At 40.3% G+C, this 72,089-nt stretch overlaps 3 protein-coding genes and 1 long non-coding RNA gene across 8 annotated transcripts in view; 2 read left to right on the forward strand and 2 right to left on the reverse strand.

The window, feature by feature from the left end:
* Nucleotides 1-2,543: 2,543 nt before the first annotated feature.
* On the reverse strand, nucleotides 2,544-21,709 carry kcnip3a (Kv channel interacting protein 3a, calsenilin). Of its 3 annotated transcripts, none has more exons than XM_017466848.3 (8): nucleotides 19,991-21,709; nucleotides 10,643-10,767; nucleotides 9,331-9,400; nucleotides 9,138-9,208; nucleotides 6,354-6,461; nucleotides 4,468-4,572; nucleotides 4,296-4,358; nucleotides 2,544-3,599 (listed from the first exon to the last, which is right to left on the reverse strand). In XM_017466848.3, the coding sequence occupies exons 1-8, from the start codon at nucleotides 20,091-20,093 to the stop codon at nucleotides 3,552-3,554; spliced, it is 693 nt and encodes a 230-aa protein (XP_017322337.1). In that variant the 5' UTR covers nucleotides 20,094-21,709; the 3' UTR covers nucleotides 2,544-3,551. The 3 variants fall into 3 exon arrangements, with proteins under 3 accessions (XP_017322337.1, XP_017322334.1, XP_053536060.1); XM_017466845.2 differs by having other exon boundaries at nucleotides 10,643-11,863; nucleotides 19,991-21,708; XM_053680085.1 differs by lacking the exon at nucleotides 19,991-21,709 and adding an exon at nucleotides 12,102-12,213.
* On the forward strand, nucleotides 21,131-30,564 carry LOC124628169 (uncharacterized). The gene is made up of 5 exons (XR_008396405.1): nucleotides 21,131-21,254; nucleotides 23,083-23,152; nucleotides 27,509-27,695; nucleotides 28,390-28,623; nucleotides 28,706-30,564. It is a non-coding gene; the product is annotated as an uncharacterized LOC124628169 (long non-coding RNA).
* Nucleotides 23,085-26,880, reverse strand: LOC128632830 (golgin subfamily A member 6-like protein 7). Its single transcript, XM_053680086.1, has one exon. The coding sequence runs from the start codon at nucleotides 25,530-25,532 to the stop codon at nucleotides 24,828-24,830; it is 705 nt and encodes a 234-aa protein (XP_053536061.1). The 5' UTR covers nucleotides 25,533-26,880; the 3' UTR covers nucleotides 23,085-24,827.
* Nucleotides 30,565-70,981: 40,417 nt separating the features above from the next.
* fhip2b (FHF complex subunit HOOK interacting protein 2B) overlaps nucleotides 70,982-72,089 on the forward strand; it is a 10,971-nt gene continuing 9,863 nt past the window's right edge. For all 3 annotated transcript variants that reach the window (XR_008396406.1, XM_017468638.3, XM_017468639.3), the window contains exon 1: nucleotides 70,982-71,169. Coding sequence is in view for 2 of the 3 variants with exons in the window: in XM_017468638.3 (XP_017324127.1) it covers nucleotides 71,119-71,169 (51 nt within the window). In the remaining variant the exon portion in view is untranslated. The remainder of the gene's footprint in view (nucleotides 71,170-72,089) is intronic.

Consider the following 72,089-nt stretch of genomic DNA (forward strand, 5'->3'; position numbering starts at 1 on the left):
AGGTGAAGAATGAAAAAAAAGTGTTTTATTCCTCTTACACCATGGCAGTTTTCAAACAATCACATTTTTTTATTCGTCACCCGTCAAGATGTCCCCTCTTTTGCAACAATTTTGGATCGTAATTCTTTATTTTCGAATCAAATCCCCACACATATTGATGTAACTCATAGCACGAGGATTTATTTGACCCTGCAGTGAATTGTGAGAGCCGTGACGTCTCGTCCTCCGAGCAGCTGTATCCTCTGTTGACCTGTAAGGGAGATGAAGATAGGACGGAGAGCAGCCGAGGAACATGTGGAAACGGACAGACTGGAGGAAGGATGGATGAGAGAAGTGCTGAGTGAGACGGAGAAAAAAAGACAAACAAGGTGGGGTTAAATGCTCCGGCTACGGTAAACACACAGGCTCGGCACAACAGCACCGGTGCATCAGCAAAACTGTGGTTGTCGATATGGAGCACTCAAACACCCTAAACACGGCAGCCTTATAATTACACGGCGCGATAATACTTCAAAAGCAGTGCTGGTAATGTCTGCGTGATGTAATGAGTATGTGCAGAATGAGAACTATACACTACACACTAAGCACAATCTGTAAATGTGGGAATGTGACTCACTGCATGGTCTACTGTATTTAATATCTAAGCGGTCATGACTACAGCAGAAGGGGCAGCGGTGTTGCCGAGTGTGAAAAAGATTCGGTCTAAATATGAAGATGCAAGAATGTTGTAAAATGACACAAAGAAAGAAGCAGTGGTTAGCTAGGTTTACAATACTCTAGCTAACAAAGAAAAGTGGGGAAAGTGGAAGTGCTTGAGTGAATCACTGATGGATAAGTGAATGAAGTAGTGAGTGAATCAGTGAATGAATCAGTAAACAAATCAGTGAATGAATCAGCGAAGGAATCGTTAATCGAATCTGTAATCGAGTCTTTTTTAGCTACTGAAGGAATCGGTGAATGAATCGGTGACGGATAAGTGAATGAATTAGTAAGTCAATCAGTGAGTGGATCAGTGAACGAATCAGTAAGCAAATCAGTGAATGAATCTTTAACCGAATCAGTAATCAAACCTTTGTTAGCTACTGAAGGAACCAGCGAATGAATCAGTGACAGATAAGTGAATGGATCAGTGAATGAATCAGTAAACAATTCAGTGAATGAATCAGTGAATGGATCAGTAAATTAATCATAGGAAAATCAGTAATCAAATCTTTTTTATCTACTGAAGGAATCAATGAATGAATCGTTAACCATATCAGTAATCAAATCTTTTTTTTAGCTACTTAAGGAATCAGTGAATGAATCAGTGACGGATAAGTGAATGGATCAGTGAATGAATCAGTAAACAATTCAGTGAATGAATCAGTGAATGGATCAGTAAATTAATCATAGGAAAATCAGTAATCAAATCTTTTTTAGCTACTGAAGGAATCAATGAATGAATCGTTAACCATATCAGTAATCAAATCTTTTTTTTAGCTACTTAAGGAATCAGTGAATGAATCAGTGACGGATAAGTGAATGGATCAGTGAATGAATCAGTAAACAATTCAGTGAATTAATCAGTGAATGGATCAGTAAATTAATCATAGGAAAATCAGTAATCAAATCTTTTTTATCTACTGAAGGAATCAATGAATGAATCGTTAACCATATCAGTAATCAAATCTTTTTTTTAGCTACTTAAGGAATCAGTGAATGAATCAGTGATGGATAAGTGAATGTATCAGTGAATAAATCAGTAAACAATTCAGTGAATGAATCAGTGATTGGATCAGTAAATGAATCATTAAGCAAATCAGTAATTAAATCTACTGAAGGAATCAGTGAATAAATTAGTGATGGATCAGTGAATGAATCAGCGAACGGATCGGTGAATGAATCAATGAATGGATCAGTGAATGAATCAATGAATGGATCAGTAAATGAGTCGGTGAATGAACCAGTGAATGGATCTGTGAACAATTCAGTGAACAAATAATTGAAAGAAACAGTGAACAAATCAGCAAACGAAGCTTTTTAGCTACTGGAGGAAACAGCAAACAAATCAGTCATGGACTGATGAACGGATCAATGATGGATCATTGGATGGATCAGTAACCAAATCAGTGAATGAATAAATAAACAGTAAACAAACCTTTTTAGCTACTGAATGAATCATCAAACGAATCAGTGAATGGATCAGTGAACAATTCTTTTTAGTTGAGTGGGCCAAAAAAAAACAGTGAAATATTCAAAATCTTTTTTCCCACCTAGTTTAAGATATTTTTATTTGAAAGATTTTAGCAAGATCTGAACTTTGATTGGCTGTTATTTGCCATGCCATAATCCAGGGCTGTCCAATCGTATCCGGAAAGAGCCGGTGTGGGTGCCAAGTCTGACTGGAATAAAAAGCTGCACTGCACCCACATTGGCTCTTTCCCGAAAAGATTAATCACCCCTGCCATAATGCATAGGAATATACTTATAGAAAGCTGAAGCGCTGTTGAAGCAAATAGTCAAGTTTTTAAGATTATGATTTTTCAGTAAACATCATAACGCTGTGAGTAGTGCATTCTTTATTCATCATAATATTCGTTATCAAATAAACAGAATAAATAATATGAACACATTTACATCGCTGCATGTGTGGATTCGAATTCTAACTCAATTGCATGAAGAAGGTAAAGTCTTTCTTCTCACGATACCGCCACACCCTCACACCCTGAACTGAATCCGAATCAATCACTATATCATTACAGGACACACTTAAAAAAAAAAAAAAAAAAAAAAAAAAAAAAAAAAGTTAAAATTCAGAAGAAAAAAGCCAAACCGTGGCCTTGTTGATGATCAGTGCAATAAAGATTCGAGCAGAAATAAGTTAATAAGTTACGCTACGTCACGCTATACAAACGAGTCCTGTAGTGTGTGTCGCCTCTGGGAGAAATCTACTGGCCCACAAAACAAAAAGAGGGAAATGTACAACTTTGTCATTCTCAGTGCAGGCAAACCATGAAAATCACACGTCGTTTTGGATAAGCATGCTTAAGTCCGATATATATATATATATATATATATTTTTGGTGATTTTATCCATCCCATCCCATCTCATCCCTCCCTCCCTCCCACCCTTGTGCTTCTTTGAGTCTTTGGTGCCCCCGGTGGTCGCTGGAGGAACTGTGATGTCGGTGAAATCTACAGGATAATCCATACGATCTGTTCGTTTCTGGAGCAGGAAGCTTCAAGACGAAAATGAAGATCTCATCTTATTCAATCCAGAAAATCCATTCACCCCCCCCCCCCCCCCCCCCCGTGAATTCTTCTGCATTCCTCTTCTGTTTTTTTCCTCATGTACTTTGTGCTGTGCAGTAATAAACCCACCCACACCACCCACCCCTCCTTTCCCCCTTCCCCAGCCCTCTTTACCCCTGCGTGTCGTCTCTATCAAGTTGGAGTGCCAGACGCTGTTCTCCCGGCTTCGTGTGAGGGGATTTGGATAATGGAAGAGTGTTTTTTTTTTTTTTTCCCCCAGGAGTTTGTTGTATCTGTAGCGAGCGGCCTGGTTTATATCTCTATATCACATTCTCGAAGAGCTGCATGGAGCTCATGATGTTTTCATCCTGCAACACAGACAAGACAAAGATTAAAGGAAAAGATCAGACAAAAATAAAAAGATGCAGTTTTTTTCCCCCATCTTTACTTCCTGGTTCTGGTCGACGAGTTGCTTCTGTAGTTTATCACTGCGTTAACTAACAAAGTACGTTTATAGACAGTTTAGTTGGACAGGAAGGACAGGAAGGTGTGATGCGGCCTGACCCAAGGCAAAGTTGTTATTATTATTATTATTATTATTATTAAGTAATAAGTAAAACTGTTCAACTGTTAGTTTAAACTGTAGGCCACGCCCCCTAGCCGAGTCTATGGAATTATTTGGATATTTGCGTTACTAGGATTTAGATCTACAGTTGGTGTAAATCTGAATGAAAAACAATAAACTGCAGCTTCAGTGTCCTAAAATCCCACAATGCCTTGCGTTGCTCACTTCGGCTGACGTCACGGTCCCATTCTCTATAACAGACTTGCTGCGATAAAATAATTCATTTCTTTATACTGACTGAAAATTGTCCGATGAGTCGATTTCCATTCCACAGGCGGAAGGGAACGGCAGTGTACTGACGATATTTGCAAATAAAGCAGGAAAATGTCGTTTTTCAAAATTAAACAATTTCCGTAACAGTCGATTATTCTTCTATCGTGTGCTGATCATTATACTGAGGTATGTTTTTTTCTTAGTGAGTGGAAATGAAAGTAAATACCTTCTGACACGTCTCGATGAACTCCTCGATCGTCACTACGCCGTCTTGATTTCTGTCCATTTTCTGCGGAAATCAGTGACCGGGTCAGAGGAGCACTGTGGTGTTTTACGAGGGGGAAAAATATGTGTGTGTGTGTGTGTGTGTGTGTGTGTGTGTGTGTGTGTGTGTGTACCTGAAAGAACTTCTCCACATGTTCAGACGGCGCTTCGTCTCGTACGCTGGGGTAAGTGTATCTGCCCATCATATCGTAGATAGACTTCATGATCAGCAGCATTTCCTGCACACACACACACACACACACACACACACACACACACACACACACACACACACGGCTGTATTGTATTCTGTCCAGCAGATGATGCTGTAACTCTCTGATCCAGCGAGCACTATAGAGTCTAATGCCATGGCGGACGTGAGAAAACTACAAAAATGTGCATTTCCTGTCAAATAAACGAATGAATAAATGAACGATTAATTAGTCTTAACACATCTGAACTTGACATACAAAGTTGCAGTTTTTAATACAGCGCCCTCCACTAATATTGGCACCCTTATACGGTAAATATGAGCAAAGTATGCTGTGAAAAATGTATCTTTATTGTTTAACCTTTTGAACTTTTCTTTAAAATAAATTCACAAAAATACTCTCATAGATATCAAACAACTGCAAACACAACACAGGTTTATAAAAGAATATTGTTGTTAAATATAGGTGTGCAACAATTATTGCCACCCCTATGAATTCATATGAGAAAAATATATTTGAAGTATATTCCCATTGATGTTTTACATTTTTTTGTACACCTGGGTGACTAGGAACAGGAAATTGTTCAACCATGACTTCCTGTTTCACAGGGGTATAAATATGAGGTAACACAGGCCAAATTCCCTTAGTCATTCATAACAATGGGTAAGAGTGAGGAATATAGCTGTGATGTGCTGCAAAAGGTTGTTGAGCTTCACACAATGGGGCGTGGCTATAAGGAAATAGTAAAAACATTGAAAATGCCCGTTTCCACCATCAGGGCGATAATGACGAAGTTCCCGTGAAGTGGAGATGTTATGAATCGACCTGGAATTGGACGCGTGTCTGTATCGTCTCAACGCGCTGTGAAGAGGACGGTTCGAGTGGATAAAAAATCTCCACGGATCACAGCTGGAGAACTGCAGAAGTTAGTCGCGTCTTGGGGTCAGAAAGTCTCCGAAACTACAATCTGAAGTCACCGACATCACCACAAGCTGTTTGGAAGGGGTTCAAGAAAAAAGCCTCTACTCTCATCCAAAAACAAACTCGAGCGTCTTCAGTGTGCCGACACTACTGGAACTTCAAATGGGATCGGGTTCTACGGTCAGATCAAACCAGTGACCACAAAATCAAGCTCCTGCCATGGCCATCCCAGTCCCCTGACCTGAACCCCATAGAAAACCTGTGGGGTGAACTGAAGAGGAGAGTCCACCAGCGTGAACCTCGAAATTTGAAAGATCTGGAGAGATTCCGTACGGAGGAACGCTCTCAGATCCCTCGCCATGTCTTCTCCAACCTCATCAGGCGTTATAGGAGAAGACTCAGAGCCGTTATCTTGGCAAAGAGAGACAGCACAAAGTGTTGACTAAAAGGGTGCCAATAATTGTTCCACACCTATATTTAACAAAGATATTTTTTATAAACCTGTATTGTGTTTGAAATTGTTTGACATCCATGACCGCAGAGTATTTTTGTGATTTTTTTAAACAAAAGATCAAAAGGTTAAACAATGAAGACAATTTCTCACAGCCTTCTTTGCTCATATTTAGCATACAAGGGTGCCAATATTAGTGGAGGACGCTGTAAGAGTACACATATTCCAGTTCAATAATACTCAAGTAAAGTATAACTACACCAAACTAATACTTAAGTACAGTAACCAAGTAGAACTACTCAAGTACCGTCCACACCTTATTAGGAAAATAAAACTAAAATAGAGTTTTTCTTCTCTACCGAATAGGATTCAAACTCAAAATAGTGTTAAAATAGTGTGTAAATAGGATTAATAACACTAAATAACATTAAGATACCTCTTTGGTGATGTAGCCATCTTTGTTGATGTCGTAAAGGTTGAAGGCCCAGTTCAGTTTCTCTGTGACGGAGCCTCTCAGGAGCACGGAAAGACCGATCACAAAATCCTAAATCAGAATCAGAGACAGTTTTTTATACGCCGAATACAAGGTTTACAAGGAATTCTTTTTGGTGCATTGTCACACAAAGTACAGGACAGCACACTGGCCAAAGACTACAATAAACGTAACTGAGACCGAGAGTGCTGACTTCTTCTATAAACGTTAAATAAACATCTCCTAACAAAAAACTTCGCCACATCAACGATTATTAGAATTACTCTGTTAAACAGCAACACATTTTTAAAACCCTTTATCATTAGGCTTAGATTATGTGGAGCGTCCGCCGTACGAGTCCTGTCTATGAGAAACGATAGTGCATTAGAACGAGCGTATATAACATCAATAATAATTACAATGCATATTAATATTAATATCGTTACAGCCAGAGCTACCTGTGCTGTTATATAAAAATAATGCACACCTACTGACCAATCATATTTGAGAATCTGAGTATAAAATACAATACAATAAAATACTACATACTATACTACAATACAATATACTATACTACAATACAATACAACCTTCTATACTACAATACAATACTATATACTATACTGCAATACTACATACTATACTATAATACTGCATAGTATACTACAATACAATACTGCATAGTATACTACAATACAATACAACCTTCTATACTACAATACAATACTATATACTATACTACAATACTACATACTATACTATAATACTAAGTAGTATACTACAATACAATACAACCTTCTATACTACAATACAATATACTATACTACAATACAATACAACCTTCTATACTACAATACAATACTATATACACTATACAATACTACATAGTATACTACAATACAATACTTCATACTATACTACAATACTAAGTAGTATACTACAATACAATACAACCTTCTATACTACAATACAATATACTATACTACAATACTACATACTATACTACAATACTACATAGTATACTGCAATACAATACTGCATAGTATACTACAATACAATACTATATACACTATACTACAATACTACATAGTATACTACAATACAATCCTTCATACTATACTACAATACTGCATAGTATACTACAATACAATACAACCTTCTATACTACAATACAATATACTATACTACAATACAACCTTCTATACTACAATACAATACTATATACTATACTACAATACTACATACTATACTATAATACTGCATAGTATACTACAATACAATACTGCATAGTATACTACAATACAATACAACCTTCTATACTACAATACAATACTATACACAATATACTACAATACTACACAGTATACTACAATCCAATACTACATACTATACTTCAATACAATACTACATACTATACTGCAATACAATACTACATACTATACTGCAATACAATACTACATACTATACTACAATACAATACTAAATACTGTACTACAATACAATACTACGTACTATACTACAATACAATACTAAATATTGTTCTACAACACAACACAACCTTCTATACTACAATACAATACTATAAACTACACTACAATACAATACTACATACTATACTGCAATACTACATACCATACTACAATACAATACTAAATACTGTACTACAATACAATACTACATACTGTACTCAATAAAGTACAATAAACAAACAACGTGAACTAGACTAGGCAAGAGCAAAACAAGAAAACCAGAAGCTAGATTAAAAAAAAACCAGAAAGACAAACAATAATCAACGGCTTGGTATCGACTGACACAAAAGACACAGAGCGTATATACTTCGAAACGAACAAAGAAACACGAGGGCTTAAATACACAGACTAATCAAAGGGCAAAGTGAAAACAGGTGAGAGTAGTCATGACACACGAGGCGGACGACCATTGACAAGACACGAGACGAGACGAGACATGAACCAAAACAAAAACACACGTGGCAACGTAGACGAATACGGAAGTACGCGCCGTGAGCTGCAATATGCGCTGAGAGTCGCGTACGTGATAATCAGAACAAGCGCACTGATATAAACCTGTGATTTGCCTTGTAGCCAGAACGACGTGGTCAGAGCTGCTGACCAATCAGAATTGAGAATTCAACAGGTGTAAACTGCTCTGACAAGGACCAGCTATAAAACGTCAGACTTACTATAGACAACGAAAAAAAAAAACCCCAGACAAATCATAATGTCTTGCTATGAAACACAACCATCAATCAAATAGAAACATACCGGATAGGTCACATACAGTAGTTCTATTATATACACGCATCAGTTCTATTATATATTATATATATCAATCAGACCAATCACATAATCCTCAACAGAAATCAAATAAAAAATGGCATCTTAGCAAGTGAAATCTGGAATATAGACAAATTTACTGTTACAAAAGTGTCATTTTACAGGATTACATTAAACTAAAAATATATTATTATTAACAAATCTGTTTCTCGACATTTTTACTCATTTCCAGCGCGATGCAATTAGTCATGTTCTAATCATTTTTCTTCATTTTAAGCATTTATTTCTCTAAAGAAGCGAAATTATTATCTGCCAATACACTATGAAGTCCTAAAGCTTGAAACGAGTAAATGGCCATCTAACAGGCTGAATAATCTTATACTCGATCTGGAATCATCTCATAATTAGAAACATTTGCCCATATTGAAGACATTTTCGCCTGCGTGGCGCTTACCTCAAAGCGAATGGAGCCATTTCTGTCCAGATCGAAAGCGTTAAACAGGAAGTGAGCGTACGTGGTGGCATCTAGGGAAGGAAAGTAAACGCACGGGGCGAGTACGGCGTGTGAAATCTTCGTTTTTATGTATGTGACAAGAAAAGAAAAGGAAATTTAAAAAAAACGAGGTCCTTTTTTTTTTTTTTTTTACCTCCTTGGGGAAAAAACTGAGAGTAGATGGTCTTGAAAGTTTCCTCATCGACCAGGCCACTCGGGCATTCCTGAAATGGAAAGAGAAGAGAAGGACTCATTAAAGGTCTAATTAAACCCACAGCACCCGCACTTCCCGCTGTCCTAAATCTGCGCTCACATCATGTTTCAGATGATTTAATGCTGTGTCTCAGGTCTGTAGCTTTGTGTTTGACCTCAAGTTTAGACCTAGATTTTAGATCTGAACCTTGCACCACCCCCGTCCCCCCCGCCACACCCCCCCGCCGCATCGCTTCCATGAAAACAACAAATGTAAAGTTTTAACGATTCACATTTGTGCGAATCTTCACGCTCATCTAATTAAAAACCTCTCTCGAACCGCAGACGTCCCAGACCCCCGAAGGGCGGGGCTTGCTCTACAGTAGTAGCTTGTTAAAAGTAAACATGATTCGTTGATGTGTTTTTGGTTCTACATCTTTCCGCCCCACCTTTGCGAACTGCTTGGATGAGGGGGAAAAAACGATCGGCGTTTATCCGTTCTGAAGAAGGCGGGAGTTTGTACGAGGTCGCGGTTACGTCGCAGACACTTTGCGGAAGCGTTCCGGGCTCTTCGCTCCTGGAATACAGTATTCCGCTTGATATATCGTTATCGTAGACTGGTCGAGAACAGCATTCCGTCAGTAAGACTGAGTAAAAAGTTCTCCTTGATCTCTTCGCCGCTCTTCATCACTTAGCTAGCTAGATAAATAGCTAAATATTTGTTTCGATTCTCCGAGGGTGCGGTGTATCTCAAATGCTGTCGAGGAAGTCAGTCGAGCACTTCGACACGACGTCACTCTGACTTCCTGTTTTGGAAGCCATTTTGTCTTGACCTCTGTCGTCCTTGCCCTCGTTTCCAAAGGCACGTACGGATATTAAAGGGATAGTTGATCAAAAAATGAAAACTCTGCCATCATTTACTCACCCTCGTGTCGTTCCAAACCTGTACGCATTTCTTTCTTCTGCGGAACACAAAAGAAGATATTTTGAAGAATGTTGGTAACCAAACAGTTTTGGTGCCCATTGACTTCCATTTTATGGATTTAAAAAAAAAAATAAAAAAAAACCCCCACTGAGACATTTCTCAAAATATCTGCTTTTATGTTCCACAGAAGAAAGAAAGTCGTACAGTTTTGGAACAACATGAGGGGGAGTAATTAATGACAGAATGTTCATTTTTGGGTGAACTATCCCTTTAAGCTTTTACAGTATAGATCATGATAATGACTAACAGCGAGGCTAGCGAGCCCCGTCAGTGCTCAGCAGGTTCTCACGTTTTTGAAGCCCCTGTAGAGCGACTGCAGCTCCTTGCGGGTGAACTTGGTCTGAGCCTGCAGCTGCTCCAGGCCCTCGGGTTGGTGCCTGACGGTGGCCAGCTCCAAGTCGCTGTCGCTGCTGTCTACGGGAGAAAAAGAGCGACGGAAGACAGGAGAAGAGGGGCAGAGAGTGAGACAGAGAGGGACGGAGGGAAGGGGGTGAGGAAATGGGATGCAGGTTAAACGGACAGGATGTAGCGAACGTGCGATGGGAGCGAGGGCGGAGGGAACGAGGGAGGGAAGGAGGGAGCGAGATCGAGAAAGAGTTAGCACTGTAGTGGAAGAAGAATAAAGACAGAGAGAAAGAGAGAGCCCGGGACAAATTTGGACGAAAGAGAAGCCTTGTTCTGTGTGATTGGCTAACATGAAAATAAAATAACATTAAAAAAACAAAAAAAAACAAAAGGAGAGCATGTCGTGATAGATCCAAATACTCCTTCTGTAGTTCTGCACTGGAGGATTATTTTTGCGTAGCTAAACCTTACAGCGTCCGGATTAGCATCGTGCACACTTGCTAAAACAGTGTCGCGGAAAAACAAAAACAGTCCCGGCAGCCATCTTGAACTCGAGTAAGCATCTGAGGTGGGAGGCGTGGCCTAAAGACTGAATATAGAGTAGAATATTAGAAATGATTCATATAGTTATATGCAAGTTTTGTTTTAAATCTAGAAGCCTTAAGGGCTCTTTGGCTTGTCCTTCTGGAGAAACCACTGAAGGTTCAATGTAAAAATGGTTCCTTCTTTAAAAAGTAGACGCCCTCTGGAAATGGAAGAAACGTCAAATGAACAGAACCCTAAGCGTGTTTGATGATTTAGAACGTCAGCGCGCACGATGCTAAACCGGTCCCTAGAAGCTTCTCTTTACATGTTAACTACATTAACCTGGAGCAGGAATGTTAAACCGCAGTCTATTGTTGCTGTGGTGTTTTTTTTCCCCCCACGCTCTAACAGGCTGGATTGTGCTCATAAAAAGCAGAGAAAAGGATCTTTAGCGCACAGGAAACAGATAAACAGGAACCAATCACACAGTTTAAAAAAAAAAAAAAAAAAAAAAAAAAAGCACCGAGACACCAAAACACAGAGACCACACAAAGACCACGACACAACAGCGAGACAGAGGAGGAAAAAAGTGAACAGAAGAAACGGCCGGGTCGGTTTTCACCGTGCTTATGCTCACCGTCTTCACACACAGACGACAGAAAGCGAGTGAGGGAGAGAGGGATATGATTGGATAGTAGAGAAAAGAAGAGAGTGAAAAAGGAAGAAAAAAGAAAGAAGAGAAGAGTCAAGTCAAACATTTTTTTTTTTTTTTTTTTTTTTTGCATAAACCACACATATACAGCAAACCGAGGTGAGGACATTATAAAACCGACACCGATCTGTCTCTCTTTCCGTCTGTCTGTCCGTCTGTCTCTCACCTGTCTCGGTGATGTCTATAAGTCCAAGTAAGTGCATGAGTTTGAGGAACATGAACACCAGGCAGACGATACCCACAGTCTGCAGTCCCTCCGTCTCCCATCTCACACTCATCCTCCGTTTATACACCTTCAACTTTCAGTTCTCTCTCTCTCTCTCTCTCTCAAAAAAAAAAAAAAAAAAAAGCAAAAAAAAAAAAAAAAACCCCAACAAATCGCCTATTTCGAGTCTTCCTCTCACATCTACACACCGAGTGTCCACGTCATTCTCAGTTTGAAAAATCTTAATCCTGTACACCAGAAGAAAAACAAAGCTGATTTCTTTTCCTTCTGTTTCTCCCTTTTAAAAACGATGCGACTAAAGAGATCTAACTAAAGAGAAGGAAAAAGAAAGAAAGGAAAAAAAAAAACGTGACGCAACGAAATCCAGTTAAAACACTTTAAAAATGACAAGCAGGCTTTCCTGAGTAATCCAAAGTAACGTCAACTCAAGATCCAGGTGTGAGCCTTCGCTTTCCTCTCTCTCGTCTTTTCCCTCCTTCAATCTTCTTTCCTTTCTGCGATCTAATTAACCTTTCACTGAGAAATCCACAGAGGCAGCTCAAAGTACAGTTTTATGACAAACACCCAGGAGACAAACTGTCCCAATTACACACAAAATCATACATGCTGAACTTCTAGCTCATATATTTAGTATATTATACACTATATATATATATATATATATATATATATATATATATATATATATATATATATATATAGCGCCCTCCACTAATATTGGCGCCCTTATATGGTAAATATGAGCAAAGAAGGCTGTGAAAATTTTTTATTGTCTTTATTGTTTAACCTTTTGATCTTTTTTAAAATAATTTACACAAATACTCTGCTCTCATGGATATCAAGCAATTGCAAACACAACACAGGTTTATCAAAAAAAAACAAAAAAAAACCTTTGTTAAATATATGTGTGTAACAATTATTGACACCGCTATGAATTCATGCGAGAAAAATATATTTGAAGTATATTCCCATTCATTTTTTACAATTTTTAATACACCTGGGTGACTAGGAAGAAGAGTATAAATATGAGGTAACAAATTCCCTTAGTCATTCATAACGATGGGTAAGAGCGAGGAATGTAGCTGTGACGTGCGGCAAAAGGTTGTTGAGCTTCACAAAATGGGGCGTGGCTATAAGGAAATAGCACAAGCATTGAAAATGTGCATTTCCACCATCAGGGCGATAATGAAGAAGTTCCAGTCGACTGGAGATGTTATGAATCGACCTGGAATTGGACGCGTGTCTGTATCGTCTCAACGCGCTGTGAAGAGGACGGTTCGAGTGGATAAAAAATCTCCACGGATCACAGCTGGAGAACTGCAGAAGTTAGTCGCGTCTTGGGGTCAGAAAGTCTCCGAAACTACAATCTGAAGTCACCGACATCACCACAAGCTGTTTGGAAGGGTTTCGAGATAAAAGTCCTCTACTCTCATCCAAAAACAAACTCGAGCGTCTTCAGTGTGCAGACACTACTGGAACTTCAAATGGGATCGGGTTCTACGGTCAGATGAAACCAAAACAGAGCTTTTTGGTAATAAACACAGAGGTGGTTTTGGAGCACACAGAGAGGTAGCCGTATGGAGAAGTACCTCATGCCCACGGTTAAATATGGAGGAGGATCTTTAATGTTTTGTGGCTGTTTTTCTGCCAGAGGACCTGGACATTTTGTTAGGATACATGGCATCATGGACTCCATCAAATATCAACAGATTTTAAATGAAAACCTGACTGCCTCTGACAGAAAGATTCAAATGCGCCGTGGTTGGATCTTCCAATGGGACAATGATCCAAACCATCATCAAAATCAACACAAAAACGATTTACTGACCACAAAATCAAGCTCCTGCCATGACCATCCCAGTCCCCTGACCCGAACCCCATAGAAAACCTGTGGGGTGAACCGAAGAGGAGACTCCACCAGCCTGAACCTCGAAATTTGAAAGATCTTGAGAGCTTCTGTACGGAGGAACGCTCTCAGATCCCTCGCCATGTCTTCTCCAACCTCATCAGGCGTTATAGGAGAAGACTCCGAGCCGTTATCTCGGCAAAGACAGGTAGCACAAAGTATTGACTAAAAGGTTGCCAATAATTGTTGCACACATAAAACTTGTGTTTTATACTTGTGCAGATAAACTCGTGTGCTGTTTGATATCCATGAGAGCAGAGTATTTTTTTAACAAAAGATCAAAAGGTTAAACAATAAAAACAATTTTTTCACAGCCTTCTTTGCTCATATTTACCAGTTGAGGGTGCCGATATTAGTGGAATGCGCTCCGTATATATACACAGAAAGGTCGCCATTAACCACCTTAACTATCCAAAGGAACCTTTACTAAGAGTTTACTCTTAGAACAGTGAACCGAGAAATCTCCGTGACTATAGTGGGGAAAAAAAAAACTGCCAAAGGAGGTTATATTGATCAAGCTAATTAGGCGCTCGCACACGAGTTCGTCGAGGGTTCTTCGGGTCAACGGGTTCTCTGGATTTGTCATACAATCTTTATTAAACGTATAATAGTTTTTAAATGTAGAATTCTGAACCGCTTTAACGTCCAGATGCACCTTGGTGAATATTTGTCTTTATTCGCTGCTGTGTTAAATCTGCGACACACTATTTATAAAACTGTAATAAAACAGAAAGTGTGCATGTGTGTGTGTGTGTGTGTGTGTGTATGTGTGTCTAAATACCTGACTGGCTGCAGGAATGAGACGTGTGTGTGTGTGTGTGTGTGTGTTGTGTCAGTCAGGAATATAGATCTCTGTCCATTAAGCGTGTTCGTCTGTGCGCTGACTCCGGGTATGGATTGTGACTAAGAGCGTCGGAAAAGTCCAAATAAAAAGACAAGGCGTTCACTGTCTCTCGCTCCACTTCAGTACAAACGCACTCAAGGACATTCTGACTTTTTAAAAAAAAAATATTATTATTTATTTTATTTTTTTTCACGTCTCCATATTTGCTTTAGCAGGTTATCGGGTCGACGTCTGAACCCGGCCAGGAAGCTATCGATCAGTTGACTGAGGTGTGTAAGAGGGCTTATTTAATCGGCGTCTGTATCAGCGTGTCAGAAAAAGGAACGGTTCGCTTTAACCGAAACACGGCTTTGACGGTTCGGATGCTTAAAAAAAAACGCCCTGTCGGAAGGGCGGAGAGGAATCTAGAGTGTATCGTCAAACCTTTCGCTTTCACAGTTCAGTTCAGAGTGTTTCCTGTGATAAGATTAACCAATAAAATGATCCCATTCTAAAAGGATTATTTCGAGACCTTTTCAAACATTTCAAGCTTGAGAGGTCAAGTCTCGTTCTATTGGCAGATCATTTCGGCTAAATTTAAGAAAGAAAAAAAAAGAACCAAAAAGAAAACTTTGAGCATGAAAGTATTTTTATTTATTTATTTTTTTTTAATGTCTAGGTTTAATAATCCTGTATTTGGTTGAATGTAATCTTACAGCAGGAAATATCAGATTTCATATTGACGTGTACTTACAGCATTTATGTCTTAAATCTGTCTCTTTTATCTCCTCTAATCACCACTTATCCTTCCCTGTTAATGACTTCCATTGTAAATCCGATCCCCGAGATGAAAGACTCTTCACCTCCCGGGTCAGTCTGCCAAGCCCGAGCCGCGAGGATCCCGAAACCAGAGCCGTGTCTTCCCTCTAGTGGAGAAACTACGCTCGATACAATACGACGATGTTCTGGACAATGACGTCATAGTAATTACGTTGAAATAATCAGAAAACGCTACAGTGTCAAGCGCATCACGTACGCACCCCTGCCTTGGAAATAAACACCTCACGCTAATAATAATAATAATGATAATAATAATAATAACGTGTTTAAAACACATCGTTCGGGGGAGATTAATTACGTTACAACGACAGGACAAGTCTGTTTTCAAAAGCAATACAGGACCTGCGTTTACCCGTCTTCCTGTCTCTGTCTTTACAACAACAACAACAACAAAAAAAAGCACTAAGCTGTACCTTCCAGATGTTGTCAGTCGGGTGGTACCTCCAAGCGGACATCTTTTGCGCCTGTTGTTTGTATCTCTAACGTCGTAGCGTACCTTGAAAACGATTCAAGTACCTTCAATGAGCTCTAATTAGAGTAATTCTAACGGTAAAGCTACACATCACGCACCATTACTCAAATACGGTCGTTTCCGCAGCACCATCACGGAGGGCGTGTCACTTTCTTCCAAAATATATTCAAGCAACGACGCCCATCAATCATCAAATGTCTTTCCTCGTAAATAATGAAGGGAAGAAAAAAATAGCGCGTTCGTTTAGCATAAGTATTATATACGATCCTTAATATAACTGTTGTCCGTAACCCTGGAACTTATTTCCGAGCAGGAAGTAACGGCGTGTCCGATTCGGAAGAGACGCGTGGGTCGGTCAGGGCCGCGTGAGGAACGGCGGGAATCTCAGAGCGGTGGTGCTGCCAAACGAAGGACGTAGACGTAAACCGCATCGGCATTTCCGACGACGATTCTAAACCACGACGTATACGTACACGCGCTTTTATATGATGTACACCCTTGACCTTTGTTTTTTTTAATCCAGGTACTTTACCTCCCGTCAAACGTCTGGGGATCTCAGTGACCACGTTACTTTACACACACACACACACACACACACACACACTGTAATCCATACATAGGAACTCTATTATAAAGGTTATACCATACAAATTGTTATTCAGTGATGATTCAGTGCTGTGTTCATAACCCCCCCCCCCCCCCCCCCCCCCAAACTTTCAGGAGCAGCGTTCCAACAGGAGCACTTGTGTATGAAACGTGAGAACCCGTGCTCCCATTATGGAGGGAGTGAGTGGGAGCCCTAAGAGCAACACACTGCAGATGGATCGATCAGTTTTTGGGATGATTACAGGCTGTGGATACCCACTAAGGGACTGGAGTATCGGAAACGTTAAGGCTTTAGGGGAGTGTGAAATGTTTTTATGGGTGTGGTTAAGGATGGGACGGCGTGTACGTGTGCGAGCGTGTGTGTGTGTGCGAGCGTGTGTGTGTGTGTGGGTATTTTGAGGAACGGACAGTGTCCTTCTGAAACCCCGTATTAAGGAGGCAGTAAAATAAGCCCACTCAATACTACATGCATAATGGATGAAGAGTAATGCTAGACTTGTTTTTGGGCTCGAGAAAAGGGAGAGGCCAAAACGCTACGGGGAAAGCAGCTCAGGCGGAGGGTGGGTGGAGACGCTCGGGTGTTTCGAGCGTGCTAATAATGTTTGGCTCGGAGACTCTCGCGGAGACTTTATAAAGACTAAATGCACTCTGATATTTAATATGGACGCGTACGATAATAAACCCCTAATAACTCTAACGCCGGAACGTCCACGTTACGCCGCAGTGCTATGAATAGCGCATCGCGTTAGCAAGGCAGAGCGTCCCGAAGGCTAGAGACACGCAGACAAACAAACACATCTGACCTTTCACCTTATATTCCTCATGGGTCGGGTATAAACACGCTCAGCACCGAGCAGCAGTCGAGAACAGAACAGTGTATATCCATAACCTATTAAATGATCAGAGTATTGTGTGAAATCTGTCCAAAATTTAAAAAAAAAAAATCCCTGACAGGGGAGTGCAAAAGTTTGTGCACCCTCAGATAGGGCTGGATAATATGACGATATGATGACAATGCCGCGATCATTTATGTAACAAATATGTTTTCATAAGATATTAAAAAAAATTAATAAAAATTATAATTATTATTTTTAAATGATTACATCCTGACTGGAAGCAGCAAATATATTATGATTTTTTTTTTACTTTTATTTATGCAACACAGATGTATTGCTGTCAGTTTGTAAGCAAACCTATAGTATATATTATGATACATATCATGTCTCTCACAAATACCTTTGAGAATCATATTATATTTTATTTAATCATCTCACCCTACCCCCTACCCTTAGAACAAAATCAGTTTAGTGTTAGGTTTCCTTAGGTTACGTTCCTTCACCTCACATGCCAAATTATGTATTCCGAGATGGCATATTAAAACAGAACCCAATATACCGTGTGTTAGGAAGGCGTCAGGCCAACGCAAGCCACCAGAACAGCTTCAACGCATGCGTGGCATCCGTTCTACAAGTCTCTGAAACTGTACTAGTACTGGAGATGAACACGGTTCTCATGAAAGATTTGGCCTCAGCTGGTGTTCTCATGGTGGTGTCGGAGAGAGGAGGTCAAAATGGTTCCGATCTGGTGATCGTATATTTATTAATGGTGATTTACACCATTTTCATCCTCATCAGTCAGCCTTCGTGCCCTGTGGGGATGGGGGCGGAGTCATCCTGGAGGAGACCACGCCCGATCGGCATAGAAAGGTTTCATCATCGTAGGATGAAGGTGATCCGGTCGGAAGAACTCTGAATTGATTTGTACTTTACACTTCACACTAAGGAAGCCAAATCATCTGAGAAGAAAAACCCTAACAGCGTAACAGACATAAAAAATGTTTTCCTTTAATCTGTCACCTGTCTGTATCTATTCTAACAGATGTCACACTCACATCGATTCTAAAGTCCAAGAGTCATGGCACAGCTTTGACTTCTTTCTTCTGTTTCATTTCTTCTTCTTCTTATTATTATTATTATTAAATGTATTGTTATTCTATCGATTTTTTGCCGTTGTCCAGGATGTAGGACGTAAACTTTTGAACTAAATTCTAAGAGTCTCTTATACGCAAATATAATATCACAACACGCAAACTTCCCGTTTATTTGCATCATTAGAATGTCTTCTTTTCCTTCGGTATCTCAGAATGAGCAGTCATTACGTTACAATTGTTTAGAATCCTTAAGGGTTCTTTGGCTGTCCCACTGGAGAAACCCTTAGACCAGAGTGTTTCTCTATCAGAAAGGGTTCGAAGCAGAAACCCCATATATCCGAGAACCCTTGTGTAGAAGTGGCCTCAACTACAGTTTGTTGATTGCTTGAACAACCGACAAACTACAGAAGAAAACGTGGTAGATTTGTTGACCAGGTGACAAACCTGTATATCTCTGTATCTCTCGGAGGAACCTTTAAATGCTCTACGTGGAAACCCTACAATGGACGACTTCCCATTCACAAAAGCTCCCGGGTAGAAACGTTTTAGGATGCTAGCACCATTACCCATCTAAAGATTCAAAGACCGAAAGGTTCTTAGCTTTCAAACGTCCATGTCCGGCTTCTGCAGTACGTAAAGCTTTACAGGTTCCCCCCCGAGGGATATTGCGCAATAACATTTCGAACACATTTTTTTCTTTTCGATGCACGGTGAATGAACGATTCTATGATACACTCCGTTGAACGTGAAACGTGGTGCTTCATAGCAAATGATCAGATATCATTTTGGTGCTGCCGGCGGTACAAAGGTGGGGCAGCTGCCGTACCCGAGGGACACCCTTGCTAGAACATAATCGAAGAATCGAGACGCAGAGGGAATCTGACTGGTTGCGTAATTGAATCTCAGTGGCGAGGAAAGGAAGGCAACTCAAATCAGCCTTGAGGAATTGTAAATATAGCTCCAAACAATCAAAATAAAGACTATTACTATTATAACTGATAATATTAACAACTAAAGAGCAATATTTCTGCATATTGTTAACATTCAGGACAACCTCATTTGTCACGGCGAGCCTCGGCCTCTATTTCATCCCTTATTTGCCATCTGAGCCACTACAAATTCCTCTGTCACACCTGCAAAGTGTAATGTGAAATTATCCGAGTGCCTCGCTGTCATAAACACACACGCCGGCACTCGATCAAGTCAACGCCTGCCTTCGAGTGTGATGTACGGCTCCAGCTGTGCTCCTTACCTTCCAGAGACATGGGCTCCAGGATGCCAAACTGCTTAAGGACGGCCACGAAGAGAATAATGACCACTGCTATGGCAAACAGTTCCATACCCTGGATACTCATGACTGAGAGGATTTTACAGGCCCTCTTTGTGAGAGGAAGGCTTTGGCTGAAAAGGAAGGAATGGAGCTAGTGCGTACCAGCAAGGGCCATGATACTTGGCGCTGAAGCGCTCAGATTGCCTCAGTTCAAAAAGAGTTTCATTCGGTCGAACGGGACGAAGACAGAGGAAGGGAGAGATATTTATGAGAAAACGTCAGCCGTACGAGCAGACGTGCGCACGAGAAAAGAAGAAGGAGAAAGAAAAAAAAAAATCCGACGCGTCCTCTCCGGCCTCATTTATTTTGGTGATGAGTGGAGAAGTCAGCGCTTCCATGTTAGGTCATTCCTCCCGAGAGCAGGCGCGCATAAATAAAGGCGCGGATTGCTGCGCTTTTACACAGTCCAGACGTGCAAAAGCCATCATGCGCCGTGGATGTTATTCGCAAGTGTCAACAACAGAGTCTTTTTAAACCGTGCCACTGACAGATGTGCGATCCCGCCGCCACTGGTCTCCAAAAACACGTAGCTTTCGATAAGAACTTTCACGAGAAGGTTGAAACAGCTGGAGAGATGAAAGAAATAAGGACCTGGATTGAGCGAGCTCGGTCAGCTGACAGACTGGAAATACTGACCTTTATTAAACGTCATCGTAATATGAGTAATTAGAGGAACATTTCTGGAGTATTGAGTTGATCACCTGGTGGCGTGTTAATCCCGATATAAATCATGTAACCACACCGCACTCTGTCCTGTATCACACGCCACGTATTCACAAACTTCCCATACTACAGAGGCTCTGTTGATCGATCTGAGCGAAATCGCTGCAGATTACGAAATCGAGTCCTTCGTCAGCCTCCTATTCGTCCATTTATTTTTCCCAACTCAGCCAAAACTCCTTGCATCCTCCAGACGAACGAGAAGATCTTCAAGTCAGTGCCGCGACTCTCTGAGGTGAAGACGTCGGCGTCCAGGCGTAGATCCACAGAGGTACGATCCGGATTATTGCTCCCCACGGTGTTGCTTTGGTGTTTGTTCGAGATCTGGCACGGGATAACCCTGATAAACGCCTCCTTCCTGTGAGGGCTGCTGCTGAACTTTCAAATGAGGTATGAGGGAGAGATAATGGACGGACGAATGTAGCTTGACTTCTCCTCCTCCTCTTCCGTCGGGCTCTCCCATCAGGTTAGGCGCACTCCTCTTCTCTTTCTACCCTGTCAGCAGTTACGAAGCTTCTGTCTCTCCTTTCAACCCGTACTGCTCTTCACGCTCTTTCTCCCCCGCCTCTTTTGGAAATTCTTCAGTGTCGACCTCTTGGTCCTGTTGCTGTTTTCCCTCACCTCTCTGTCCATCCTCTGTTCTACTGCTTTCCCTTGTCTTCTCTTTCGTCTGCCCATTCCGTCCTTTCTTCCATCCATCCCTTGCTTTTTTTTTGTTGTTGTTGTTTTTGTCTCGCAAACCGCCCTTAACACATTATCAGACTGGCTCGCTCTTTCTGTCCGACCCTCGGGGCCTTACCACAACCTCTCCCCCTCTCTCTCTATCTCTCTCTTTCACTCTGTTCGGGGACATGGAGGAAAGTCAAATTCCCAAATCGAGCCTGAGTGAGGGGGATCAGATTCCAGGGACACCCTCCCCTTCCCTCTGGTTCTCCCCCAGCCTTGGTCTTGGTCGACCCATACAACTCGTCTGCATTGTCCCCCTGCCCCCCCCCTCCCTCTCACGTCTTTCATCATATCGACTCGAATAACACGATGCAGGACTCGGCCTCTGTGGGAAAACCGGAGACAGTGAGTAATCCCTCTAAAAACAACAGCTGCGTCTGCTGGTCTGAACCGTCGACGAACACCACAGGCCAGAGGAAAGAGATCGCTGCAAAAATCCTAAATGAGAAGCTAACAACCCCCGTTCAAACATGCCCTTAGTAATTAGTGAAACATTTATGGGGAATTAATCTGCATAAGCACCGATTCCAGGAAGACCAACGCGTCAATCATCTGCGATGAGACCGTATACGACTTATCCTTTGTACTCCATGTGGGTTTCGTTGAAGTTTCTCCCCATGCCTTTAGGCCTATTTGGATTGGATCATACGGTCATATGATCACGCTCCATTCACATCATGGTGTCCAAGCGTTCGAAGAGGTGCTGGAGCAGAGAAGGGACGATGGCTATTCTTTCAGTTTGGGCCGAATCAAAGTCCTCAGCAACAATTTACAAACACAAGGAAACAATAATCACAAAGAATCAGCCTCCAGAAGCATCCATTTCTCGTTTTTTGGCGTCTCGGGAAATGGTTAATATCTGAGGGGGGGGTCAGTGATATGCGTGCTACGAGACTAAATTCAGCAAGTAGCAGCAGTCATACATCTTTATTTTCCAACGTGAGGAAACTGCATAGAAAATCAAGGACATGAGCATCCATCCATCCATTTTCCATACCGCTTATGAGCCTGGAGCCTGGGGCTTATCACGGGGAACTCGGGGCACAAGGAGTGGGACACCCTGGATGGGATGCCAATAGTCACACATGCATTCACACACTACTTACAATTTGGAAATGCCAATCAGCCTACAACGTATGTCCTTGGACTGGGGGAGGAATTCGGTCTGTAATTTTCTCAGAGGAGGACGGAGAAAAACACCACCGAGGCTAATCCGGACAGTAATAATAAAGTCCCAGGTGAGCTCCTGTAAAATAGGAAATTACCCCTGGACCCCATTTAAATTGAATCCTGTCCGGATAGGGTTATTGTTTTGGTTCTAGTCCTGTCTCCGCCCCTGTCTTGTCATTGGTCTGTTACCCAATGTGTGCACCTGTCCTGCGTTTATCCCTTGATTCGTTTCTGTATGTATACCCTGCTGTCCCGTTGCGAAGTCCTCCCACGCATTCACTACCAAAAATCCGTGCTTTCATGTTTCACTCCTTGTTTCTTTTTGACATGCATTCCTGGATATATATATATATATATATATATATATGTGTGTGTGTGTGTGTGTGTGTGTCTTTCAGACTTTTGCACTTCTGTCAACGTCATGGCACAAAGACACAGGTGGTAAACAAACTCAAAAGCATTTGAAAGGTAAATTCCACCAAAAACCAGCTGATTTATCCTGTGTAATGGGGCAAACATAAAGGTCTGGTGAAATATCATCTAAAAGCGTGACGATAAATATAAGAGATAAAGTGAGAAAATGATGCGAAAGATGATGAAGAATAAGAGAGTGAGAGAGAGAGAGAGAGAGAGAGAAAGAGATGGGGGGAGTCCTTGAGTGCTAGAACAGTACAGTTAGATAAAAAGATCAATACAGCCGTAATGGCAGCTTTAAGTGAAGGTGAAATCAAAAGCTGTCTCTCCCACTATCTCTCTCTCTCTCTCTCTCTATATCACTCTCTCTCGAGCCGCCTCAGAGATAGCCCTCGGAAAGTCTATCGATTTCCTCAATATTGAGCTTCATCATCATTGTCCCCCCTCATTAAATGGAAGCCTCTCCTTTACATAAACCTGACCCCGATGGACCATCGGAATGATGTCAGTACATCAGCTGCTCTAATGCTAACAATTACAACTTCACTACTACTGTTACGGAGTGTTCCTTCGAATTCTGCGTTTATGACCGGTATCAGCAGAAGTGCTGGCAGCGAGCAGGAAGTAGGTCTGAGTGGTACAGGAACAGGTTCCTGTAAGACCATTAGGCCATCAGCAGCTCTTAAACACGGCTAAAGAGACAAGCGGCTGCTGACACACCACTTTATCCCCTGTACGCCATCTCCATCTCTCTCATAAAGCTCTGCTCGTAATTATATCAAAATAAGCAGAGAAGGCGCTGTAAAGATATTCCACGGGTGCAGCCCGGGTCATCTGTTAATCGATAGGGCTCGAGGACGGTAATGTAAAAGTGTAGAAAGTTGAAAAGTCTGGTTCGAGCTACTGGGATAAAGTAGTGTAGGAATATTGTTTTTAACCCTTGTGTGTCGGTTCAAAAAGGTACACACATGGGTCCGTAGAGGAGAAAAATGTCCAGGTGCAAAAACTGTCAGAAAAATATTATATATTCAGATTTTTTTTCCACTTTCACTAACGTCGATTTTTTTTTATTTATTTATTTATTTATTTATTTAAAACCAGCATCAGTTCTGATCATAATTACCAAACGTTCATTCATTTTCAGGATTTTAACCCTTCAAACACCGGTTTCTTTACAGAACACGGAAATCTTCAAAGCTCAGGAATCTTCTTTGGCTCGTATACATGGGGTCGGATCATTTCTTAATTTCAAACTGTTCACGCACACGTAAAATGTTCAGTCCACGCATACAAATCGCAACTGTGATATCCACACACACACACACACACACACACACACACAATCAGTAAAAAGGAAAAGCATGTATTTTCCCCAGAGGCTAAACCTGAGAAAATACTACACGTTTCAGGAATTTAAAAAAAAAAAATTCAATGTTTTGAAACCTTGTGAACAAAATAATTTATTCTTAAACATCACGGGGATTAAATATTGCAGACTAAATGATTTTCAGTGGGGACATTTTTATCCTTAAAGTCCTGAGTGTAACTATTTTGTGTACCTAGTTTAAAATAGATTTATGAAATATTCAAATTCCAATAAAAATACACACCTTTTGCAAAAATGTATGCTGCTTGCATCAACACAGACAAAATGATTAAAAAAAACAAAAATGAAAAAGACCAAAATGTCCATAAGGACACACAAGGGTTAATACATTAGAGCAGACTTTTACTTTTCAACTTCTATGTTAGACTTTCGCATTTCTTTCTCAGAGTTTTCGACTTCTGTCTCAGACATTTGCATTCCTGTCTCAGACTTTTGCATTCCTGTCTCAGACTTTCGCACTTCTTTCTCAGACTTTCGCATTCCTGTCTCAGACTTTCGCACCTCTTTCTCAGACTTTCGCACTTCTTTCTCAGACTTCTGCATTCCTGTCTCAGACTTTTGCATTCCTGTCTCAGACTTTCGCACTTCTTTCTCAGACTTTCGCATTCCTGTCTCAGACTTTCGCACCTCTTTCTCAGACTTTCGCACTTCTTTCTCAGACTTCTGCATTCCTGTCTCAGACTTTTGCATTCCTGTCTCAGACTTTCGCACTTCTTTCTCAGACTTTCGTATTCCTGTCTCAGACTTTCGCACCTCTTTCTCAGACTTTCGCACTTCTTTCTCAGACTTCTGCATTCCTGTCTCAGACTTTTGCATTCCTGTCTCAGACTTTCGCACTTCTTTCTCAGACTTTCGTATTCCTGTCTCAGACTTTCGCACTTCTTTCTCAGACTTCTGCATTCCTGTCTCAGACTTTCGCATTCCTGTCTCAGACTTTTGCATTCCTGTCTCAGACTTTCGCACTTCTTTCTCAGACTTCTGCATTCCTGTCTCAGACTTTCGCACTTCTTTCGCAGACTTTTGCATTCCTGTCTCAGACTTTTGCATTTGTGGCTCAGACTTTCGCACTTCTTTCTCAGACTTTTGGACTTCTGTCTCAGACTTTCACACTATATCATTACTATATAAATATACAAATATATTTACAGAAACACACACACACACACACACACACACAGAACAAGTCTAATGCATTATGGGACTCTGAAAGGTTTGGGAAACTTGACTTGGCCTGATCTCTTGCCTGGAAACTCTGCAGAATTTGCTGAGTCAGTTGATGAGAAAGCAGCTCCTCCATCACGCTCCCTAATGTCTATCGGCTTTCTAATGAGCCAGTCCAACTGTCTGGGCCAGATTTAGGACACCAACAGGGAACAAACAAGCACCATAATCTGCACATGACTAAATAATAATTACAGATAGGAAAAGATTATCTGCTTGGAATATTAAAGATGCATTAAGTAAGAAAGAAATGGTCTGTAAGTTTTCAGGACTATTGCATCTTTAATAGAGAAGCCAAAAGTGAAAGCTTTCCACCTTGAAACTTTAGGCCACGCCTCTTACCTGACAGTGATCCAGGTGTTCAGTGTCTCCACACTTTATGCTGAGGAAGAATTCAAGACAGACCCATGACTGTTTTAGCTCTTTTGTCCATTTTTATAAACAGACACCAGTTGTCTAAGTAACATAAATTTCCATTTCCACTGAACTCTGAGGTTCTTACTCAGTGGCAGTTTTGGGGATTTGAACCTAACACCTTCCAATCAAAAATCACAGCACCGAACTATCACCACTGAGCCACATTTCCTTTATCTCCTGCTCCTCCAACGATTACAGATCCTCCTCACAGTTCAGACGGCGCCCTCTAGTGGATATTCATCCACTTATCTTCTCGTATCTCTCTGCGGCTTAGAAATCCAGTATTGTGTATCTAATATTGATCCAGCATAAAAGTTTAAATACTAGGGACGTTCGGCGGTGTCCAAAAGTATGAGAACGTATTGAAAATCTGGAATTTATTTGATTTAAAGCCTGCAAATAAGCAGAAAGTTTGGAAAAATGTTTAGCATCTTGCATGTTAAGTATTCAAGATTCTGCACTATTTCTAGGTCACCAGAAAGCAAATTTGTGATATTAACTTATTTGTATAGTGAGTACAGGTTTTCCTTGAGACTTGCATTGTAGCAGGTGAGCACACGGTGGATGGTTTGACCTGACAAAGTCTGCTCCCAGACTGTATATGGAAGATGGAGTGTGTGTAGCTAGGTGCTAATATAGACCACAGAGCAGGGGTTCTTACGTTTTTTTATATAGACAGCCTCTGTCCCCGCCCACCTTAACGCCTTTAATATTTATTTTCGTTTAGTTTTAATTTCCGAACTTTCCACCCACTGAATCCACATTTCTTGCTTTTCTCCCATAGACATCTCTCTGGTCTTCATGTTGGTTTATCCTTTTTAACAACAAATCCAGTCTTCACAGGCGAAACCTTGGGCTCAAACCGAGACCTTAGACATTCAGAGCTATTCGTTTACTTTGAACGATCGACTTAACAAGGCACACCTGGGCAGCAAGACACACCTAACTGCTCCAATATTTCTGCTCACTGACAAAAGGTGCCATCTTCTACGTTTTTAACACCTCTAGATATAAATATGAGGAAATAAAAGCGGAAATTCTGATCTGTCGTCATTTCATCTTTTCATCTCAAACACAAATGTCTTCGACGTATAGCGAAAATAATTTCTTGAGACCTTCGATGTACAACAGATCCACACACACACACACACACACACACACCCTGCACAATGAGATAATAACTCCATAGAACACTGCACTCGAGCAACACTAAAGCTAACGTAAAGCTTTAATATTTATGACTTAATAGTTTATTGCTAATTAAATAGCTAATAATTTATCATGAAAAGCATGATATCTTCTTCTCATGAAACAAAGCTAAAACTGTTCATAGTCCAGAGGGGTTTTTTTTTTGTGCTGCTTGTGGTGTGTGTTTTTTTGGGCAGCTAACCACAGAGCTAAATTCACATAACGAGAAAGAAAGCAACAACGATACCTTTCTCACACGACTGTGACAACCCTAAAGTCGAGTTTCACGTGTGGGTGGAAATACTTTTGGAGAGGAAAGAAGAGCTGAGGTTTCGGAGCAGCGATAGAAGCGAACGACAGCGAACACCATCGCACAGCGGACAAGTAAGTAAGCTATTCAGAATCGAATGATTCGTTCGAATCGATCATCCAGCACGTCAGTCTGAGATATAAAGTCGCGAACGTTCACGTCTGCAACGTGCGATTTTGTTGATTTTTGTCCTTTCTGAATAAAGCACTTCTTGCTGATATGAATACATATTGTTCCAAATTCAAAAAATAAAAAAATAAAAAATAAAAAAAGTGAAAGTTGTACCAAAATTAATTTAACTCAAAAATAAATTCAATGTCAAAATGACACTTAAGTGAAATTTAAACAGTGTCCAATCAGTGTTAATGAAAAGAATACGTTATTCGAAATGAAATCCAGATCCGGATGGTGTTGCAACTAAATGGGGGTTGTTTTTGGATATTTTAAATATAGATAATACAGTAAATTAAACTGTACACGTTGAATTGAAAAGAAAAAAAAAAACAAAAACCACACAACATTTCTTAATGAAAATGTCAGGAATAAAAACAATGTTCGTTAATCAAATTTAATGTTGTTATTATTATTTTTTAAAATTCTGCTCAGGTGAAGTGTAAGAAATCCCACACAACGATACTTTAGAAAAAAAATAAATAAAGCGCAAACTTTTCGCCACGGTTGACCTCTTTATGACTCGTTTGCAGGATTAAATTCACAGAGTATATTATTTTCAGCACTTTTGACGTCATATGTTTTTTTTCCCTCCAGGATGGAAGCTGTACGTAAGTTATGGCACCCTGGCACGTGGAGCCATGGTGATCGTAGCACTAGTCGTGATTATCGTTATTTACTGCTGCTTTTACAGAGTGACATGTAAGTGTACACACACACACACACACACACACACACAAATTACAACACAAAGTTAGTTTTCTCTGCTTTTCAGCACACGAATCATCTCCCAGTAAAGACCCACAGGAGCCGATCACGCACCGAGGACATGTGAGCGAAATTCATGTTAAATAAATCATACCGTACACCGTGATCGGATTCACCTTCTAACGTAAATTTTCTGTCCTTTCAGGCTGACCGTAATGAGGAAAAGACTGATTCTGGTTCGGTGTATGAGAATCTGACTCTTTCTGGTTCGGTGTATGAGAATCTGACTCTTTCTGGTTCGGTGTATGAGAATCTGACTCTTTCTGGCTCGGTGTATGAGAATCTGACTCTTTCTGGTTCGGTGTATGAGAATCTGACTCTTTCTGGTTCGGTGTATGAGAATCTGACTCTTTCTGGTTCAGTATATGAGAATCTGACTCTTTCTGGTTCGGTGTATGAGAATCTGACTCTTTCTGGTTCGGTGTATGAGAATCTGACTCTTTCTGGTTCGGTGTATGAGAATCTGACTCTTTCTGGTTCGGTGTATGAGAATCTGACTCTTTCTGGTTCGGTGTATGAGAATCTGACTCTTTCTGGTTCGGTGTATGAGAATCTGACTCTTTCTGGTTCGGTGTATGAGAATCTGACTCTTTCTGGTTCGGTGTATCAGTTTCTGGTTTAGAGTATCAGACTCTAAAGAAGACCAATCGAAACACGTGCATTTACGAGTGTTTATGAATGTGTAGATGACAGCGGGACACGCGGCGGGACACGCAGCAGGACCGAGTCCATCTACCAGGACATTCGAGAATTTCTGAGAATTCGTCCCGGGCCTTGCTTTGAAGACCATCAATTTTTTTATTTTCCTATATTGAAAGATAAATTTTATATAAGGTATTATAAACATATATTAAATTTGAACGTACGCAGTCCGAACCCCCCAAAAAACCATACAAGTCTCTCTATACAGTCAGGTCCGTAAGTATTTGGACAGTGACCCAGTTTTTGTGATTTTGCCGCTGTACACCACCACGGTGGATTTGAAATGAAGCAATGACGTGATTGAAGTGTAGCCCTTCAGCTTGAATTCAAGGGGTTTAACAAAAATATTGCATTAACCGTTTACATTTACTTACAGAGTCCCTCCATTCTCACAGGCTCAAAAGTAACTGGACAACCGACTGATAAGCAGTTTCATGGCCAGGTGTAACCTGTTTCCTTGTTATTTCATGGCAGATAACGGAAATAAGAGGTCCAGGGTTGGTTCCAGGTGTTGAACTTGAAAGAAGTAACTGTAAAGAAGTAAAGAAGTAACTGTACGTCCATGAGAATTGTTACAAATGATTTAACTTTCGCACTCTGAGCCCTTTAACTTTCGCACTCTGATCCGTTTAACTTTCGCACTCCGGTCCATTTAACTTTCTAACTCTGATCCATTTAACTTTCGCACTCCGATCCATTTACCATTCGCGCTCCGATCCTTTTAACTTTCGCACTCTGATCCGTTTAACTTTCGCACTCTGATCCGCTCACACACAGCTGTATGAGTTTGTGTGTGTGTCTGTGTGTGTGTGCGTGTATGTTGGCAAGCACTGTGTTACCTGAGCGCTGATAGCGTGCCATACCGTGCCGACACTCGGACAGGAAGCTGGGGCGAGATAAACGGCGACGTGCCTCGAAAGACAGCGTGGCGATCACACTCCCCATGTCCACCTGATGGAGTGAGCTCAGGCGTCCACGCTGAGCAGAACGAATATATACGAGTACGACGTAGCCAGCTCCAAGCTCGCGACTATAGAGACACTGATGGGGAAGGAAAAGACCTTCACACTCACGTGTATGTGTGTGTGTGTTTGTGCGCGTGTACGTGTCGAGACACGTGTCTGGATCTCTTCAAAAGGCTCTTCACATTGTTTGGTGACGACATCTAAGTCGATAATGATGATGATGATGATGTGTGTGTGCGTGTGTGTGTCTGTGTCCACCTGTCTGTTAAAGAGACATCAAAAGACCCGTCCAGTCGTGACATTTAGCTTAAAACAGAACACACACACACGCGCACACCCCCCCCCCCCCCCCCCCCCCCCTCTTCCTCTTCCCAGGCCTTTCTGTTTGAAGTAGCCACTTAAAAGAAAATGAAAATGAAGAGAAACGTTGCCATGCCATGTGACCATGCAGGTATTACATGCAGCTAAATCGGTCCGCTTTTAAATCTTTTAGAATCGTTTTTAAATCTTCATTTCTGAATTGTCCTGATGGTCTCGCACCTCACTGCCTTAGAAATGCCCCAGAAAACGAGCTCAGATTGGTCGGGAGTGACATTTTAGTTACTGTAACGCTGACACAGGTTCCGAACCAACATCCAGTAACCTATTAAAGACAACTTACTGAAGGCATACAGGTGAAAGGGCGGAGCTACGATCAAACCAGGAAATGACAAACACTAGTGCTGCATCCCAATGAATGTGTGAAGTCATTTTCTGTTAAAAGCAACCGTTAATTGTATGTAATGATAAAAATAATGTAACGATAAAAATAATCAGATTGATAACTATGAATGTAAGCCATATATATATACACACACACACACACACACACATATATATATATATATATATATATATATATATATTCTTTTCTTCATTTAAAGAACACCTCGGCGCCGGGGGGAAAGACAAGGTCCCCCGGGAGACGCAGAGGCGTCATTCGAGACCTGACTGACCTGACAGAAGAGTGACCGCTGCAGGGGACACTGGGATCACGTCTATAGTGGTTGAATTTGTCTCAAGACAGAGAAGTTGGTGAAATAACAGAACAGAAGAAGACAAAAACAAGAGTTGCTTTTTTAAATCAGAGGAAGATTCATAAATCGATCGCCACTGTCTCCAGCCAATAAAGATGCCACTATATATTACATATTAATGATTAGTTAATAGCATCATCCTTTTAAAATCTACAGAGGACATCTTATCATTGCGACTGAGGCAAGGACCGATTTACCGGTGAATAAAATGATTCATCATTAAATCATTCAAGTGAGCTGATTCGAGTAAGCACAGCGGAGGAGTACTTGGTCAGCTTATCCTTCAAACCGAATTATTACTGCCATTATTGTGATCAAACCAGAAAAGGATCAACACCAAATTGGACCATTTGTTGTTTCTTCCCAGTGCTATAAGCAATATTGCTAATGTACATCCATCCATCCATTTTCTATACCACTTATCCTACAGGGGAACCTGGAGCCTATCCCAGGGAGCATCGGGCACAAGGCGGGGTACACCCTGGACGGGGTGCCAATCCATTGCAGGGCACAATCACATACACACTCACACACCCGTTCATACACTACAGACACGCCAATCAGGACCGGTGGAGGAAACCGGAGTACCCAGAGGAAACCCTGCAGCATGGGGAAACTCCGCACACACAAGGCAGCGGTGGGACTCGAACCCCCGACCCTGGAGGTGTGAGGCGAACGTGCTGACCACTAAGCCATTATAGCCATACCCATATATATATATATATATATGGTATATATATTATAATATATGGTTAATGACCTTCAGGGCGGAGTTTTCCTGTATTTGCAGGACTTTCACACGCTAGTCCTGAAGCCTGAGTGTTCCTATTTAAAGTCTTCATTATGAACTTCTGAATCTGTTTAAAACCCTGCACTGGTTTCTTTCTCTCTTCAGGCACTTTCATCATCGTCGTCGTCGTCATCATCATCATCGCACACATACGGTGCCGATAACGGTGTCGTGAGCGGCTGATCCCATCCGCTCGGTGATTTTTCACTGCAGGGATTCGGCCTTCATTTCGGAGAGATTTGGGATAATTCGCTCCCCGCTGACCCTGACTTCACCGCTCTGATCCGAGTGTGAAATGAAATGCTCTGGGGGTTCTTTCCTCGTCTTCTTATTAGAGACTGTCTGTTCGGGTTTTTTTTGACAGTTGAATCAAGCATGATGATGATGATGATGATGTTGTGCTTTCGGGGCTTTGGAAAACAATCTTCCATCAATCTGTGTGTGTGGGCGGAGAGTGGAGGGAGGGAGGGAGGGAGGGAGGGAGGGGAAACCCAAGCTGTCTTTCTACTGCTTTCAGGCAACAAAATGTTGTTGTTTTTTTTTCATCACTCAATCTTGTTGGAGAAATGTTTGACTAATCAATCCTAATTGCCGTACCTAATTTTATTAGTTTGGATACTGTATAACAATATCTGCAGACATGATTCCGAAGCCATCTAGCAATTCTACATCATTAATAACTTAATGACTCGGAATCGACTCGGCTGCGCAATGTTTTTCTCAAACGTGCCGTGTGATTTTGAGTTGCAGCGTGTGGGGTTTTTTTTGTTTTCTAGACGTGAACCACTAAACTAAGCCAAACGACAGAGCTGTAGCACTGCAGAAAAAATGAGATGTGTTCTGGAGATAATAAACACGTGCGTCTGTGAACCTGGGAAAGGTTTGCTTCTCTTTTTTCCATCTATTTCTGACCAACCTGGCTCATTTACATTTATGGCATTTGGCAGACGCCCTTATCTAGAGCGACTTCCGTTTATCTCATTTATACAACTGAGCAATTGAGTTAAGGGCCTTGCCCAAGAGGACAACAGTCACTACGTTTCCATGGACAGCAGTAATCTAATTATTGACCTTATTCTGAATAAGACGTATGATATTCTGATTAAGGTGTTTACATGAGTCGCTTTTAGAATACTCCTTTCATGTACCCGTTTTACGTGCTATAGAACACAGATCGATTAACGGCACACGTCATTACGTCACCGCGTCACGCCGTCCCCTCCAGAATTTCACGTATCGACATACGGTCGGTCTTCGTTATGGGACCGTATACACTTTTGGGTGATTTTATTTGTAATTTTACGAAAGCTTCAAGTGCGGTTAATTAATTGTCGTGCCGTACGTGCAAACAGACGACCGCTTGAAGCCGTGGGCTGCGTCCCAAACCGTGTACTTACCGTCTATAAAGTAGTCGAGATACATGTATTTCTCCTACTGTATAGTATGTGATACGCGGTTTGGGACGCGGCCGTGCTCTCTTGTTTGCCGTCAAACGGTCGAGCGCTGCCGTGTGTGATCGTGTCCCGTCGCACAATGCGGTGAAAACTCACACGACGTTAACAGCGTGATTAAGGTGTGTACGTGTCTGTGACGCACGCCGATAATGCAACTAAAACAGGGAATACTCCACACGTCTTAATTCCATTCGTGTTTACTTCGAGTGTGACTTTAATCCGATCAAGGTCATCAATAATCTCGCTAGTTTCTTAATCGGAGTATCGTCTTAATATCGGATTTTTGGCGTCCATGTAAACGTTCTGATTGATAGTTTGGTAGTGCTGAAGCTTGAACTCCTGATCTTCTGCTCGGTAACCCAGAACCTTTAACCACTGAGCCATCACTGCCCGTTTAATGCGCATTTAATAATGTGCGGTGTGGAAATAAACCGAACCAACCGGCAAACAAAGCAAAAGTATGAATTTCACTCTATTCCGGACTCGTATATGTGAAAGTCGAACGTGCCTTTTGTGATAAAAAATTTTTTTATGAGGAAACACGTCCGAAGGAAGAAAGTTTCTGAAGAAAGCTTCCTCCGAAAAACGCACTCCGTAACCAAAACAAAGGACATGAAGAAGACCTAGAAGTACGGTTGTAAGAAAATTCAAACTGTCTGACTTCAAAACTAATTTCCCAGAAGCAACGAGAGTGAGATCTGACCTTTAAGGAGTCCGGCGGGACACACACGGTAGTAGATGATGACACATGACGGTAGTGCAGAAAGATAGTTTTACATTAAATCAATGCACGACGGAAGGACAAACGGAACGCATCGTAAGCGCATAACGCGGAGGACGGTCATTCTGCGATACAGCACCGGTTCCTCTCACGTACGCGACGCAAATCTGCCGGGAGCCACACTCGGCGCGGTAATAAAGTTTAAGGAGAAGCCAGAAAGATGATAAGAAGATAAGCCGAACCGTGAGGAGGGATGACGATGAACCCAAGCGGTGCTGTGCTGACCTTGAACGAGAGTGCCGCTGATGAATCCAAAGAAACAGCGCAGGATTCTGTCCAGCTCCTTCTGACACTGGTCTTTAAATCTCATCAACACCTCCATGCTGAACTCCACGCGTGAAACCCGGGAAATTTTTTTTTTTTTAAAAACCCACTTCCTTTAAAACTTCTTTTAAGGCAAACTTCTTCACACTGTCCAGGAGAATTCTTCCACGCTCCTGATCTCACCTCGTGGTCAATCCATGGCAAACTCACCGGTATATCCGACGAAAGAAAGACGTCTGACATCACAGTGGCGTCCTCTGCCGACGTGACGCGCAAGATCTGCTCCGGAGACGCCTCCTGGAGCAGGACTGAAAAAAAAAACAAAGCGGCCCGAAGGGTCCGAAAAGTGCAAAATGTCTTCGATTGAATCGCTTTGACAAGGTTAGAAGGAGATCCATGCAGTGTGTAGCACTTCGGGTGTCTCTCTCGAAGATTAACATTTGAATGTAGATAGAAGACAGTGGTGGGAGAGAGAGAGAGAGAGAGAGAGAGAGCGAGAGAGAGAGAGAGAGATAAAGGGGACGACTCCAGTTTCAGCTGCTGGCGTAGGGCATTTCTTATCTGATTGATATTGGAAATCTTATTCAAATTTGTATGTCCATTTTCAGACAGTCTGAAGTCTGTGTTAAAAAGGGACAAATTTATCTCTTACACCAAACGGCCATGAAGTGTTTGGTGCCGACGCCTTTAGTGTGTTTATATATTTATTTATACATTTTTAGCTAATGTAGCTAACGTACAGCTAGCAGTTTAGCACGTGCTTCGGAGGGTCATCGTTGATGTGTTTTCTGACGCCACGGCTTTGGAAAAATCTCAAACAAAGGCTCCGTGTTTCTCTCCTTTTGACCGAGAGGATCCAAAAGTTGTCCAGAGGTGATGAGAAGGAGAAACTTCTAGACAGAAATCATCTTCTGTATTCCATCGAACACAGCGCTCCGGAAGTTCCTGAAATGAGAATTATCCGGCTGCGCCGGGCGCGTGCCGGTTTTTCTTCCCGGACAGACTGAAATCGATCTGCGCAGGATTCCGCCGATTTTTTCATTTATTTTATCGATGCGGCCAAAAATGCTTGGGAAAAACTCGTGCTTTTTTTTAATGGAAATCGACTCGGATCGGCGAGATCACAATCGCGAGAAATTGTTGCGCACGGTCTTTCGCGGTGCTGCTTGTTGGTCAATGAGACCTTTTAGCTGTACTCCTGAATCGGAGCGGGATTTGGCTGACCCTCCGAATATCGCGGCGGTTGCTTGATTTTGCATTCGTTTCCGCGATCGCGTGATCCCAAATTGACGGTGAAATGGCGGTGTCAATCAAATGGAAAAGGTGACCCGTGTAAACACCTGTGCTGACGTCATGGCTTAGACAAATACGGTTTATTACGCGCTAGGTTGTTTGTACACGTACTGTAATTTTCGGACTATTGAGCGCACCTGAATATAAGCCGCACCCACTAACTTTAAAAAGAAAAAAATTTTGGACATATATAGGCCGCACTCGTCTATACGCCCTAGGTGTCCACGTTGTAACATGAAAAATTTACACAGAAAGATGTTACACAAAGATTTTTTTAAACTTTTAATTAAATACGTACCGTAAATGCTTTTTTCTGAACAGTGCCTGTAACACGGCTGGTTAAAAAAATTAAAAATACAGTTTCCTACCAGGAAAAGTCATTGATCGCGATCTTCATCTTCCTCCTGCGCACTAAAACCACTAAAGTCGTCTTGTTCAGTGTCGGAATCGAACAGAATCGGAATGACCGGTACTTCTTCGTGCGTTTTCCATGATGCTGGTGTGTGCATGAAGCGCAAAATGACTGATCTGAAGAATTTAGTGCGAGTGCGTTTGATTTAATTCGAACAGTTTCATTGGTCCACGGTGACCTGTTCGGCAATTTCATCGGTCCGATGTGACGAGGCTGAACGTTTCGGCGGCGTGAAGCTCGTCAGCCCGTAAAAATCCCTAAATTTGCCGCGTCATCGTTTAAGCCGCAGTGTTCAAAGCGTGTGAAAAAAGTAGCGGCTTATAGTCCGGAAATTACGGTAGAATAAATAAAAAGATTGCACCTGTCATTTCTTGTATATATTGTATAGTGATATAATTGAAATAACTGCATCTTTAAGGAACACTGTCATACCTAACAAGGTTACATTTCCATTGTTTGTGCTTTTGCGGAACACAAATATATCTGGGCGGTATTGTTGATTTTGTTTTGTTTTGGGGTTGTTGTTGTTTTGTTTTTTTTTATCAGAGAGAGAAATATTTACTTTTTGCTGTCACTGACAACAACTTCAGTAGATTATGACCAAGTCATAATGTAGAGCCAACGTGGCGACTATTCATAAACGAAATCCTTCGTTTGTTGGAGGGTGTGCAAACTTTCCTGCCTTGTGTCAACATTTTCGAACGATCATAATGATGCACATCTACTGAACCCTAGATGGAGCCATCGCTCGCTTCTGACAAAGAGAGAGAGAGAGAGAGAGAGAGAGAGAGCGCTGCTTTACTTTTCATCCAGCCACTACACGGCACTAACAGACCAGCGCTTTAATTTAAAAAGAGAGACACTCTGGGGAATGGAAACTGATCAACTCCTGGGTGAAACCATTAACTTTATTAAGATTATCTTAATCCCATTCGCCCTGTCGTGGATGTATAACGCCCTGTCGTTGATGATCGTCCTATAACGGCGTGACTCGGGAGTTTCATTCCTTTAATGCACATTGTCCATCGCTAAATATTGCCCGAATATTAAATGCATAATAAACAGACTTGGGAAATTTAGAATCGTATGCATTATAACGATTCCTTGCCGTGTCATCCTCATTTCTTTTGCTGCTTTAGTTTGGCTTTTTTAAACATATCTTTATCAGTACGCACTCACTTACTTGCAGTGGGGGGAAAAAATTTTCCCCTGCAAAATTTTTCCTTTCCATGCGATTCAAATTTAATCACATAGACTAATCACAGCTTTTTAAGGAAATCGGTTCCAGAATGCACTCCTAGGTCCTAGGTTTGCTGTTAACTTTGGTTTCACAGGATTTTACCCTGAATTTCTCAATTGTTAGAAATTTAAACATCATGTACTCTGTGTGTGTGTGTGTGTGTGTGTGTACAAATAACATGAGCAAACGTAAACTCTGCGGTGTTTTCATTAGATTTATTACTAGATATCGTTCCATCTTTACTAAAATGAAATGAAAATGGGTCATTTCAGCACGCTGCCCGAGTCTCCACCTGTAGCCACCTGCTCATTTCTCCTGCGGCGCATTTCCCCCCTGCGTCATTATACCGCAGCACAAAAACCCGGCATGTGTATAAAAAGCTCCCGTTCTGGCTCGCGCTCTCCGTATGCTACGCTGTTTATTTATTTATATACGACTTTATTACTCATGCACCGTGCCGAACTGGAAAGGAGGCGGAGCTTTCATGTCATTTACGTGTCCTTCCTGGTTAGATGTTGAAAGGCATCCTAAAACAACATGCTTTTTAAAAAATTATTATTAATAAAAAGCTGCAATCAATGGCATATTTCTGCTCTTGTAAGTAGAATAAAACACTCCAAGACGTGCTGCCGGAGGAAGATAATTTATAGGAAATATGAAAGGAACTTATTATAAATTATTCGATTGCTAATCATTTGTGGTGCATTGTGGGACTTCGTGGCTTCCTCACAGGGCTTTTCATATTCAAATGTTGTACTGACAGACACAGATATGGGATTTATGAGGTTAAACGCGGTCATTTTCAGGGGTGCCATTATTTTGCTTTGCACCTGAACAAACACAGCTGATGCAGATGGAGCAGCGTGTGCGAAATTAGACGCCCCTGTGCTTCACTGTCATTGCTTGTGTTCTAATGTTTGTCACATCCAAATCTATTCAAAAGTCATTACAGTGTGTGTGTGCACGTGTGTGTGTGTGTGTGTAAGCTTGTTGCGTGCAGCGATCATTATGAGCTTCAGGCGTGTGCCATCTGTTGTGCGCGTCCTAATATCAGTCAGCACGGCGTAGGGGGAGAAGCAGCCAAACTTCATACAGGAGCTTGATGTGTTCGGTACACAAAATTAAACATTGGCTTTGATCGCTCCAAAATTCAATTATCCTCTCTCTATATCAGGCTAAATTAAAACAAGACCAGGACGTCGACTATTAACCGCGTTAACTGCACAACATCTGCCACGCAAATACGACTGAACTGATGAGTTTCTATAATTAAATCAGCTTATTTAGCTTTGTTTCTTACTGTACGCCTCCTTCTATATTGGTGTCCTCCATTTTGTTTTACACGGCCGATTTTAGGACTAAACTGAAACGATATTCACGCCGATCTTAGTTAGCGAGAATTAAAGAATGGATTTCTGACATAAAAGCCCACCAATCTATACAAATCTTATACAAATCGCTAACGACGTTCCCTTTCTATAATCACTGAACGGCTGAGATCAATAACTAAACAGATCACACACACACACACACACACTGTCACAAGATATTGTGGGCATGATCAAGAGCAAAGTGTCTGCATCCATGGTTTGCTTTACAAAGAAATGTGTGATGTCGCGTATATGAGTCTTTCAGATGATACGATACGCATCTTGATAAGTACCATATCATACGCTACAAAAATATAACAAGGTAAACTAATAATGATTCATTACTCTTCAATTCATTTCATTACTGATTCAATTCGCTTCAGTTCAGCACTGATATGATTCAGTTCAGCACTGATATGATTCAGTTCAGGATTGATATGATTCAGTTCAGCACTGAAATGATTCAGTTCAGCACTGATATGATTCAGCTCAGGATTGATATGATTCAGTTCAGCACTGACAAGATTCAGTTCAGCACTGATATGATTCAGATCAGGATTGATATGATTCAGTTCAGCACTGATATGATTCAGTTCAGGATTGATATGATTCAGTTCAGCACTGACATGATTCAGTTCAGCACTGATATGAGTCAGTTCAGGATTGATGTGATAAAGTTCAGGATTGATGTGATTCAGTTCAGCACTGACAAGATTCAGTTCAGCACTGATATGATTCAGATCAGGATTGATATGATTCAGTTCAGCACTGATATGATTCAGTTCAGGATTGATATGATTCAGTTCAGCACTGACATGATTCAGTTCAGCACTGATATGATTCAGTTCAGGATTGATGTGATTCAGTTCAGCACTGACATGATTCAGTTCAGCACTGATATGATTCAGTTCAGGGCTGATATGATTCAGTTCAGAACTTACACATTATGATGCAGTTCAGCACTGACATGATTCAGTTGAGGATAGATATGATTCAGTTCAGGATTGATATGATTAGATTCAGCTCTGAGATGATTCGATTCAGCGGTGATATGAGTTGATTTGATTTCTTCACGGTCTTTATTTTGTCTGTACGCAGATGCATCATGTAGCTGCATTGCATTCTGGGACACCGAGTTCACTTCAGTTCACTACTGGTCCGATACGATTCGGTTCACCACCGATACGATTCATTGAAATGAACTGCAATGTAAACTTTTAATTAGGCTTTACCGTTGGTTAATTGGTGTGCTGACTAACTGGTTATTCTCTCATTGTTTTTTAATTTGCCAGTAACCATGACAGTAAGGCTGATCAGGCCTGATATTTACGTGGACTAGACAGTAAGTTAAATAATATCTCTCAAGATTTTTACCTGATGTAGTTAATCAATTCCTCATATTTCCCTGTTCACCTGTAAGCCTATGTGTGGGTGTGTACAGTACATACTCACCCTGCTCTTTAGGGCTGGTGCTGGCGATGATCCAGCGGAGCAGGCAGCACCTCATCAGGGCCTTCCGCGTGAACCGAGGCCTCTGCCATTTCCCACTGTCCTTCTGCCTCGCAGAGCCCGAACCCACGCCGTTAGCATCACCCAGCAGCCCACCGTCCACCATCTTCCCATCCTCCTGCAGGAGAGAGAGAGACACACACACAGATAGGGAGAGACAGAAATAAAGTTAGACAGAGAGAGACACAGATAGAGGCTCAAGAAAAGACAGACGGAGAAAAAGACAGAAATAGAGACAGACACAGAGAGAGAAATAGAGATACAATGAAAGAGACAAAAACAGAGACAAAGAATTTGAAAAAAGAGAGAAAGACAGAGAGAAACCGAGAGGTAGAGAGACAGAAATAGAGAGAGACAGAGAGCCAGAGGAAGAGTGAGACTTCTGAATCGTAATATAGACAGTATCAGCACAAGCCTAACAGGAATACAGATTTCTACAGAAAGCTGTCTGAAATAACGAACTGTTATTTTTTTATTTTTTTATTAATTTATTTGCAACTGTGTGAATCTAAAATTAGCTCGTGAACATGGAAAGAGACGGAGCATAAAACAATTCACCGCCATCATCGTCGCAGGCGCCTCCGGGGCCGACGTCGTCCCGTGACGTGATCCGATGTGTCAGGTCACTGACAATCACTCAGCGTGATAATTACACGTTACATAACACCCTTTTCAGACGACATCCACACCGACTCTTCTTCCTGATTAGTGTTTATCCTCCACTGACTCGCTCTCATCGCACTCTTCTCACTGAAGCCTTTATATACTCAGCCTGAAGAAAGCTCGGTTCACGTGCAAATTACACGCGAGTGCTAATGACAACTATTCACACGAGAAACGTTGTTTTGTTTTTTCTTACGGAACGTTAATGATAAATAAGTGGATGTGAAATAAACATCTTCAAAACAGAAAATTTCAGTTTTTAAAATCCGTTTTTGGGGATCATTCACCACGCAAGTCCGTGTGTAATTTGTTACCATAGAAACACATTAGAAACAAGTGCATTAATTGAGAATGCAGCGATGTGGTGTAAAGTAATATTAATGTATGAAAAGTAACTGAGACATGTGGTTTCTAGACAAATCAGTAGGCTTATTAGATGATTAGATGTTGTGAATAAATAAGGTTTAAATGCGTAGAACCGTGTTTTAGTTAGTAGCTGAGCAAAAGAAAACATTGCTGAGTCATGAGTGCTGAGAATTCTAATGAATGTTTTGAAGGTATAAAGGGACTCGTGAGGTTAATGTAATTAAGAGTACAAGTATTCCTCCAAAACATCCAGCCACCATGTTGGTCGGTTAGTCACCGTTTTGGTTGGTTGGTCACCATGTTTGTAAGTTGGTTGCCATTTTGGTCAGATGGTCACCGTTTTGGTTGGTTGGTCACCATGTTCGTAAGTTGGGTGCCATTTTGGTCATTTTTTTGCCGTGTTGGTTAGTTGCCATGTTGGTCAGATGGTCACCATTTTGGTTGGTTGGTCACCATTTTTGTTGGTTGGTCACGTTTGTCAGTTGGTTGCCAATTTGATCGATTGGTTGTCATGTTGGTCACTGTGTTAGTCGATTGTTCACCATTTTGGTCAACTGGTCACCATCTTTGTCGGTTGGTCGCCATTTTGGTCAGTTAGTCACCTTTTTGGTCATTTGTTCGCCATGTTTGTCAGTTGGTCACCATTTTGGTCGGTCGGTCACCATGTTAGTCGTTTGGTTGCCATTTGGCCGATCGGTTGTCAAGTTGGTCACCATGTTAGTCGGTTATTCACCATTTTGGTCGGTTAGTCACCATGTTGGTCAGTCGTTCGCCATTTTGCTTGGTTGGTCAGCATCTCGGTCAGTTGGCCGCCATTTTGGTAAGCTGGTCACCATGTCAGTCGGTTCGTCAGCATTTTGGTCGATTGAGTTGCCATGTTCATCACCATGTTAGTCAGCTGTTCACCATTCTGGACGGTTGTTCGCCATGTTAGCCTGTTGTTCATCATCTTGGTCAGTTGGCCGCCATGTTGGTCGTTTAAATGCCAATGTTCGTTGGTTGGTCGCCATCTTGTGCAAAATGGATGTGCAAAAAGATTGTAAAAGTAACTAGGTTTACAGATTTGCATAACATTTACCTTTATATTTAACTCATTACTAACCCCGTAATCTGTCAGGACACATTTTGGTCTCTGGACATACGTTCCTCCCTCTCGTTACTACATAATAATGATTTCCGATTAGCTTTATTGTAATTACTATATAATTCATAGTAGTCACTGAAGTCAGGAGTTTAAGGGGTTAAATAGCTTATCCACCTCAATTAAACAGAAAGACATTAATAAGACAATTTTTTGTTTATTCCAACTGTGCTATTCATGTTATTATTAGCAGATTATTATTAGTCTGTATGTACAAGTAGCGGTTGTATATTTGAAGGCTCATTTGGTGCCATGTTTTCACTATGAAAGTGTGTAAAATGATCTGGGAGCGTAATTGTTAGAGGAATAAAGAGTGAGCGGCTTTAGAGAATGAGTCAGAGAATGAGCGTGAGCGCGGTACTGAATCACCGAGGTCTGTGCGGAGAATGAGCAGTACGCTAAGGGTCAGTGCGAGAGTTAATGCTCTAATGAACAGCTCGACGAGCTCAACACGCAGTGAAATGACAAACAGTACACATACCTAGACATGGCAGTACAGGGACTTCTCTCGAATTTCACTTAGATCTGCTAGTTTATACCACAGCACTCTGGTTTCTGATCGGTCAGAAGGTGTTGATTAATTTTCTATAACAACAGCTCTGACAGTAGTGCACCAACTATACCGTAGAACTATAAAAGAACTCTCCACATAAACGGATTAAAAACAATATGTAATTGAGGATATTGGGAATTATTCTCTAAGGGGATATCTATTTACTTAACATTTATGGAAGGAGTCTCCAGTGTCAGCGCTTTGTAAAAGTCACCGGTAAAGCTGTATAGTATCTTTTCCGACTTCTACAAGACAGAGGGGTTTACTCTGACTGTTTATAGCTGCTATAAGATAAGTGAGCACAGGAAGTGACTTTTTTTGCAGACCTTCCACAACATTAAACGTTAAAATCCATAGAAACGGATAAGGAAGCAAAACATGTCGTTATTTACCTAATACAAATAGTTTTCTTTGGAAATCGCTGTTGTGTTAAGGAGTAAAACACTTCAGGACATGCTGTAATTGGAAAATCACCTTCAAGGTCGCGATATATTCCCAAATTCTGTTCGAATTTTCCCCCAATATCTAGATATTTATTATCATTTTCATTTTATAACCCGAGCCTGTTCTCCGGCGCTACAGCGTCAACCTTCGGGCACTCATTAAAAGTGCCAATCAAAATGGCAGCTCCTCTAAACACCCGGTTTTGTGGTGTGTTTACTGGAGGAATCCTCCTGTCACCTCCTTCCTCCTCAGCAAAGCCACGACTCACGGATCTCTCAGACGAGCTCTCGATTATTCAGAGTCGCTCTATAAAACACATCAATACGAGAGGGAGCAGCAAACACTCTGACAAAAGAGGCTTTTTATACGCGCGCACAAAAGCGTGAAGAAAGTCTCACAAAAGATCTCAGCGGCAGCCTGAGAGGAGCCTCGTGGAGATAAACACAGACATCGATTCGGCTCAGAGCGGAAGACTGAAGCAAACCGAGCTGTAAATGCTAACCAGATAGAGTCAAGCCTGAATGGCAGGACAGATAGATAGGTGAAAAATAAACGCCGAACCCAACAGGATGAGAACTTTCACGCTGTAGTACTTCAGGCTGCCCAGGAAAGAAATTGATGATTCCTGGAAGTCCTGGAACATTGGTGTATTTGGTGTGCGTTTTGTCAGCTCGAGTTCTCTGGGTTGAACTATCTCTAACATGACAGGAAGTGATCAGTTGACCTTAAAAAAAAAAAAAGCCTAGAAATATTCCTGATATCCTTGAACTTCAACGTTCCTGAACAGGAAATCCAGTTTCCAATGACACCAACCTGCTCTGTTTCCACCACACTGCAGAAACATCAAATTACATGTGTACAACATATTATTTACAGTATATTATTTGACATGTGCATTCTTACAGGGATAATTAACAGTTCCCTCGTTTCCGAACAAGGGTTCTAAGAAACGCTTAATCGTACGGTTCTACATAGAAGCTTTCAAGAACCTATAAGTGTTTTCTGATAATGTTTTTGGTTTTTTTTGGACAATAAAATCGACGTGCTCCACGAAACTGTCCATTCTGGAACAAATCTTGCCAGTAAAAATGGAAATAACGTTCCTTTATATGTGTTTATACCACAGCGCTGTCATATCCTCGATTCTGATTGGTCTGCTCTGACAGTAGCTCCGCCTACAAGGTAAATCACTTTATTTATATCATTGCGCTGGTTTCTAAAGCCAGAACTAAAAGGAACTGAAATCGGGCCTGGTTCCGTAATAGAAATGTGCATAAAGTATTCCATTTCCGGATAAAATTGCTAAAGTCGCTAAAAAACTGTGAAAACCGGGCCTTTTAAGGTAGAAACTGGAAGCAGTCTGCAAAAATTCAGTCACTAGAGAACGCTGCCTGCTATGTATCTATTAAACTTTAATCAAAGTTCGCATGCGAGGCTTTAATCCCGCAATGTCCTTCCTGTTGACCTGAATGAGTCGGGCTGAGCTGTAAGACCCGCGGAACGGTCCGATCGGATCAAAGACACGCACCCACACACGCGTGATTTCATTCTCCGCCGCTCGGTGATTAAAGGGAATCCGAAGTCTTCGGAGACCCCCGGGGATGGAGCGACGAGGCGGAGACACAGAGGGATGAGATGAAAGAGAGACGAAGCCCAGACCCGGCGTTTGTCTTCGAGGAGGGCTCGGTGGAGGAGTAAGCAGGAGCGAGGGAGGGGAACAGAGAAGTGAAGGGAAAGGAGTGTGAAGGCTCCGTCGGGGGGGGGGGGGGGGGGGGTATAAATAGAAAGCGAGAGAGGGTGTGATAAAGACAGAGGATTGAAATAAATATTCAAACATCTACGACTAGGAATACATTACATTCTAATTATACGGATAATGAGCTCAGTCAGTGTCAAAATTATGCGGGGAAGAACGAGGGAGAGAGAAAACTACAGAGTATGACGGATAAAGAGAGCGGGCGAGAGAGAGAGAGAGAGCGAGAGAGAGAAATGGAAACAGTGGAAAATGCAGAGTGGAGTGAAGTGAAAGGAAAATGTGTGGAATTGTGATCGAAATGCAGGCGCGTACATAAGGTTTAATCACAAACAATCCAATTTCATTCTGCAAACAAACTACTAGGTGTGAAAGCGGTCTTAGACATTTCATTAATTTCGTAAATAACGTGATGTTTATGCAGAGATGCGTTTCGTTAGATCCACGAAACCAGTTCCGCCCCAGTTTGTACGAAATGGAACAGAAATATTAAGCCTAAGCTGGAAGTCAGGAATAAACACCTCTGTGGCCTTGAAATCTATCTTAAGATCTCAGTAGGCAGCAACGCAACAGCAATTCTGGATAGAAGTTTCCGAGTTTCCGAAACCAACGTCAGCATCACAGCCTTGTTGCGACACCCCATCCTCCAGCTGAGTCATTTTCCACAACGAAAATAGCGACCGGACAAAAATGGAAATATAAAAATACACATGGTATAACAAAAAAATCTCTGGCGGTATTACAGTATATCTAGAGAGCACAGAGAATAAAAAGGTGTAAGAAAGAGTGAGTGAAAGAGAGAAAAGAGAGAGTGGACGTGTGGATAAAAAAGGGGCGACGGGGGAACTGATGGCGATGGCGAGAGGTTTGGGGGAAGATCATATAAACTGACTTGGCAAGGGAAAATAATTTGCATAATTATTTCTGTAGTGAGGGAGAGAGAGAGAGAGAGAGAGAGAGAGAGAGAGCATTATATAATGAAGTGTGGAAGATATAAATATCTCCAAACTCAAAAAGCTCTTTTTTTCCCCGAAAAGACAATAAACGTCTACATGGTGTGAATATGCAAATTAGGTCGAGGCCCTGTTCATTATCTTGCGTATCTCGCTTTTTTTTTTTTTTTTACAAATATGCAAATGCAACGGGTTATTCTTCTACTCTCAGCCAGTGTTAATGGAGTCACTTGTATGCTAAAAAATTTGTAACATTTATAACACTTTGCTGAGGTGTAAGGACAAGGTACAAGAGTGGAAAAGGAAAGCGATATCTTAAGGGTGAAACAAGTGTCAGGAAAAACAGTTATCAATCAATGAACCACTCAGTGAATCAGTTAATGAATCAATGAATCGATCCATGAATCAATCATTGAAGCCATTCTTGAATTAAATAATGAATAATTAATAAGTCAATTAATCAACCAATGAAGTAATCAATGAATCAATCGGTGATGTAATGATTGAATCAATTAATGAATCAGTGAAGCAATGACTCAATCAATGAAGCAACTGAATCAATGAATCAATCAATGAATCAACCAATGAACCAACCGATGAATAAATTAATCAATCAATGAAGCAATAAGTAAATTAATTAATGAATCAATGACAGAATCAACGAATCAATCAATATAGGAATGAATGATTCAATCAATTAATCAATTGATGACACAATAATTGAATCAATTAATAAATCAATCAATGAATAAATGAATCAATCACTCAATGAAGCAATTAATGAAGCCATCTTTTAATTAATTAATGAATAATCAATGACGCAACCAAGGAATCAATGAATCAACCAATTAACCAACCAGTGAATCAATGAAGCAATCGATGAAGCAAAGACTGAATCAATTAAACAAATCAGTGAATCAATCAATTACGCGATGAATGAATCAATGAGTGAATCATTGAATGAACCAATGAATCAATCAGCATATTAATGAATCAATCAATGTATTAATGAACCAATTAAATCAAACCAAAGAATCATGCTTAAATCAGCCTGGTGAATACAGTGTGATTCTTTAATTTTAGCTAATGAGTAAGAAGCTCGTAGCTACAAACTGTGACAGAAGTTTTACACTTTGCTTTTAGACTCCTTTTATATTTTTCTATAAACACATGATATCAGAGAAGAAAAAAATGTGCTTTCTTTAGACATCGAGACATTTGCAGTAGCGTGTATTTCGCTACACATACGTTTAGGAACCTATGACTATTAAGTTTATCCACCAGTTACAAAAATCCACGGAAAATAAGGTTCCATCCAGCATCCTATAGGTTTCAATAGTTTGTCCTGTACAGTCAATAATTTCAATAAATTTTCCAAGCAGAAAGCTGGAATCAAGAACCCTTGAGCTCACCCTTGTTTTGCGGGTGTTCCACATCATTAAGTGTAACTATAAACGGATAAAAATTGCTCATAGATTTCAATCATCGTTAGCAAATTGTTGTAAGACGTGTAAGAGGAACAAACTGCAACTGTGCCTCATCAACGCTACTGACTGAAGCAACAACGTGGACTGAAGCATGACAGGGTGGAAAAACATGTTGGATCATGGGATATCTGATCAGCGTTTGTAGTTTTTCATTGCCGTCCATAACTAATAAAACCGTGCGTGTTGTGTTTTTTCTCCCCTCTGTACACCAGCACACAGGATTTATCTATGGACCATTAACAGAGTAAATGTGAGGAGAAGCTGAATAATAAATGAGGCGTGTGTAACAGCAGCATGGCGTGTGTGTGCGGAGAAACAGCTGGAGATCTCTACACTAGATTAGAGTGCGTTTGTTCCATTAAAACGCCATCAAGCACACGCTGAGCTGTGCGCCATCACTCCGCTCTTAGTAAACACGCCACGGCAAAAAGACCGGGAGAGGAAAACAACTTCCCGTCTTTGACAGTTCTGCGCACGTCGTAACGTCTTTCTGTTTGTACCCGCTTAAAAAAAAAAGAAAAGATAGCATGCTGCTACGTCGTTTCTGTCCGTATCAAACCGAACCAAAATTAATGAATCAATCACCCAATTAAGCAATTAATGAATCCTTTAATTAATTAATTAATAATCATTGAATCGACCAATGAATCAACCAATGAATAAATTAATCAATCAATGAAGCAATCAGTAAATTAATCAATGAATCAATCAATATAGGAATCAATGATTCAATCATTGTGATGACACAATGATTGAATCAATTAATGAATAAATCACTCAATGAAGAAATTAATGAAGCCATCCTTTAATTAATTCATGAATAATCAATGACTCAACCAACGAATCAATGAATCAACCAACGAATCAATTAATCAACGGATGAACCAACCAATGACTCAACGAAGTAATCAATGAAGCAATAAGTGAATCAATCAATGAATCAATCGATGATGCAATGAATGAATTAAATCATTAATTTAATCTTGTCTTTAGAGCATACGATATGATTCAGTAGCAGTATGACCAGCTTTGATTAGAATCTGGGCTAGTCCTACCGTAAATTCACAAATGATGACGACGTAAAAATTGCGTGAAACATCCCTGGTCTATGAACATGGCGTGCTTTGTTCCCGGGGAACATGACTTGAGCGTTATATTAAATAATGAGTGGTTTGAATGAAGGTAACGAGATCGAAACAGACTAAGACACAGCTTGTACGCTAGCAATGTGTGGGCGTGGCCTAATATTCTGAAGAGAGACTATCAAATGATTAAATCGGTACCTCGTCACGCAAACGGGCAAAAACGCGTTTCGCGTCAGGCACGACTGTGGTTTAAACGCTGCTGTGAAATGGGACGAACGGTGGTAAACGTTAGAGCTGTCAAAAAAGCTCTAAAGCAGAAAGTTCATTGATGGCGATGTTATTCTTATTAAACATCGGATTATTTCAAACAGCTGATATGTGTTATGATTACGTATCGCGATTAGTAAAGGCAAAGCTTATACATGCTTTACCATAGAATAGCCCCGCCCAGTTCACCATTTATACATTCTTCGCACTTCATGAAGGGATTACACATACACTGTATGGCCAAAAGTATGTGGACACCCGACCATCATAAACCAAATGTGGTTCTTCACCAAAGTTGGAAGCACACAATTGTATAGAACGCCTCTGTGTGCTGTAGCGTTATAATTTCTCTTCACTGGAACTGAGAGGCTCAAACCGGTTCCAGCATGACGACGCCCCTGTGCACAAAGCGAGATCCATGAAGTCCTCGAGTGTCCTGCACAGAATCCTGAATTCAACCCCACTGAACACCTTAGGGATGAACTGGAACGCCGAGTGCACCCCAAACATCAGCGCCTTAACTCTAACGCTCTTGTGATGCTGAATGGAAACCCAAATCCACAGCCACGCTCCAAAAATCTAGTGGAACGCCTTCCCAGAAGAGCGGAGCTTATCGTGACAGCAAAGTGGGGACTAAATCTGGATTAAAATTGAAATATTGCCACCAGGCATGAGATAATCACAGTCACACGCTGTGAACGGTCCACACACGTGCGGCACGCGCACGCAGGGAGACGCGCTGCGATCGAATCGTCGCACCTTCCCTCATCAGCGGCATTGTGTGTGATCGTCCTGCAGACGAACGATGTGGAGAGCAGCGGGGTGCTCGCTGAGAGAGGCGAGAAGAATGTAGAATAAAGCTGAGAGAGAGAGAGAGAGAGATCGTGACGGTGAGGAAGAGTGGGAGGGGTTTGGGCGAGGAATAGGTCGGTTAATAAGTCCTGTGCTGATTGGGAGCAGCTCCAGAGAAGCCTCCTGGCGTTCCCGAGGCAGTCTCACTGAGACACACACACACACACACACACACACACTCGGAAACACTGACAGCGGCTAATTTTAGCTTAGGTCGCCACAGATGGTGAAAACGGAGAGATTCCTCAATCAGATCAAACACCTGCTGCTCCTGCCGTCTTCCAACCTGTACTCCTCTGATTTCTCTTACTGTAAAAATCCCAGCGGGGAACAGAGACAGAGAGACAGAGAGAGAGAGAGAGAGAGAGAGAGAGAGAGAGAGAGAAAGAGAGGTGGGTTATACAGAAATAGACAGACAGACAGAAATAGACTGACAAAGACAGAGAGAGACAGAGAAAAAAGAGATAGATAGGTAGATACATAAATAGAGTGAAAGAGACAGATAGACAGAGAGAGATTCAGAAAGAGACAGACAGAGAAAGAGACAGATAGACATAAAAAGAAAGAGCGAGAGAGAGAAACAGAAAGAGACAGAGAGAGTCATAGAAAGAGAGAGAAAGAGACAGAGATAGAGAGACAGTCGAAGAGAGAGAGACAAACAGAAACGGAGAGAGAGAGAAACAGAGGGGTGGGGATACAGTAACAGACAGACACACAGACAGACAGAGAGAAAGTGACTGAGAAAAAAAAAAGAGGTAGATAGATAGATAGACTGATGGATAGATAGATAGCGAAAGAGACAGACAGAGAGGCAGACCGAAAAAGAGAGACGGAGAAAGAGACAGATAGACATATAAAGAGAGAGAGAGAGAGAGAGAACGTGGGAGTGATAAAAACAAACAAAATGATTCAGAGACAGAGAGACACAGATTTTCCTTTCTCCTCCATACATGACTTAACCTTACTCTATCCTTCTCTCCTGTCTGTCCATTCTCCCCCTCCCCCACCCCTCCAGCTACCTGCACTGACTCTGACCCTGCTGATCTCTCCATTCCTGTCCTCCTATACGATACTTTATATCTCCTGTTCCTTTTCTGCGCTTAAATTACTTCTCCGCTCTCCCTCTCTCTCTGAGATAAAGACGCCGTACTCCAGCTCGTTCCACGCGCCGCTGGCAGGCTGTCAATCACTCGCATCCCTCCAGCGGGTAACGGCACGAGCCGTCACACACAAACAGCTCTATTTCTAGAAGCAGGTGTGAAGATCTATCTCGCGCATACATGGACTCCTGAGATGATCCGAAATCCTGTCAAATCCTCTCTGAAAAGCAGCGTCTAATCCCGCGAGCTGCCTCGTCCTTCCTTACCCGTCGTGTCAGGTTTTGCTAAAGTTGATCTGCATGACAACACTCGGGAGGCGTTTAAAAGCAGGCTGATTAAAGCGAGACGCCGGGACACACCCGGCACCCGGCGTTTTCTTAACTTGTTTCTAGGATAATGTCGCTATAGCTGAATCCTGGAAAACAAAACAGAGCAAAAAGTTTGCCTGAACAAAGAGTGTATGTGTGTGTGTGTGTGTGTGTGTGTGTGTGTGTGTGCAGCTATTTGGGTCTGCCCTGTACATTTGGCAATCCATCTGTAAGTGGGTGGACGTCAGCTCCATGGGCACCGGTGGCAGGTCTGCTAGGAGAGAGCATCTGTTCATTACTGTCACACTGTGTGTGTGTGTGTGTGTGTGTGTGTGTGTGTGTGTGTGTGTGTGCTGACCAATAAGAGCAGCGATGACTGTATTTACCATATACATACCATGGACATATATATATATATATATATATATATATATATATATATATATATATATATATATATATATATATATATACACACACACATACACACATATATACATATACATATGTGTGTGTGTGTGTGTGTGTGTGCATGCATAGCTGCTATGTGACTATATAGTGCATTATACAAACACTGGTGTAACACATTTATGTGCCGTGACTTGACGTCGCTCCCCGCTCTCCTCTCAGCCCGGACACACGCTCCTCTAATGGGTCCACAGGGACAGCTTACAGATGAAAAAAGACAGGCTCCATCTCTCTTCTGCCGCAAGCAGCAGACAGACCAGCGCACTCAACGCGCTCACCGCAAGACAATAAACGTGCTAATGGTGGCCATCGATACAGAACCCGTACGCACTTCCTCTCAACAGTCACTCTGCGTTTCCGTGCACGATCCGTTTTCGAGGTCTTTGCAGGCGTTGTCATCTGCGTCGCTTTAGGTACCGAGCTCAGACTAAACCGACACATCCATCAACCGCACGCACGCGATAGATGTCAGCGTCTCGGGCAAAGCTGAACGTACCATGTACAGTGATGCACCGAAATCACAGTGCAGGATACTGAATCCCAAGCATCACTCACTATTGTCCTTCATTTCATGATGGGCTTTTTGTATTTCGGCGTCAGCGAATAACAAAAATTCAAAGCCAAATCTGTCGCCAAAACGATCGTCTCGAAATGATTCGCTAATCAGAAAGCGTATTGCCAATGCTGTGCGTATTTCTGTCAGTTAATCTGCACGCTGTTCTTCCTGCACATTCTTCGCTTTTCCAGCATCTTCTGCATATTAGACCCGGTTCCGACAGCGGCCGTATGATGTTATCGAGATCCGTCTTTTCACACCGAGGACGACTGAGGGACTCGTACACGACTATTACAAAAGGTGCAAACGTTCACTGATGCTCGAGACCGCAACACGATGCATTAATAGCCGGGGGGGGGGTAAACTTTTGAACACGCTCACTGGTGTAAATTGGTATTATTTTGTCTTCTGGGAAACATGTTAGCATCTTCTGTAGCTTCTGAACGGCGGTACTAAATTTTTTTTTTTTTAATGTAATTTTTATAACCTCGCTTATTTTTTATTGGTCGGATCGGCTGTTGTTTTGAACTTTTTTTTTTTTTTAAATAAACCAAAACATGATAAAATTGACGAAAAGTTTGGTTTAGCCTGAACAGAGCTCGGTCGAGTGAATGGACGAAGAACCACGAGGCTTGTGTTTAAACACCGGACGGTGATGAGAGAGTCAAGACGTGCTTCATTATGTCAAATGGCTGCTGTTGTGTACTTTGTATGTTCTTCAGCCCCACAAAGCTATCAGGTGTGCCTGGGGGTTCTCGCCCAGACTCACACCAAATATTTGTTTGAAGATCATTTGATTAACCAAATGGAATCAGGTGTGGCTCCTGTGCTCAGGTGAAATGAAAACCTGGATGGAGAACGCTGGAGATCAGCACCAGGAGCGAGGCGTGTTCGATACCTCGAAACGTTCGGCATCGTTACACGTTTGCTAGCCGACACATAAACGTCCAGCGTATTAGACGTATAAAATCTCTATGGAATAAAACTTTCGATTCGAGCTTTTGATTAGCCACATTGTAAACGTTAAACTCGTGTCCGTTTATTGTTACATTTAATTGATATTTTAAACAGTCGTTCCCTCACAAGCCTCTCTCTTTCCTTTTTTTAATTAACAATGCATTAATGTAAACCTGCGATTTGAGGCGTATAGTCAGAGCTTATGTCAAATGAATCTACACCTCCTGACCAATCAGAATCGAGAATTCGATAGCGTTGTGGTATAATTAACTATTTAACCCTTCCATTATGATGTCAAGGTCACTCTTGAGGTTAGGTGCCACAAGTCAGTCAGGAGGAGTGATTAAAGACAAGAGATACAGGACAGAAATCTTTTTTTTTTCTTATACTGAGTGTTAAAATTCTTTCTGGCACTAAAGCAAGGCAAATTTGGGGTTTTGTGAGAGCAGGAACTTTCTGAAATGTGTTTGGATACACTGAAAAATGGAAAAAAATAATAATAATAAAAACAAAAAGTGTGACACTGGTACATGTAAAGCAAGCGCTGATGTGGGTTTGTCCGTTATTCATAATGAATGTACGTCTTTTCATCCATTCTCTCCCTCCTTTCTCTGTTCCTTATGAATAGTGTATGGTTACATCAACCCCGAATTATTCATCACGTCCGTCCCGCAGTCTCTTTTCGGTCCAGACGGCCATGTGTATATGCTTGTTTGTGTGTGTGTGTGTGTGTGTGTGTGTGTGTGTGTGTGCTGTATTACCTTACTGAATGACACCACTCTATATGGACCGAATGCTTGGAAGGCTGGTATTTGGTTTCCATAATCAGGCACAGAAAATCCTTGATTTTGATTCCACGACCTTGTTTACATCTCTGTCTTAGACACCTTGGGACCGTTTGATAGTCAGCGGCTTTGAAAGTTCTACTTTTAAATTCACCCATAAATGCCGAGTAATCGTATCTTTTAAAAATCCACTCCAGAACGAATCAAAATGCATCACCAGGTCGAGTTGTATTATCGCTTCTGTTCTATAGTGACTGTGAGATCACGCTGTACGAGACCCTGATCAAATCCTTGCTGAATTCTTTAAGATAACGTGTGTTCTCCGAGTCAGATTGTACAATGAAGATCCTCTTACGATAGACCTGTGATTAAAGAAAATTACTAGGTTCTGCTTACATCATGAATCAGCGAGACCCAGAAGTCACCTCATGCAGAAGATGGGCTCACGTAAACACAAACATTCGGTCTATTAGCACGTTTACGCTTACGCTTCACGATCACCACTAGCGTGTTTGTAGCTGTCCCCGTGAGTCTTGCGTAATCCTATGCCGTCTTCCTATTGGTGGCTTTTGGACGAGCGTCATAGCGGCGCTCACGCTCTGGGATGTGAATCAAAAATATATGACAGAGCTTTGTACGTCACATTACGTGTTCTACAACCCCAAAAACGAACAAATTTAAAAGCTTACTTATGGGAAAAGCACATCAAATATTGATATTCATATTCATATCAACCCTCATTGAAATGTCTAAATGTGCAGTGAAAGAGAGAGCACTCTGTCCTCAAAAAGCAAAGATGGGGTTTAATCCAGGAAACTGATCCACAGCTAAGATCAAATATCTGCACTGTTCGCTTGCTCTTCCCATCGAGTCCACACAAAAATCAACACACACACACACACACGTATATTATTCAAACTGCAAGATCTCCTATGTTGTATAGCATGGATAGTTCCATACAAGTATGGAATAAAACACTTGGTGATATTTTCGTTGATTATAGAAGTTAAATTTAAAATTATCATCAATGAGGTGATGTCATAAAGTGAAGCTATTGTTCTCACCAATAACAACACACAATTTCCCAATAACGACACACAAGAAAGTGTTTTATTCCTCTGATACCACAACAGCTTGCAAACATGAAGACTTTTCATTTCTGAAAGGATGTACTTTTTTATCCAATTATAGTTACATTCAATGTTTTGGAATGCCCACAAAAGATTATCGCAAATCAGCGAGTTAATAAGACAAGAAACTTGCTACAGAAAAAAAGCCCCAATGTCGTATATCCTGACGCGCTGACACTGGAGACTCGGAATACGGAATACGGAAAAAGTCTCCTTGCAGAAATCTTCAAAATGTTCCCGATTTATACAGTTGGTATAAATACAACGAATATTCTGTTTCCACACCCGTCATTTCTTGGCAGAAATATAATCGTAGTCGCAAATCATTTATTTGTCCACAAACTACTCCTTCTCTTCCAGAACTGACCAGAACACTCGGCATGACTTTGCTTAAATCGCAACGAGTCAACTCTACTTTAGTTAAACCTATGACACTGACCGTAGCCCTACAGTCCGCTTTTCTTAAAACATAATATTACTTGGGTTTACAATAATACTTCCAAGTTCAGACTTTAGCGCTAAGTCAAATGCAGCATCATTTCCAGGACAAAATTAGCTGACTTTGCACTCCTTCCCTGCTCCTCTGTGGGAACACTTAAGAACTCAGGTTATATGCAGAACCCTACAGAGTGCTTTCCTATCACAAAGTAGAACCTTTCCAATAAGTTAAGAACACATCATTTTCCATTAAAACCCTTAAAGAACCCATGAAGAACCCTTTGTGTAGGTATACTAAAGCCTGAAATGGTGATTGAAACTTGCCAGGTCCGTTGCATTGTAAGACTGGAAACCACATGTCTTTCTAAGGTTCTAAGGTATCTTTGACACGTGTTGTGATTATTACAGGTCTGGAAACACTTTTGTACCTTACTAACATGACTAATATCGTTCTAAACTGTATATGAAGTGTATATATGAAACATGAAATAAATAAACCAATAGTAGTCAAGAATGAATCAGATTAGCCTATGACATGTTATTTAAAAAGTCATTTAAAAGCTTTATATTAGCCTAGTAATGACACCTTTAGTAGTGTAATTTGGACCATTTTCTTCTCAGTAATCCACCCAGCATTGAGTAGAACATTTCTTTAAACTTTATGTACATCATTTCAGTGTTTTAAACTATTTCTTTAAAAATAATAATAATAATTATATATATATATATATATATATATATATATATATATATATATATATATATATATATATAAACAGTTTAGCATGCACTAAAAGATGAAACCATTTGTGTTAGAGACTCAGCAGATCTGACTAGCCATAATTTGTTGCTATAGTGACCAAAGGAGGACAAATTCAGTCTAAATTCCTGTCAGGATTCGCAGGTTATCCCGGGACAAAACTGGAATCATTATTGGGAGACTTGCAGCCCGCGCGCGCGACATTACAACCCTCGCGCGCGCACATTACAGCAGCTCTTTTCTTTCTTTCTTTTTTCAATTATTTTTTAAAAAAACGACCGTTAAAATAATCCCGCGCGCGACACTTCAGAGGGTCGGTTAAGGACGTTACTTAACAACAAGTCGCCCGTAACCAGTGACTGGTCGTTGTTAAAATTAATTAAAATATATATATAAATAGATTAGATAGTAGTTGAAATGTTGTCGTTTGATTTAATTTGATTCTGGAAGGAAAGAAAACATAAATAATGACACGCTCACCTGCATTTCTGTGGTAAAATATACAGTCCTCAGGTGCAGCTGGATAAACAGTACCTTCGTCGAGTCTGTGATATGGAGAGCAGCGTTCTCCTCTCTCTCTCTCTCTCTCTCTCTCTCTCACACACACACACACACACATACACACACAGATGGAAAACATAGAGAGAGAGATAACGCTGTGTTGTAGCCAATTTAGCTCTTTTCTCTCCTCAAAGTCCCTCAGAACATATCATTTTAAACTATTAAAACTATCAGAACAGATCAAATAACGTTGAGAATGTTCTAGTAACTTCTACATACATTTCACGTGTTCACCCGAGGTTACCCCAGAAATTGCACATGTGAATTCAAGTAAACACGTGACGTCATGTGAATAATATGTGATTACATGTAAAATAATAATAATAATAATAATAATAATAATAATAATAATAATAATAATAATAATAATAGTACGTGACCTACATTGTGAAACAAACAAAACAAAAATGTGTGGAAAACCACGTGTAAACTTCACATCAGAATCATGTGATTATTCATGTGTTAAGTTTATCTGACTTTACTTCAAAGACAGTAAAAAATACCAGGAACCTCATTCATAAAGACGTATTGAAGAATCTACACGTAAACATACGATCGTTTCGTAAAAGCTCTTACAAACGACTGAAAAAAATATGCATGTCTAACCCCTTAAAACCTGTGGTGTATGAGTATTTTTGGAAACTTTTAACACCCCTACGTCCTACTGTAACCTAGTATCACTTAGCGAATCACATAGTAAACTACTAGTAAACTTGCTACCATTTTGCTAACATCGTAAATTTTCTTAGTGATTTATTTAACGGTCGTCAAACCTTTCAAAACATACCATAATCACATGCTCAGCATTATGTTTATTAAGGGAAGCCAGGAACAAAACAAATCAAAGGGATACAAGGAACAGGTGAACACACTCAGGAAAACAAGTACAACAACAGGAAATAAAACAGTGAACACATCAACTACCTAGATAGCTAGATAGCTAAAAGCTGTGACTAACAGGACATAATAGGAGAATAGTGAGACGTCCATCAAATGTTTTCCTCCATTTATATCCAGTTACATATATTTTTTGTCATACTGTCATTTCTGGTTTATGACACTTTTCCCATTTAAGTATCTATCTATCTATCTATCCTGATCTTGTATGACTGAAAATAATTTCCCACAAGCGTTGCCAAGATGGCAAGACCAAGTGGACAGACCAACTACAAGGACTTTGACCTAGTTTAAATAACAGCTGTTGGAAGCAATTTCCCTTTTTCACATTCCCACTTCCTTTCACACTGGCATTTTCAACAGGAAATCTTTTATTTGTGTTGAATCTACTCTCTGCCTACATACTTCAACACTTCAACACAGTTAGCCAACCCACTCTAGGTGTCTAAACTGAGCATGAGAAATTATCCAATGCCATTGATTAATTTTCAAGTCATTCCAGCGAGTCGAGATGTTAGCAGAAGCTCATTTATTTTAAATGAAGGTCATTCCCTGTATCACCTGGGTTACGGCACATAGCATGTCATTGATTCGTTTTAAGTGGACTCTTTTAGCTCATTACCAATCTGTCATGATGACAACCAATGACCAAACCAGCATCGCTGGATTTACTAAAACTACCATTCAGAATTGCACGCTTTATCAGTCCACTTCTACGTATTGCCTCCATAATGAAATATATTTGTAAAATTCTTCTTTCATGCATTTGATGAAAACGAATGAATACATTCATTGGTTGGTCCTGACATACTGTAAGTTGCTGTTTTGGTCCAGGGTCTCTAAATGAATCTTAAAATTACATTAATAGCTTATAATATATCATTGTTAATATGCACTTCCAGAAAAGGCAGATGAAGAGATGCATGGAAATATGGCATTGCCATGCCTTTACCTTTCATATAATGTTGGATGTATGAAAAGAAATTGTGTTAATGCAACTCAACCCGATGTAGTAAATTCAATGAGCTTTTATTTTGTTTGTTTTTGCTAATGTTTCTGCTTGTTTGGAGTTATGTGCGATCATGTGTCTATGTATTTAGCTTAGGGTTGAGTTCAATCACCCAGCTTGGGGACTCTTTGGCTGCCCAGTTTTACTAAAGGGCAAATGTTGTTGTTTTTTTCTCCAAATTTGTGAAAAAATCACCAATTTTGGTGGAAAACTGAAAATCCAAAGACGCTTTTTTTTTATTATTAAAAAAATAGAAAAGTTGATCAGGGAACAAGTATTTATAGCTACTATAATGTAGAACTAACGTGTTTCATGAATGTTTCACAACATTAAATGGAACGACAAGTGGACAAAAGTATGATGTGTTGTTCCTTAATTAATAATTAAAAAAAACATTAAAACCATGATCATTTTGTAATGCTGTGGTATAAGAGGAATAAAACACATGGGGACGTGCTGTTATAGGAAAACTTTAGGGTACTAATAGTTACTCTACAGTTACTCTACTTTCCTATAACAGCGCACCCCGATGTGAATTAATTCCTTACTTAAACAAAGTGAAAATGTACTGAATAAAAAAGTAATTAGTTAGCATGGACTATATCGTTGTAGCCTCCTTTTATAAATAATAGCAAATAAACAGCATTTCTCTAAATACAATCCAGAAGGTTCTCTAAGATAATCATACTCCTTTTTTTCTTCTACTGGAGAGGCTCTAATTTATTCCATTGATTGAATCTTGCCTCGAAACCTCCCTTAATGGAGTGCCTTTAGTATGCTAACCCAAATTATGATTCTCCAAGCGGACCCACGTAGACAAATGTACTCCAGTGTAACAGAAATGTGCAGTGTGACTGCTGTGTGAGGCAATGTAGGATCTTGTGTATAATCCCACTGATCATGGCAGTGCTAGTCCATGCAGGTATGACATGTCCTCTCCCATGCCATCACACTGCCCTTTATTTCAGCTCTAATGAGCACGCTGCCTCAGCCAAACGAATACCTTCTCCTGCCAATTAAACTTCTCCGGAGACCCTACTGCCTCTAGCACTCTAACCACAAACCCTCCTGGTGAAACTCGAAAGAACAAACAACAACAACAACAACAACAACAACAAAAACACCCAGAATAAATCATTTCTAAATATAGCCTGTCCCTGTCTTGCTAATCCTGCCTGTACTTGTCTTGTTCTCACACGCATGTTCTAAAAACGCGGTGTGTCTTAGACAGGCCGTGATTAGTTTCCGCATAATTAAAAGGACAGCCAGGCTGATAGTCTTCTTATTAAGAGGTGTAGTAAATAAATAGGGAGTTGGTTGGGTGCTTCCTGAAAAGCTGCAGTCATTTTGAGCCACGACAGAAGTTTGCTTTGTACTGTATGTTCATATTTTAGCTTTGCTCTTCTTATGAAGTATAGCTACACTACAGTCATGTGTTTCTCACTGCTAGCAGATTCAACATTCCAACATCTGGATTTTCGTGCCATTGTTAAAAGTTTGTGAGTTAACTTAAGGCAAGTGTAGCTTGCTACTGTAAGTTAACTGCTTGCTAAGGTAACTCGCTAACTATGCCGTTTACTCTAGTCTGCTACCTAGCAATATGTTAGCTAGAATAAATCTTGAGATAGTCAGTACCTAAACTCTTAGAAAATGTCGAACAATTACGGGTTCTTCGATTGCCCCTTTGGGGGACCACTCAAAACACCGTACAGCAGAGTTTCCCAATCAGGGTTTCAAGTAGACCACTTTTTTAAAAATACGGTATTAATCCTTAATTATCCAGTGAACCCTTAAAGAACCTTAATAGGGTAGCACAGGCAGGCTAATTATTATTATTATTTTTTTTTTTTAAAATGGGATTGGCATACAACATTGAGCAAATAAGGCAAAATATTTTAAACAATATATCTATGCATCCATCTATCCATCCATCTGGGTGTTCTTGGTTTGAAATTTGATTAAGGTGAAAGGTCCACCCACCATTAGCATGATTTTTGACTACTATGAAAAAAGAGAGACTTTTGGTGCAATAGCATAGCCAGAAATCTACATTTAGTTGTTATTTTAGAGAAACACTATATGACAACACAAAAGTGCACAGCCAAGCATAGAAAAAAAAATGACAGCAGACAATATGTCGTGATAGCAGTAAACGAATAATCTACTGTGCACATGGCAAAAGCTACAAGACAAAGCCTGTGATTGGACAATTCACCCCAAACAAAATTCACAGAGAGTGTGTGAGCTTGTAAGCTTGCCAATGGACTTTAGATGGTCAAAACGACAGGTCGCTAGGTCAGTCCAAGGGGGAAAAAACGCAGACGGCTAACCCGATCGCTTTTCTTTATTAGTATCTATAAATTGACGTATCGACTACACAATAAGCTGGGGAGTCTTTATGGGTTGTCAGCTTCGGATAAGACTCATGTGTGCGTCGTCCATAAATTGGATGGATTTTTCGTCCACCACACTAGCTGCAAATATAAGTGGTTTGGGTATACCAGTGGCTACGCTAGTGGTTTGCCACATGAAGGGATGATGGAAGAGGCTTTTAATCGTTAAAACTGGCCACAGCTCCAGGTTTTGCTCTAATAAACCAGCTGTCATTCAGGAGGTGACGAGACATCCAATTTAATGTACATAAGTGTGTGTGTGTGTGTGTGTGTGTGTGTGTGTGTGTGTAAAAGAAAAAAAGGAAAATTTTACAAGGTTCCATCTTGTTCTGTTCCACAGATTGAATGTTTATGTAATTCAAATAATCAATATTAAATTAAGGGGAGCACGGAGGCTTAGTGGTTAGCACAGGTTTAATTAAACAACAGCAGAGAAATGGTGCTTAGTGTCAGATTAATAACTTCCGATGTAAAACAAAAAGTCACAATTTTGGGGATTTTTAAGCAGCTTCCTACTTCCTTTTTCAATATAATGACACACTAATATACTTCAACTAGTCTACTTTATGTAGCTTTATTTCTAAGGCACTACTTTCTTTCATTTTTCTCGCACGGGAGTTACTAAAGATTTTAAATATCTTCTTTCTTTTTTTTTTTGTAAACTCATAACTCATTCATTATAATTCTGTTATTTGACCCAACATGGTTAAGTGCACTTGGTTAATGGTTAACCAATGGTCAATGGTTAAGAGACATTGTTATTTAGATGGTTAAGATGACATTATTTATTTTGCATGAACCGTATTTCTGGTTAATAACACGCACGTAAAAGCACATGAAAGTAGATGAATAGTTTCCAGGGAGACCAAATGGATCATTTAAGAGGCGCTTAAGCCAAAATAAAGGCATCTCTTTGTCTTGTGTGAATGGAACGAAAAAGAATAAGCTAAGCTTGTTGAACGTTGAACGTGTATTGCTGTTTTTTTGTTTTGTTTGTTAAGGTCAATTTAATTTGTGTTCATGACGGTATTGTGAGGTTAAAATGTAGGACATTTACACCGTGGCCACTGTGGCCCAGTGTGTGCGGAGTTCGCATGTTCTCCCCGTGCTCTAGGGGTTTCCTCTGGGTACTCCGGTTTCCTCCCCCAGTCCAAAGACATGCATGGTAGGCTGATTGGCGTGTCTAAAGTGTCCATAGTGTATGAATGGGTGTGTGAGTGTGTATGTGATTGTGCCCTGTGATGAATTGGCACCCTGTCCAGCGTGTACCCCACCTTGTGCCTGATGCACCCTGGGATAAGCTCCAGATTTCCCGTGACCCTGAAGGAAGAAGTAAGCAGTATAAAAGATGGCTGGATGGATGGATGTGGCAGTTTAAAACAAGTAGGCTATCGTGTTGTGTATTGTCAAGAATTTAAAGTGATATCCTGACAACAATGTCATCAATTTCCTAAGATATTGTTGATCACTAAGGGGATGTTTGGTGTCTAAACAAGTGGGAAAAAAAGTTAAAACATAAAAAAGTTCCAATTTGTTTTAATACAGGCCTATTTAGCTAATAAGCAAACATCAGGAAGTCCATTTGTGTTAAAGGAGAAATTTCTGTGTGTAAACGTTGCTACATCTGTCTGTGGAGCACGGCTACTGTATACATTTCCTGCACAACACAACATACTGTAAGAATATGATTTAAGTGCTTATACCCTTCACTCTTAGACACATAGTTTGTGAGTTCTGACCCGTGAGCGCGACTTTGGGTTCGACACGAACAAAATGGCTGATTCCGAGAACACGATTATGAGCCGTGAGGCTGGAACATTTCTCCGAATCCGTGACGCAAGAGTACAGATTATAATGAGCGAGTGGGTAAAATCCCAAAAGCCGTGCTCTAATCTTTCACAGAAAACATCCTCGGTGAATCACCGGATCAGGATTTGATCAAGGGAATCTAATAAGGCCCGTCCTTGGTAGAGGTGAAAGAGAGAAAAACAGAAAGCAAGAGAATGATGATAAAAAACAAAACGACAAAAAAACTACTATTTGTCTCATGCTTAAAACTCCAGTGCATCCAAATGAAGACAGAGTGGATCATTTGTGGGATCAAAAAACTCATTGTAAATAATAAATGATAAAATTAACATTAAACTGATTTGAGAGTCTTATTTTTTTAAATAACACGCACAAGGAACGTGAATCGATATTATACTTACAGCAATCAAAAAATACAAATTTTCTTGCACGTTTTCAGCATGTTTTTCTTTGCTTTACAGCACTTCTTTAAAAAACGGCTAAAAACCATATTTTTTTATGCTTGAAAATGTAAATTTCTATAAATTACACATTTTGGGATTGTACTTAGTAGCATTTGGTAGTTGTGTCTATATTACCTAATGATCATTCAATTTTTCATTTATTTATTTTTTTATGAATTCACGTCCCTGAATCCGATCCTAAGTCCGGGTTACTGTCTGTATGGAGTTTCGCGCGTTCCTGTCGTGTCCTTTTGGGTTTATTCTGAGTTCTCTGGTTTTCTCACATCTCTCAAAAACATACTGGTAGGTGGAAAGTGCTCGCACGATAAAGCTCTTTCTGAAGACGAATGAATGAATGATGAATCAAATTGAATCAAAGTGAATTGAATCAAACTGAACTGAGAGAGAGAGAGAGGGAGAGAGGGAGGGAGAGAGAGGGAGAGAGGGAGGGAGGGAGGAATGCTTTCATGTTATAAATAAAGCAACAGGAAGAAAGTAATAAAGAAGTTAAGATAGCAATAACAGCAGAAGGGATAACGCAGGGGATGAGGGGTGTGGGAGACATTTTGTAGCCCTGGAGACTGTTGCTAAGAAGCCATGCAATGCAAGGGATGCTGTAGTGGTTTAATAAAGAAAGAGGAACGGACAGAGAGAGAGAGAAGGAGGAAGGTAGAAAGACAAATACTGTGTGTGTGTGTGTGTGTGTGTGTGTGTGTGTGCGTGCGTGCGTGCAGGAATTCAGAGAGAAGACTATGACGAAGGTGTGCAGGGGTTGTCTCTAGACTCTGGCTGAATGGCTCGAGCTATTTATAGCACACTGTGAGCAGCGAGGCTTACTGAGCTTTAATTTTGTGTGTGTGTTGTGTGTATGCGTGCGTGTGTGTGTGTGTGTGTGATAGGTGGAGGAGGTCGAGAGAAACAGAAAAGGAAGGTGAGAATTAACCACAATGATGAGGATAGTAACAGCTGCAAGGACAATAATATAAAAGAACGAAGTACGATGGGAGAAAAATGTGCCTATTTTGAATAGTTTAGCGTCAAATGATTAACATCACATAATAAGTTGTGCGAGTTATAGAATGTACACGCGATACATATACCTATAATACTGAAAACCGAATCTAAAATCGAAATGAATGCGTTCATGAACCGGAAGAGGAAATTATATGATTTAAAAAATGATCAAAAGTGACACACATAGAGTTTAAACAACAATTATTAACAAAATGAAATAAAGAGATGAGGATCGACAGATATCTCATACAAGCAGAACAAATGATAAGATGTGTTTATGATTTATATAACTAGTTTTATTTTGTGTGTGTGTGTGGGGGGGGGGGGTGTTTAAAAAAGGGTTGTTATGAATATTTTAGAATATTCCCAAGCAAGTCATGAGTGGTGCATTGTCATTAAAAATAGATGACGGTGCGGCGGAGAGACAGTCGCAGTAGCAGCATGTCTCTGTCATGGGAAGGGCATTTTTATTCTTTCATTTCTTTCTGCCTGTTCAATTATTCAGAGGGCAGCTCCGAGGACAGAACGGGAGTGAGCAGACAGAAACGCTGGTCAAATAAAGCCACAGTGACAGACACGGGTCGGAACTTTGACGGGATTGGATTTTTGTCTTGTTGTAAAACTGCTTCGAGATGACTGGAAGTAATATAACACAACCCTTCCAGAACTCCTCCAGAATCACCTGACATGTCACCTGGGGATTTCCTTCCTCTAGATTAATGTCATAATCCTCTTGCAGCACCTAATCTCGTGAGAAATTTGGATTGGATTGGATTCTGTTTCACGTGAATGAAGTTTCTCGACCCAGAACGCACGAACCATAAACTTTATAATGAATTATGACATGATAGCACTCTTTAAATCATCGACATATTATTAATAATAAGAGCTACAGTACGAAATGTCATTGCCAGTCGATTAGCTGGTTTATTTAAAGAGCGAAACATTACGTGTCCTGCCGTCATAGGAAAATAATCAACAACAGGGTGTAGTCGGATTGCTGTCACCACCTCTGTGTTAAAGTTACGTTTCAGATTTTATCCGTTTGTAGTTACAGCTGAGCTCATAAGTTGATGTACGCCTGGCAGAATCTGCAAAATGTTAGAAATTTAAAAAAATAATAATAATAATAATTATTATAAGAGGAATCATTCAATTGCATTTAGTTGTTTATTAAGTCCTGCCCTGAAGAAGTTATTTCACATAAGAGATGTTTACATCCAGCCCACTAGACACAATAATAACCGAATGTACACAAACGAACCAGTTCAGAAGTTTACACACGCTCGATTATTAATCCCGTGTGCCGTGACCCGGATGATCACCGGCATGACGTGTGTATGTTCTGTGAGAGTTATTCACGAGTCCCTTGTTTGTCCTGAGCGGTTAAACCGCCCGCTGTTCTTCAGAAAAATCCTCCAGGTCCGGCACGTCCTTTACTTTCCTGATGTCGACTGAGGGACTCGTACACGACTGTTACAAAAGACACAAACGTTCACTGATGTTCGAGAAGGTCACACGATACGTTAAGACCTGGGGGGGAGGGGGTAAACTTTTGAACAGGATGATCGGTGAAAATTGTTATTATTTTGTCTTCTGGGAAACGTAAATATCTTAAGTAGCTTCTGAAGGGCGGTACTAAATTTAAAAAAATTGATCTTTAAACAAAATAACAATTGACACTGGAGACTCCTTTCATAAACCTATCAACAGTCACACAGTTTTCTTTGTTAAAGAATAGCAAGATTTATTAATGATTTTTTTTTTTTTCCATCTATGTATTATAAGTCTAGGATTGTGTGGAAAATCCACCAGACATGTCTGTTGCTATAGCAACAACAGGATTAATTCACATACGTATATGAGTGCACATTAAGGCAACCAGACTAACTCTATACATAGTCACAAATATATATGCAAAATAAATAAATAAATAAAAGACATCAAGAAGTTTTTATATGATGGAGTCTACCTACGCGTTTCAGCCTTTGGGGCATAAACGTTGTGCATAAACGTCATGGATTTTAAAGATGAATTAGGAATTACAGATTCCCTTTTTTCCCCCCCACAGAGCTCGTGTTGGTGCTCAGCTTTTATCACAGGGTTCATACGAGGCTTTGCCCTACATCACCCACTGCGCAAAACCATTCTGTAGCTATTTTTAACAGGCACCAATATCTCAGAATCACTCCGATGATGTTTCAATGTTTCATGCCTGGTATCAGTGGCGTGACCCGCCTGTCGCTCTCACAATCCCATTCGCCATTGTTTAATCATTGCAGTCATTATTTATTTATTTATTTATTTATCTATTTATTTAGACCCTGGGCGTGAAACGGGCTCTGCTCTGTTTTTTAATCGACTTTGCAGTTGAGCCGTTAACCCATTAAGGATGTTTTGAGACACTTTGGCTGCGATTTGAATTAATTGATAGTTTAAACGCAAGAACAACAGGAAGTCTAGGTTGTTTGAACCTTCAGAAAATGTGATGACCCATCTCAGGTTGGATTTTGCTTTTAAACGACTAACGGGGTTTTGAATTGGGGGTCAATGGGGGTTTTTTGAATGGGTTTTTGGTTAAATGGCTGAAATGAGGTCTGTGGTTAGTACAACCTCAAGCTATTATCACATTTTATTCTACGACATATGATACACCAGTAATACCCCGCTCGTGATTTTTTTTACGCTTTGTGAAATTTTTATTATATCCTTATTATATTTTCCATGGTTATGATTCGATCATTTTAGATCAGTTCAGTTTGATTTTTGCTTACTCATGGCCTCATGAAGTTCTTGGGTTTCTGTCCTTGATTGTGTTTTTGTCAAGGTGTTATGTCAAAACAAAACAAGTCACTTCCTATTAACACTTATGCTTCAGCAGCTACAATTATTTCCTCATCGGCGTCGCTTTCTTTAAAAAATAAATAAATAAATAAAAATGAATCAACAACTTCTCACCAGTCAGAATCCAGAATTCGACCACGCTGTGGGATCATGTATTGCATGGTGTTACTGAGCTTGGAATTTCAGATGTTTTGGAGGTTTTGGGATAGACTTATTGAGAATTCGGCCATTTTTTTTGTACAGCCATTAACCTCCTTTTGTCACTTAAATGTTTCCTGAAGTGTCACTTAACGCTCAAGCATGTTCTCATGAATGCTGTTTGTAGTTATACTGAAATTCTTCTCATTACTCCGTGACAGAGTTGCGCTGCGAAACAAAAATTTCATTATACAGTAGATCACATGAGCACGAGGTACAGTACATCGATCCGTTCTATTTATGGAGCAATGAAGTAAGATGAGCCAATGGGTAAGATGAGAAACCCCAAAGTATTTAAGTATCAATGCACAAAACAAATTATATGACACCGTTTTCTGGAAAAGAGCATGTGAAGAAATGGGATTTTTCCCCCCACACTTTCTAAGTAAACTCCATCGAGTTAAGCCGATTTCAAAAACATTTTTTTCAGATGCATTACACTATAATAGCATTGCAGTTTAATGGGTGCTCTTGTAAGCAAGGATGTGTCAGATGAAATAAATCAGAGGCGTTTGCCTCAAGCTAGCTATTCTGTAAAGCAAAATTAGCTCCATTAGCCGCTCCATTAGCTGACTACAAATTATTGTACTGAATTTATTTATTTATTTTGGTTACATTATATTAGAAGTGGTACAAAAAAAAAAAAACAGATGGAAAATCACGGTGACTCGCAAACTATAATTCTACAGCTGCATAATTATTGGCACCCTTGATGAAAATGTTGAGCTTTCTTATGGGGACATTGTATTGTTTCAAAGTACGGGTTTCAAAATTATTGGCACCTTTACAATGCGTGTTGACTGTCCTGGACATCATAATGGTACTTGGGCTTGTTTTTTTTTTTTTGCAAGAACACTGGAGACGCTTGTAGAAGATCTACATGCAGAATGATATTTTAAGATCGTTGATGTTCTCAGGTTTGTTCAACGTGGTTTGAATCTAGAAACCGATATGGTCAGTGAAAGAAAAACAGTGATCTGTGTACTGTAAACATGGGTTTTAGGTGTAAAGTTGGGGCTCATTGTGTTGAAGTTTGATATACGACCAAGCCTTAACCTTGTGGCAGAGGCAACCTTTTTTGGGGGGGGGGGGGGGGGGGGTGTGGTTAAAATATCCTTGGACTTAGCAGAATCCATGATGTTATTAGTTCTTACAAGAGCCTCTGAACAACAACAACAACAGCTGCAAAACAGCCCCAAGGCATCAATGACCCACTGCTAAATTTTACACTAGATTTGGAGGATTTTTCTTTTTTTTTTTTACACAGTCGGTATTTTTCAACAAAGCGTTCAAAACAACTCAAGTCTGCAATTCTGAAACGTTTTCCTCATCATCCTCCACACCATGCAGTGTGCCTATGAACCCATTTCCTGGCAAATTTTTCAACCATGCCATACCTTTGAAACGTCCACATGAATAACTGCACCGGAAATGTAACTGAGATCTTGTTGACGAGCTCCAGATGGTTACAGTTCAACTCACTGATCAGAGGCATTTAAATTTGCCACACTGCGCTTCTACGAGAATGCAAATTCATCACACAGTCATGTTGCTGCTTGGTAGTTTTACTGGAGGCTGAGAATTAGAGAATATATCACACACTGTCGGTGTGTACGGTATATACGGTATGAAGGTAGAAATAGATTTCAGACGCTCAAGTTAAATAAATTGTAAATTCATACACATAAACAGCACATTGATATATTTAGTAACTGACAGACGTCAAGACTGTATGAAGCAGATTCATTCGAAATGGAGAATTATTAGATAATAGATCAAACAAATATGCCTCTGATATGTGCCTGTTACACTGCTTCAGAAAAGGAATCGGTGTGAAGCACATTTTTAGAATATAAAAGATCGTTTTATTTTTTAAATTAGAAAGTAAGTTATTTTTTGTTGTAATGCCTGCTACATCTTTTAAACATAGGATTAAAGTTTTATTTTGTTATAAAAAAAGTTTTTTTTACTATTGTCTCTTATGAAAATTAGTGGAAGTGGTAGTATTAGTGGTAGTAGGATTAGTAGTAGTAGTAGTAATATTACTAGTAGTAGTAGTAATAGTAGTAACAGTGGCAGTAGTAGTATTAGTAGTATTAGAGTAGTAGTATTAGTAGTAGCTATATTATGATGATGATGATGATGATTATTATTATTATTGTTATTATTATTAGTAGTAGTAGTAGTAGTGGTGGTGGTAATATTCATAATATTAATGGTAGTAGTAGTAGTAGTAGTAACAATATTAGTTCTAGTAGTAGGAGTAGTATTAGTATTATTATTAGCAGTAATAGTACTAGTAGCAGCAATATTAGTTCTGGTAGTAGTAGTAGTAGTAGTAGTAGTAGTAGTATTAATAGTAATAGTAGTAGCAAGAGTAATAGTAGTAGTAGCAGCAGTGGACTACTAGTAGTGGTGGCAGTAGTATCAGTGATAGTAATGGTAGAAGCAGGGTTGAGCCTGGACAGTATCCGGATGGGAGGGAGACCTCCTGGGGAAAACTAAGGTTGCTGCTGGAAGTGGTATTAGTGAGGCCAGCAGGGGGCGCTCACCATGTGGTCTGTATGGGCACTAATGTCCCAGTATATTGACAATATAGGGGACACTATACTATAAAAACAGCACCGTCTTTCAGATGAGACGTTAAACCGAGGTCCTGACTCTCTGTCGTCATTAAAAAATCCCAGGACACATATAATAAAAGAGTAGGGGTATAACCCCAGAGTCCTGGCGAAATTCCCAAATTGGCAATTGTCTATCATGCGCCCTAATCCCTAATAATTTGAATTGTATTAGTAGTAGTAGTAGTAGTCGTCGTCGTGATAGTAATAGTAGTAGTAGTAGTAGTAGTAGTCATAGTAATAGTAGCATTGGTATCAGTAGCATTTCAAACAACTAGGATAATTTATTTAAATGTTTTATATTATGTGTGTTTATCTATTTAGTTTTTTTTTTATTTAAACAGAATGCTTTAATTATATCGCCATGAAACATCCGTTAATTATACTGAATCTGAAATTCAGTGAATTGTTTTTATTTATTTATTTATTGATTTATTTATTAATTTTTTTACACTTTTGAGACAACTCTTAAAAACCCCCCATGAAGCATTCATTTAATGATTAATTTAATCTAGACTTTTATCTGCTGTAACGTTATCCAGCTCGCACTGAGAGAGGAGACAACACGGCAAATAAACAAGACCCATCCCAAATGGATATCTGTGAAACGCTTAGTGCACTACATAGGGTGTGTAATCCAGCGCGCTCGTGCCCTGTGTAGGGCACAGCAATAGTGAGGGTGGCGACATTTGAGATCCGGCCCCCGACGTGTTGAAGGAACTGGTGTCCAAACAAACTGGCTAAGCTCAGGCTTAGCTGCAGATAAAAGTTATAATATGTGACTCGTCATATTTTCGTAATTTGAGACACAAAACAAAACAACAACAATAACAAAAAAAATCCTATAATGGATATGTTTAATAAACTGACGACTCTTTTCCAGCAGGCCCTGGAAACAGTAAGTTATATAATACAGTCTTAACTTTTGGTCTTTTGGAGGCTAGCATGTTAGCTGCTAGCTGATTAGCCGTGAGAAGTGTGTAAAGAACAAGCTTGACAGGTTTAACAAGACAAATAAAGAAGTCGAGAAGTTATAGAAAAGGAACAGGATTGAGTTGTGTAATACTTTAAAAAAATAAAAAAGAGTTTAAATGTTGTGTATTGTATTGCTAGCTTGTTAGCTGGATAACTAGCTTTCTAAGACATTAAAATCAGTAATGCAGCAGATTCATGTCAGCTTTATTCATTTTGTTCATAAATCCGGTTGAAACACACTCCGTGTCGTGCTGGTATAGAAAAATCATCAACAGCATGAAGCATCATTACTGTTCCCATCCTGGAAGATAACTGTTTCCCAACAGCAGCAGTGTTTTATTCCTCTTACACCACAACAATTTCCAATGATTCCAGTTCTGTATTAATTAAAGAATGACACGTCATACTTTATTATTATTATTAGTAGTAGTAGTGGTATTTTTAATCAGTTTATAGTTACATTCAGTGTCCTGGAACATCTGCAAAATAAGTTAGTTCCAGTAACTAGTAATAATAGATGTAGTAGTAGTATCAGTATTAATAGTAATAGTAGTACTACATGTAACAGTGGTAGTAATAGAAGTAGTATTAGCAATAGTATTAATAGAAGTAATAGTAGTATCGGTATTAATAATAGTACCAGGAGCAGTAGTAGTAATTTTATTAGTTAATAGTATTAATAGTAGTGGTAGTAGTAGTACTAGACGTTGTACTAGAAGTAGGAGTAATATTAGTAATAGTAATAGTAGTGGAAGTAGTAGTAATATTAGTATTAGTAATAGCAGACGTAATTAATGTGGTAATAATAGTAGTAATGGTAGCTGTAGTAGTATTAGAAGTAGT

This window comes from Ictalurus punctatus, chromosome 5 (genome assembly GCF_001660625.3).
Source record: "Ictalurus punctatus breed USDA103 chromosome 5, Coco_2.0, whole genome shotgun sequence".
Lineage (NCBI taxonomy): Eukaryota > Metazoa > Chordata > Actinopteri > Siluriformes > Ictaluridae > Ictalurus > Ictalurus punctatus.

Bases quoted from the DNA above. Each gene is read 5' to 3' on its own strand.
- kcnip3a (XM_017466845.2), bottom strand. From the start codon at position 11,050: ATGTTAGCCAATCACACAGAACAAGGCTTCTCTTTCGTCCAAATTTGT. The intron at 6,462-9,137 runs GTAAGCGCCACG...ATTCTGATTTAG, and splicing joins ATGGCTCCATTCGCTTTGAG to GATTTTGTGATCGGTCTTTC. The intron at 4,359-4,467 runs GTACACACACAC...TGATTTCCGCAG, and splicing joins ATGTGGAGAAGTTCTTTCAG to AAAATGGACAGAAATCAAGA.
- LOC128632830 (XM_053680086.1), bottom strand. From the start codon at position 25,532: ATGCAAAAGTCTGAGACAGGAATGCAAAAGTCTGCGAAAGAAGTGCGA.